The sequence below is a fragment of the Macaca mulatta genome, chromosome 14 (genome assembly GCF_049350105.2).
Source record: "Macaca mulatta isolate MMU2019108-1 chromosome 14, T2T-MMU8v2.0, whole genome shotgun sequence".
Lineage (NCBI taxonomy): Eukaryota > Metazoa > Chordata > Mammalia > Primates > Cercopithecidae > Macaca > Macaca mulatta.
In genome coordinates, this window is record NC_133419.1 from 95,889,268 (window position 1) to 95,950,215 (window position 60,948).

The 60,948-nt window shown below is 42.8% G+C and overlaps 2 protein-coding genes across 2 annotated transcripts in view; both read left to right on the plus strand.

The window, feature by feature from the left end:
- SRSF8 (serine and arginine rich splicing factor 8) overlaps positions 1-1,331 on the plus strand; it is a 4,050-nt gene extending 2,719 nt beyond the window's left edge. The window contains exon 2 of the mRNA XM_015115452.3: positions 1-1,331. This exon is cut by the window's left edge and continues 1,200 nt beyond it. The gene's annotated coding sequence lies outside the window, so the exon portion shown is untranslated.
- A 17,922-nt stretch (positions 1,332-19,253) lies between these two features.
- On the plus strand, positions 19,254-59,178 carry ENDOD1 (endonuclease domain containing 1). Its single transcript, NM_001260700.1, is given in 2 exon segments — positions 19,254-19,666; positions 57,320-59,178. Coding segments are annotated over 2 exon segments (1,503 nt in total). The 5' UTR covers positions 19,254-19,366; the 3' UTR covers positions 58,523-59,178.
- The last annotated feature ends 1,770 nt before the right edge of the window (positions 59,179-60,948 follow it).

Here is a 60,948-nt window from a genome sequence, read left to right on the forward strand (position 1 = left end):
GGAGGTGAGGTATATTTATTAAATGGGAAGGAGTGGGACGGGTACCTGGCAGCCCTAAGGGTAGGAGAGCATTGTCAATTTCTGGGGGTAGTGTGAGACCCGGGGGTAGTGTGAGACCCAGGCGTACCTGGAGTTTGAAGCTTTGAAGCAAAAATATCTGTAGAACATCTTAAACATGTGACCAAATACGATGTTAAAATCAGCAGCTTTTTATACGTTAAAAACTTTGAAACCTGGGGCCGGGTGTGGTGGCTCACGCCTGTAATCCCAGCTCTTTGGGAGGCCAAGGCAGGTGGATCACCTGAGGTCAGGAGTTCAAGACCAGCCTGGCCAACATGGTCAAACCCTGTCTCTACTAAAAATACAAAAATTATCCTGGCATGGTGGCACATGCCTGTAATCCCAGCTACCTGGAGGCTAAGACAGGAGAATTGCTTGAAACCGGGAGGCGGAGTTTGTGGTGAGCTGAGATCATGCCATTGCACTCCAGCCTGGGCAACAAGAGCGAAACTCCATCTCAAAAAAACAAACAGAAAAACAACTTTGAAACCTAGGAAAAGTTTTGGACCTGTTGGAGCAGAAATGTGTGGTTGTCATTGAAGGTGTGAACATACCCTACCTCTACCTCTACATGTGGAAGACCTGACACACACGGAGGACGTGAACCCATGCAGAAGAGCGATGTGACATGTTTTACATTTTATTAGCACCGTGATCTAACCAACTGAGCTAACTGGCCACACCATTTTATCGTTTATAATGATTACTATGAGGGCTGAGTGCAGAATGGAGTGTATGTGGTCAAGAGTGGAAGCTGTGAGGCTATTGCAGTAATTCAGAAAGAAAGGTGATAATTGCTTAGACTTTGGTGGTGGTGTTGGAAATGGATATAAATAGACATATTCAGGAAATATATTGATCTTAGATCTAATAAGACACAATAGATTAGAAGTAGGGAAATTAATGAAAAAGCAGAATTAAGGATGACTTCTCACCGGCTTGAAATGCTAAATGGATGAGGGTGCTGTTTAGTGAGTTGAGGAAGACTGGGGGTGGTGATGGGTGTAGAAATTGAGAAAGGAAAATCAAGAATTTCTAGAACTTTCAGAGTAATGTTAAATACTTTCCTTGATAGTTGGTCAGTCATCATTTGTAAGTGCATTTCTAAAAATATTGCTTAATTTTGTTTTTGAGCTTTGTATAAATGGAATTTTGTGTGTACTGATTATTTTGCTCAATATTATGTCTTTAAGATTCTCTGTATTGTTGCATGTGGCTGAGTTTATTTTTGATGCTGTGTAGTGTTTTACTAATAAATAAATCATAATTCAGTTGTTATTGTTCCATTGATGGACATCTGGGTTGTTTCCCATTTTAGTTATTTTGAATAAGGAAGCAATGAATATTTTTATACATATAGCCTGATGTACATGTGTATATACATTTCAGTTATCAATCCCAAAAGTGCATTTGCTGGCTATAGGTCAAGTACATGTTCAATGTTGTTATATAATTTTTAACTATTTTCCAAAGTAATTCTACCAATATATACTATTATCATCAGTTGATGAGAATTCCAGTTGCTCCACATTCTCATTAACACTTGTTAATGTCAGGCCTTTTAATATTTGCAAATCTGATGGGTATATAGTGGTATTTCATTTGGTTTTAATTTTCTTTACCCTGATTACCAAAGAAGTTGTACCTTTTTTTGTTTGTTTGTTTTTTAGTCACTTGGATATCCTCCTTTATGAAGTGCCTTTTAAAGAATTTGTCCACCTTCCTATTGGGTTATCTGTCTTTTCTTAACTATTTAAAAGGATTTTCTGTGTATCTGGATCTATTCTCCATAGTTTGCTGGTTCTCAACCAATTAAATCAGTATCTCTGGAAGTGGGACGTAGGCATCAACACTATATTTTTAAGTTCCCAAACTGGGCATGGTAGCGCATGCCTGTAGTCCTAGCTACTCAGGAGGCTGAGGTGAGAGGATCCCTGGAGTCCAGGAGTTTCAGGCTGCAGTGGGCTATGAGTTTTGGAGGGGAAAATATTCTAAACCATAACAAGGACCTATCATTACCATCTGAGACGGGAATGGAAAATTAATCTAATGACATTCAGATAAGAGCTTTATAAGGTACTAAAATTGTGTGTGTGTCTGTGTAAGTATGTGAGTATGTATGTGTGTTGACTTCTGTTTCCCTGCAGCAGTAAGGAGTGAAGCCTTTGTTCTCTCTTTGGGGTAGCAAGGAAGTAGGCAGGTAGGGAGATTTTAACTCCCTCTTCCACCAGGATGGAAATTAAAGAATAGGGTGGGTGAACATAGACGTGAAGAAGATGGGCCGAGTCCCAGCCGTGTACTACAGAGAAGAAAGGAGACTTGAGGAAGCCTGCTTGGGTCTAGAGGGGTCTGGGGGACTTAGTTACAACAAAGGCTCTGTGCTATTCCTCACTGGGTGCTAGAAAGGACGTTCAGAGAGGGATTTCTCTTTTCACAGTATAACCAGAACTATGGAGTGAGGTTCTGGATGTCAGGGAAAATGTCCCCTGTTAGGGTACTGTGTGGGAGAAGCTCCGCCCACCTCCTAATTGACCTCTTGATGTAAGATGGGCCTCAGGTTAGTGGGTTAGAGAATGTTTCTGGGGACTGGAGCCTTGCCATTGGCCAAAGAAAGCAATCAGTCCCTTAGGTGGTTTTCAAAGGGTGGAGAAAACTCTGTTGTAACTGGAGTTACAGAAATCTTTTGCAATATCTGAGATAAAGCATTAAAAAGGTTTAAGTAACTGTAGTGGAGGGCCCTATGAAAAGAGTTCATACTGCTGAACTAGATTCTCAGATTGGCTGCCACAAAACAGAAACGTTGCAATGAAGCTAAAGGCCAGTCCTGAAAGCATGCGGCTTTCTACTCCGAGTTCTCCCACTGCTTTCCCCTCTGTTTCCCTGCATTTCTGCATCTTCCTGCCACTTCAGTCCTCCCATCAGTACATGAAGGGTCAAGAGGCCTGTGCCAAAGTGGTGACTGTGATGAACCAAGATAGATTTCCCTGGGCCCAGGCCACTCCTTATATTGGCACCCGGCTGTGCAGCAAGCTTCCCTGGCATGGCTCCAGGGCTGCCAAGGGTTTCCTTCCTCGCTATCAAAGAGAAGGTGACTCCCAGGAACGTGTGCCTCTGTTTGTCCATTACAAATGACCTTGCATCCTTGGTACAAGAAATTCTAGGAAGGCAGTTACTCTGGATAGTAATAATGATTCTCTGTTAATCATTCCTTCCATCACCTTCTCCCTCACAGCCTGTTATTTTTCTTTTAGTGATGAAATAAATAAATGATGATGTGGTTTTATGTTTTCCCTCTAGTCACAAACTCAGCCCATCCATTCTTGTGCTGTGTATCATGCATACAAAGTTGATTCTGAAGCGTGATGTGTTTAGTAAAGCAAACCTTTCCCTTAGTCACCACTTCTACCTTTCCAGCAGTTAATTACAGAGGAAAACTGGATGTAGAGCCAGCTGAACAGCATTTGAACCTGGCCTTGCCACTTTGTGGTCATGTGACTTTCAGCAAAAAATCATTGATTTTCTCTGAGCCGAAATTACAGGGCAGGATTTTTGTGAAGATATTGTGCGATGTAAATGTGATAGGCATGTAGGAGGTGCTCGATAGATTCGAGCAACAATTCGGTGCATCTCTGCATTCTCCCTACCTCTAGGATAAGCCCAAGGGCAAGGACCTACTCTCATATCCTTTATTTCTGCGATGCTCAGTTATACCACTGTCCTCACCACCACTCCCACAGCCCTACTCATTACTTTTTAAATTAATGAATTTTATTTTTTTAGAATAGTTAATGGCAAAACTGAGAAGAAGTTAGAGTTCTTCTATAGACCTTGTCCCCACACACGCATAGCCTCCCTCAGCAACATCCTCCACCAAGGTGGTGCATTTGTTACAACTGATGAACCAATTGATGAACACACCATTATCACCCAAAGCTCATAGTTTATATTAGGATTCAGTCTTGGTGTTGCACTTTCTTTGAATCTGGACGAATGACTCCCAGTGATAAGTATCCACCCTTATAGTACCATTCAGAGTAGTTTCACTGCCCTAAAACATTCTCTGTGTTCCACCCATTCATCCCTCCTTAATCTCTGGCAACCACTGTTTTTACTACCTCTATAGTTTTGCCTTTTCTACAATGTCATATAGTTGGAATCATAGAGTAGCCTTTCAGATGGGCTTTTTTTTTCACTTAGTAATATACATTTAAATTTCCTCCATGTCTTGTGGCTTGAAAGCTCCTTTCTTTTTATTGCCAAATAATATTCCATTGTCTGAATGTATCACAGTTCATTTATTTATTCATGTATTGAAGGACATCTTGGAGGCGTCCAAGTTTTGCAATTATGAATAAAAATGCTGTAAACTTTTATGTGCAGGCTTTTGCGTGGGAGAAAATATTCAGCTCATGTGGGTAAATACCAAAGAGCTCATTTGTGGGATTATACAGTAAGAGTATGTTCAGTTTTGTAAGAAACTGCCAAACTATCTCCTACCTATTACTTTCACTAGTAGGAAACCTTTTTTCCTCATGATCTACCCACGTATTTGTACAAAAGTTCACACATACTTATTTGCAGATTCCTCTCCTTGTTGTATTTGGCCCTGTTGCAATGTTGCCAGGGCAAGGTCAAGATTTCAAAAACAATCAGGAGCCAGAAGAACCAACCTTTCTTCAGAACTCCTACACTAGCTTATTGAGCAATCTTTCAGTAAATCATCTCTTTCCTCTGGCTGTCCACTTCCTTATTTGGGCAAAAGGAGCTCTTAGCTATTTGCACCTGTGCTAGAGTTGGCACACAACAAGTTCAGACCAAAGCAAACACAATTTGTGCTAAATAAATGTTGGCTATTATTACTATTACGTATAAGCCCACATTTGTAAGATGTGCATTAGAAACTACACTTGAATGCACACTTGCAGAGGTTGGTGTTCAGGTCTTGACTCTAAGATTTATTTTAAAATTTTAACTGTAGGTTTTGACTACCTGGTCACACTAAATTATTCATAAAGATTAACCATTACGCTGACTATTTTGTGTATGTGTAAGAAGTCCTTTCCAGCCGGGCGCGGTGGCTCAAGCCTGTAATCCCAGCACTTTGGGAGGCCGAGGCGGGCGGATCACAAGGTCAGGAGATCGAGACCACAGTGAAACCCCGTCTCTACTAAAAATACAAAAAAAATTAGCCGGGCGCGGTGGCGGGCGCCTGTAGTCCTAGCTACTCAGGAGGCTGAGGCAGGAGAATGGCGTGAACCCGGGAGGCGGAGCTTGCAGTGAGCCGAGATCGCGCCACTGCACTCCAGCCTGGGCAACAGCGTGAGACTCCGTCTCAAAAAAAAAAAAAAAAAAAAAAGAAGTCCTTTCCAGATATTTAGAAATAACTTCACCCTGACATTTATTTCACTGAGCTGTGACCATATAGAAATTAGAAGTTGGGGTTTTGTTCAGTGTTTTAATTACCTATCATTGCTTTAAGTAGAAAACCACAAACAGTTGCTAGGAATTAGCTGCAGAGGTAAGTGGGAAGGAAACCCATCTGAATTGAACAGAACCAGGCTAAGGAACAGCCCCTCACTCCAGCTGCCCTGCGGATCCCACTCTGCTCACCAGCCTCTCAAAATGAAGTTCCTAACATTCTCTTGTTGCTCCTCATTGCCACTGATCTGTAGCAACTGTCGGGGTAACACCGGGGGACCTTCTCACTAATCTGCAGCGAGTGCTGGATGTTATGGAGATAAGCAGTTTCAGGTAGACAAAGGAGGGCAAGACCTGAGCACTGCAGGGAAAGGGCGTCATTGTTAGAGGTGCCACCTTACAAAAATGTAATATTTGTACTACTGGTATCCTGGCATTCAGTTTCCTTGTGTTCTAATAGTTCAGGGCCCTCCACCCAAAAAAGCACCACACCCAGGCCTGTAGATCTCTGAGAGCATCTTTTCCTGTTCTCACCACAATCTTTTATTTATTTATTTAATTTTGAGATGGAGTCTCGCTCTGTCACCCAGGCTGGAGTGCAATGGCACAATTTCTGCTGACTGCAACCCTCGCCTCCTGGGTTCAAGAGATTCTCCTGCCTCAGCCTCCTGAGTAGCTAGGATTATAGGTGCATGCCACCACACCCGGCTAATTTTTGTATTTTTAGTACAGGGGGGGTTTCACCATGTTGGTCAGGCTGCTCTCGAACTCCTGACCTCGTGATCTGCCAGCCTCAGCCTCCCAAAGTGCTGGGAGTACAGGTGTGAGCCACTGCGCCCAGCCAAAATCTTTTAATTTTTTTGACCCATCCCTCAGAGCCTCTTAAAAGATTCAGATTGCGTCTATCTGTGTATTTCAGGATGCATTTATTCATTTACTCATTCAATAAATGTTTACTGAGCACCTACTCTTCCAGGCACTGTTCTTGGAATTGAGGACAGAAGAGTGAAAAAGAGAAAGAAGTTTCAACTCTCTTGGAGCATCTATTCTCATTATCAAGAGTGATATAAAATAATGTGTCAAGTAATTGTAAGGACTATGAGGAAAAATAAAACAGAGTAAGGGGTTAGAGAGCAATAGGCTGCTTTATCTGATAGAATGGCTGGCGAAACCTCTGGGGAATGCAGTCTTTGAGCCTGTGACCACGGGAATGGGGCATCATTGTGGGCAGAGGACAAGTGAAAATGCCCTGAAATAGGAACATGTGCTCACAGATTAGCAAAGGGGCTGGCATGTAGGAATGAGGGAGTAGGAGCCAAGGCAGGGATCTGAATGGGGGGATGAAGCAAGCATAAATGTCTTAACTCAGTTAATGCATACTCCTCTGGAAACCCCTGAGCAGTTGGAGTGGTTGATGTTTCAGGTAAGCAGGGGGTGGAGGAACTTGGGGACCACAGAGCTTTTGAAAGCGCTCATAATTCACAACCAACCCTGTGAATGGCTCTGTCTTTCCTACCAGATACAAATCTTATGAGAGAAGGAATTATACTTTTTGGTTCCCTGCTGTGTCAGCTAACACGACATGTATCTGACTCCTACTAGGCACTTCATACTACTGTCGAATTGGATTGGACTCTAGCAGTCACAGCAGATCCCTGGCATTCACTAAGCTAACAACAGTCACTTCAGCTGCTTATGAGCAACCTCAAATCAGAGGCTGCAGTAGGAATTTTCTGGAAAAACAGCTACTAGGTGGGAGTTCAGGTATGAGAGTCGAACAAGCAATAGATTTGGAGTATTAAGGCTATGCACTGGAAAACCCTGGCTCCAGATAAGGATAATATTTAGAAAAGTGCTAGGATTAGGAATTTGCAAAGATCTCAGGATCCATTCCTTGTGAATGTCTACTGAATAAGTTTCTCCCACCTGAGAAACTCCTTAGGAACCAAGTGGCCTAACCTTGCCTCTCATGATGATGTCACCTTAACTACACTTACACATGGCCATCTAAAATTGTAAGTACTTTACTTTACCTATAGTTTCATATTGTTGATTAGATCAGATTAATACAACTGACTGTTGTCTTTCTCTTTTTCCATGCAGTGAGAAGTCAATGAATATTGTTGACTAAATGAATAAATGACCTAAAACATCAATAAAAGTGAAAAAAGGGGCCAGCATAAGAAATAGATAAAATACATAGTTCCCTCTTATAGCATTATTACTTTCACATTATCTTTTAAAATAAGATAACCAGTACTAAGCAGGGGTTGAAATAACTTGAAGAACCAGAGAATAAATCCTTTCTCATATTTGAATAAAAGATTTTCATTCATTCATCTATCCATTCATTCATTCATTCAACAAATATTGTTAATTAAGTACTCTCTCCATGCTAGGCACTGTACTAGATGCTAAGGATGGAACATAAGATGGAGATTATAGTCAGCTTGGATGGAGACACAGACAAGCAGGCACTCTCACCATGCTATAGCTTCTCCTAAGAAACCATAGAAATATCCAGGCTCTCCTCCATGCTGCTAGTTTCAGAACCCCTGGAGAAATGTGTCTTTTGCTGGGAGCAGTCAGCCTCAAGTTCAGTGCCAAAGCTACATGGGCTCTCAGAGCTGCTTCAGTCCATTCCTCGTCTCACTGCAGCCCTTTTGATCACTTTCTCCCAATCATGCTTGACAAATGGATACAGATCACCCTTCTTGGTAGCAACGGCTGCCTTAGGTACCTATATTCCTTTCCTGCCAGTTCTTCCAGGCACAGGATGAGCCTGTAGAGGTATGGGGGCTGATTTTGGTCACCCCATTGGCTGCCTCACTCTAGGAAGTGGGTGTGACTTACTGTCAACCCTCTCCTTTCCTCTGTCCATGCCATTGACATTACTTGGCTCCTTTAGGGAGCAGGGTCATTTAAATACCATTTGCTATGTTCCATTCTCTCTTCCCACTATCCAGCACCCTGCCGTATACTGAATGTGTCCCACCAAAATTCATATGTTGACACCCTAATCCCCAAGTGATGGCATTTGCAGGTGGGGTCTTTGGGAGGTTTTTAGGTCATGAGGGTGAAGCCTTTATGAGTGAGATTAATGCTCTTCAAAGAAGAGATACAAGAGAGATTTCACTCTCTGTCACGTGAGGACATAGCAAAAAGGTGGCTGTCTGTAAACCAGGAAGAGGGCCTTCATCAAGAGCCCGACCATGCTGACACCTTCATCTCAGACTTCCCAGCTTTAGCACTGTGAGAAAAGAGTGCTTGTTACTTAAGCCCCCTAGTCTAAGGGAATTTGTTATTGAGGCCAGAGCTAAGACAGCCCCCAAGGAATGCTCTAGGGGAGTGGGAAAAAGGAATAAAGAAATAAATTATGAGTATCCATAATGTGCCAGGAACTGTGTCTAGCACTTTCTATACCTCATTCATTTCCTCTCCCAATAGCTCAGTCTGTGGAGTTTTGAACCCTAGCTCCACTATTGATTAGCATGACTGTGGGCAAGTGACTCACAACTCCAAGGCCCAAGTACCTGGAGAGAAAGAGCAGCAGGCTCATTGCTAGTATATACCCTGTGTCTAAACCCAGCTCTGCGCTTGTAAACTGGTTGCTTTGGCAAGCAGCTTCATCTCTGTGTATTTCAGCTCCTTCTTCCCTAAAATGGAACGATAACAGCAGCACCCAGGACAATAGGGTTGTTGTGAAGTCTAAAAAGCTAATATAAACAAGATACTTTGAGTAGTAAAGAACCCAAGGCAAGAATGAGCAATTATTTCACATCTTGTTGTTGAATATTTTTAAAAAGTGTAACTTGAGCATAGTGTTTGGCAGGAAGAAACACACATCAAAGTCTTGCTATTGTTGATGTTTTTATTATTATCATTTTATTATTTTAATAGTAATATCATTACTTTTATTGCTATTGCTATTGTTACTTTCAGGCTTGGAGCTGATAGAACCGCTATCTTCTCTATGGAAGCACTTGAAGAGAGAATGACAAAGCACAAGTCCTCCAGCTCCTTGTCACCTAAGTATGGGCTGGGATCCTGCAGCATGGGCATCACTTGCAAGCTTGTTAGAAGTGCAGAAGCTCAGACTCCAGCCCTGACCTATGACTCAGATCTGCATTTGTAACTAATCCTCCCAGGTAAATCAAGGACAAGTTTATGGTTGAGAAGCACTGCTCTGGCACATTGGTTCTCAGCCTTGGCTTCCCATTAGAATCGTATTTGAAACATACTAATGCCTGGGCCCCCATCCCGTTGCTCCCCAAGAAATTCTGTTTTAATTGGCAGGAGTACAATGGTTTAAAAGCTCCCTGAGTGACACTAACAGGCACTGAAGGTTGAGAACCACCCATCTAGCATTTGGTCCATGGGGAGTTTGGCTGCAGGCGTAGATGGGAGTCTAGTTTCTTCAGCAACTGCCAGTGGGAGTTCTGGTTTGTTTTCCTTCTTTTCAGGCCCTAAAGGAAGTGGAAGTACAAAGAGACATGAAGAGGGCACATTCTTCTCTCCCCGCACCCACCCTTCCCCCGTCTTCATTCCAGCTAAGAGGACATGTGACAAGGCTGGGACAGGCTTGTTGGCCAATGCTTCTGTTTCTCTGTGTTGCTCGTCACAGCATCCAAGCTGTACTGGCTGGCCGTGTCTCTCTCACTCAAGTCACTGTGCCAACTGGGCTTGGCTTTTCTGTAGTGGAAGCTTGTTTTTCCTTGAAATGAGGTCCTTCTTGCTTTTCTGTTTTTGCCCACTGCTCACAGCACCCGGAAGTTGCTTGGTTGGAGAAAACTCGACCAGAGAGCTCCTCTCAACCTCTCAAGTGAGACTCTTGAACCCTGGTGGAAAATTCAAAATCCCAGCAAGCTCTGGCAAGTTATCTAAGTGAGTGTTGCTATCAGGACAATGGCTCGTGCCTCATGATAAGGCCAAGGAATTGGGCAGTGGAGGTGACTGTTGTTGTGTGGGGATGAGGGCCATGTGGCTGTCATTTTTTGAATATTCAAGAGAAGCTTGGAACTTGGAATTTTATTTTAAAATCTTCAGGTTTTTCAATGTTGGCAGCTGATTCAAAAGACTTAGAAACCCTCCTGGCCAAATTGACCTGTTGGCCCACTGACCTCTGAAACATGCCCTGTTTTCTAAATGACCCATCTGGGTTGGGAAGTTGCCCCAAGCCATGGAGACTAACTTAAATAATCTCACTCTACTTCTGGCACCGGTAGAAAAGGTAAAACATCTGGGGTCTTCTGAGTCATGTGTCCAAAGGTTTTTAATTCAGGTGACTTGTTCTGGGCTTGTTAGTCAGGCAGATCCTCTGCCAAAGAAATGCCCTCCTATGCCCAGGCCCATGAGTGGCTGTTTCTAATGGCACTATCCAAGTCATCTGTGTGTTCTGGGGTCACAGTGGACCTCTACATCTGACCTGGGGTCAAATATTGTAGGAGTTGTGCAGAGTATGTCATATTGCCCTGGGAGAGCTGAACAGATGGGAAGAAAGAAAGCCTTACACTCTTCAGTCTTCTCCCTCCCCTCCTGTCCTCCCTTCCCTAAATAATAGACAGCCAAGCATTTGACAGAGCTCCTTGTTCAATGCTGCATGTCTCTGCTAGCGATCAAATGTTTCTCCCTCAATATTCTCTTTATACAAGATGATGTGACTTGAGTTTGTTGCTAATATTAGATTTGCAACAGATGCCCTCATTGTTGGGTCCTGGGTACATGCAGAGCAGATTAATAATCCAAAGACAAAGGCCTCAAACGCCCAGTGACTTTAACAGCAAAACTTGCTGCAAGGGACAAGGGCTCACTCTGCACTGGGCAAGGTGAGGGGGACGGGCCTGCGAAAGACCCAGAAACTGAGTCCACCATCTAGATGCCATTGGAAATGTAGGCGGAGCTCTTGGTGGGAGGTGGAAGGAAGCACCAGGAAGAGGAATCTTCAAGGGGTCACAAGCAATAATATTCAGGTCTATGGTGAAAATGACAAGTCATCTAGTCATCCCTGGTGGTCAAAATTTGGACCCAGGGGAACCAGGTAGCAAGCCTAAGAATTCAATAGATATGTCAATGGACATGGCCAATGTCATGGTTCCTTCTGCTCCTTTTCATTTTTCTTAATAAAGACTTTTTAGACAAATCGTGAACCTCCATGGTTACAAACCAAGAACCTCCTGGGTCTAAGCATGAACCACTTGGGATTTTCTGCTCCCCTCCTGCTTCATCTTCAGAATGCTCTCATCTCACTTCTACAAGGGAGGTGTTTCTTAATATCTACCAATGTGCTTTTTTTTTTCTAATTTTATTTAGTTGCCTGAACCTTATGGAAGTTAACATTGCACACCATGAAAGATGATGTGTCTATCTCTCTTTGTTGCCTCCTACACATAGGCATTTTCTTAAGGAGTGTTCCTCTGCCCACAATGATCCCACTGCTATTGCATTGGAAAACTGCCTGAGACTTAATCAAAGTCAATGGATCAAGGGTATTTTGGTCTTAGGGGGGTGTACTGGAAAGGTTCTGTATTTTAAAGGTCCTATCTTGATTTGGAATTGAATCATCAGGTTGAATGCTGAACCTAACCAATTTATAAACCAAACTTGCTCTTTCTGAAATTATAAACCAGAGTCCCAAAATACTTGTCTTGTAAGTTCCAGATTTTCTTAATTCAATGTTTTCTCTAAGTGAAACTCTATCCATCTACTTATAGAGATGAAAGAAAGGACTAGCATTTATTGAGTTTTGCTATAGGTTAGATGCTTCATATTGGTTATCTCATTTAATTCTCATGTCAATAACACAAAATAGGTATTATTATTCCCATTTTATAGATGAGGAATTTGAGGCTCAGAGAGCTCAAATAGCTTGTAAGTGGCCAAGCTCAAATTTAAACCAAAACCTCCTGATGCCAAGACCTATGGTTTTTCCATTTGTGTTGCGGGAAGTCAGGGACCCTGAACAGAGGGACCAGCTGAAGCCATGGCACAAGAACATAAATTGTGAAGATTTCATGGACATTTATTAGTTCCCCAAATTAATACTTTTATAATTTCTTATGCCTGACTTTACTGCAATCTCTGAACATAAATTGTGAAGATTTCGTGGACACTTATCACTTCCCCAATCAATACCCTTGTAATTTCCTATGCCTGTCTTTAATCTCTTAATCCTATCATCTTCATAAACTGAGGAGGACGTATGTCGCCTCAGGACCCTGTGATGATTGCATTAACTGCACAAATTGTTTGTAGAGCATGTGTGTTTGAACAATATGAAATCTGGGCACCTTGAAAAAAGAACAGGATATCAGTAATGTTCAGGGAACAAGAGAGATAACCTTAAACTCAGACTGCCGGTGAGCCGGATGGAACAGAGCCATATTTCTCTTCTTTCAAAAGCAAATAGGAGAACTATCGCTGAATTCTTTTTCTCAGCAAGGAACATCCCTGAGAAAGAGAATGCGCCCCTGAGGGTAGGCCTATGAACGGACCCCGTGGGGGCGGCTGTCTTTTACGGTCGAAGCTGAAGGGATGAAATAAGCTCCCGTCTCCTGTAGCGCTCCCAGGCTTATTAGGATGAAGAAATTCCTGCCTAATAAATTTTGGTCAGACAGGTTGTCTGCTCTCAAACCCTGTCTTCTGAGAAGATGTTATCAATGACAATACGTGCCAACTTCATTAGAAATTTTAATTTCACCCCATCCTGTGGTCCTGTGATCTTGCCCTGCCTCCATTTGCTTTGTGATATTTTATTACCTTGTGAAGTATGTGATCTCTATGACCCACACCCTATTCGTGCACTCCCTCCCCTTTTGAAAATTGCTAATAAAAACTTGACTTGCTAGTTTTACAACTCAGGGAGCATCACCGAACCTGCCGACATGTGATGTCTCCCCTGGACACCCAGCTTTAAAATTTCTCTCTCTTGTACTCTTTCCCTTTATTTCTCAGACCATCTGACGCTTAGGGAAATAGAAAAGAACCCACGTTGAATATTGGGGATGGGGTTTCCCCGATACATTTGTCTGTCTTTTTCTTTGGTAGTCTTTTATAATTCCCTGATGCTGTTACATGTTGACTAAGACAGACACATACAGACTTAGAGATGGGACTAAATGTTTTCCCTAATTTTTTTCCTACCAATTAAAATAAACAGCAGCTGATTTAACTCATAATTAAAATGAAATGGTTACTTAGGCAGATGTATTTCTGAAATAAATGTGTAAAGTTCTGTGTTGAAAATAGAGATGACCTGGTGGTAAGCAGAGATTGTGGGTTCCAGGATGGCTGAGACCATGTTGTATATCCTCTGTGGCCTCAGCAGTCTGCACTGAGCCTGGCCTGTGGGGTCCACTCACTATTTACTGAATGAAGGAATAAGTTTCTCCTCTATCCACATCCATATTGATGTGAAGTCTGATATTAGTTTTTTCTATATAATGTGGTAAAAGACCCAAAACATAAAACTAATCATCCTAACCATTTTTTAAGTGTTAAGTATATTCACATTGTTGTGAGAAAGATCTCAAGAACTTTTTCATCTTGCAAATTTCAATTTCTATACCCATTAAACAACTGCTATTATTTTTAAACATCCACATTTAGCTTTACTAGAAAGAAGACAGCTCTGCCCACATTTCAGGTAAACATGACTCAACCTTCTGCTGCTTATGCATCAGCAAGTCTCTTGACTCAGTAAAACACTGTCTGTTGCCCACACATGGGTTCAGCCAGGCAGGCTGTCTTTGATTTGGTCATTATTAGAAAAATAAATCAGGCATTTTAACCCCAATAGGAACTACTCCTCAGCTTCCTCACCTTTCCTGGTAACCTAAACTGGATTAGCTTCCTCATTTGCCAATTCCTTATACGTGCTAGAGAGACAAGAGAGGAGAGCCAAACAAGTAGCTTTAGGGGCCTAAAAATTAATTGTTATTCTAGTTTGTGAACCATGTTTCCACATATCTCATAATTAAGTATGATTTTCCACCATTCCCATTGTCTTTCCAGAGCTGCTCTTCCTAAATTATACTTCTCTGCAACATAACACACAGTACTTCCCTTATCAGAGCATTTCTCACGCTGTATTGTAATTGCTTGTCTGTCTGTCCTCCCTACCATACTTCAAGTTCTGTGATGCCAAGGTCTGTGTCAGTCTTGCAGTGGAATGAAGATGGGTCTAGCATGAACTCAATGTTACAGAACTCACCAGCTGCATGAAGATTCCTCTGCTTTGCTCTGTCCTAGTCTAAGGCAAAGCCACTTGCCAATAATTGGTTAGCTTGTGTTTTCTCTTCTGGTTGCCCACATGGCACTGAGAGGTGCTGGCATGAATGCCAGGAGAGCAGGAACTAGGCTAAACTTTGCTTCCCCTAAACACCCAGCATCGCCATTGCTGGCTCATGGTAGATGTTCAAAAAACATTCTGAGGATGAATGAATGAATTAGAGCAATGAAAACCCAAATGAAGTTTCATAAAGAAGGTTTTATTCTTTCACTCATCTACTCACTCACTGTATTAGATGCTTACTCTATAGTAGGCACTATGCTCATGACTAAGGGGAAAGGTAGCAGTTATTAAATGGGGTTACTGGCTTAATAGGCATAATTAGAAGGGGCTCTTAACCTCATAGAGGGGTGGAGGGAGTGAAATTGAGGACATGCTTGTCAGGAAGGTGAGTGATTGAGGAAGTGATGGTTAGCTAGATTGTTGGGATAAAAAAAAAAAAGCTAAGCTAGATGAAATGAGTAAAGGGATGAGAATAGGTGGTGAGAATTTCAGGACAAGGGAAGTAGTTTATGATGCAAATTTTCAAAGACTAGAGAGAGCATCAGGCTGAGTTCAGTGGCTCAAATCTCTAATCCCAGCACTTTGGAAGGCCAAGGCAGGTGGATCGCTTGAGCTCAGGAGTTCCAGACCAGCCTGGGCAATATAGCAAAACCCTGTCTTTACAAACAATATAAAAATCAGCCGATGTGGTGGCTACACTTGTAGCTGCAGCTACTAAGGAGGGTGAAGTGAGGGGATCGATTGAACCCATGAGGTTGAGGCTGCAATGAGCTGTGATTGCACCATTGCACTCCAGCCTAAGTGACAGAGAGAGACCCTGTCTCAAAAACAAAACAAAAGAGAGAACATTGTGCATTCATGGAAACACAAGAAGCTGAGCATGTGGGCAAGGTGGGAGTGGAGAAAGATGAGGCCTGGGAGGGAAAGGCCAGGTCTCTGGGGTCATGGAAGTCAGCTAGTATGTCTGGCTGCATCCCAAGGCAAATGGAGAGTGATTAAAGTGCTGTAAGTGTAGGGTGACATCATCAGATTTATGTTAGGAAGTCATCCTAGCTGGAGAGTGGATTAGAAGGGATGATGGAATAAAAACCGGGCATGACAAATGAGGATGGCTTGGTCAAAGGTGTGACGGTAGGGATGCAATTATCATCAGAGCAGTGAGGCAGGGGAAAGAAGTGTCTAGTTGGGCTCATATTTTTAAATAACTTTGGACAGAACCAACCAAACCACAGAAGCGCATGTCAAATGTTTTATTCCACATCAGCCATTACGTTTCATCCTCAAGCCTTTGCTGAAGGCTGTGGAACGTTGTTAGCTTTGGCTGGGTCTGAGTGCAGAGACCTAAGAGGATCTGGTTTGAAACCTCTTTTCCTTTGAGAAGAGAGTCAGTGACCAAATGTAGAGACAGCAGTGAATTATTGATGGACCTACAAGTTTTACACATACAGATGTTGCTTAAGACAGTTTTCCCCTAGAATCAGCAGTTAGCAAATGTGTTAATTAGATCAAGTCACCCCTCCCTACCTTGTAGTTTGTTCCAGAATCTTGGGGTGAGAACATTTGTAATTTGCAAAAGTAATATTTTATCTGTGGAAGACAAGCACACGGAAGAAAAATCTATTGTCTTGTACTATAAACTAAAGAACATAAAGTAAACGAAATCATCCTGGCTGTGGGATGTACAAATGTTCAGTGTTATAACGTGTGTCAGTCACTGACAGAGGGCTGGGGGAAAAACTAGACTCTGCCACGGGGACTGAGTGGCGGAGATATTTATGCTTATCAAAGGTGGAGGGCAGGGATCAAGAAATTTTGAGAAAGTGAATTAAAGTCTATACATACTTTAGTCATAAAGGCCAACAATGTATTATACTTTCCGCATTGGTAAAATACAACATAATCATACTTGGCATCTAATCACTCCGGATTTTGTGGTAGCCACTGGGATCCACCAACCACCTTTGTCCCTAGGAGTACATGATTTAATAAAGAAGACAGATACAGGGATCATTAACACTCTACCATGATAAGTATCATAACAGATACATATTCAAAGAACTCAGAGAAGAGAGGGATTGATTTCTAGTTGTTCAACTGTGTTTATATATCTTTATGATTGACATCATAAGTCAACACTGGGGAACCCTATACTCAACCTTATAAAATAATGTAAATATTTTTAAAATCCTATAAAACCTATAATCCTCCCAGCATCATCCCTGTGGGAGGACTTGATTGAAGCCTACAAGGATGAGATGACTGAGATACTAGTACCAGATGATCAGAGTCATCATCCAGATCAAAGGGGACTTCAAGTCTAGCCTCTTCTGTGACATTACACTAAATGTGTCCCCTCCTTTTTCTAAAAACTAAGATACAAACTTTGGTTTCATTTCTGGGACCAAACATAGTCAACATTTTCGGCATTAAAACCTGTAAGAAATTTGTTCTTAAGTTCCAACGTATAATCTCTTGAATAGCTTCCTTCTTTATGGCCTCATTTTACAGATGTGCTGTGAGTTAAAAGAAAAGGCCAGGCTTGGGAATCAGAGACCTGTTTCAAATCTGCCTCAGGACTCACTGGCTGTGCCAGCTTAGGCAAGCATCAACAGGCTGTGTCCTCAGTCCCTGTAGTGGCACACTGGAGAAACAGATGACATCGTAAGATGAGTACAGGCCTTGGCCCTGGGGAGCTGCCCTGACCCTATCTCTGCTGCCACCATCCTACCATCCTAGTCCAAGCTACCATCTCTCATCTGGATTGTGGCAATTGTGGGGTGTTTTTCTTTTTCTTTTTTCTTTTTTTTTTTTGAGACAGAGTCTGGCTCTGTTGTCCAGGCTGGAGTGCCGCGGTGTGATCTCAGCTCACTGCAACCTCCGCCTCCCGGGTTCAAGCTATTCTCCTGACTCTGCTACCCGAGCAGCTGGGATTACAGGGGCCTGCCACTACACCCAGCTAATTTTTTGTGTTTTTAGTAGAGAAAGGTTTCACCATGTTGGGCAGGCTGGTCTCGAACTCCCGATCTCAGGTGATTCGCCTGCCTCAGCCTCCCAAAGTGCTGGGGTTACAGGTGTGAGCCACCCATTTATTCTGGGCCACTTCAATCTACCAGTCTCACCCTGAGAGCGAAAAGGATAGAGTCACCACCTTTAAAAGATGAAAATCCTCAACATGATTTATAATATTTTTCTGCAAACTGCAGGTCATGAACCATTACTGGCTCATAGAAACAATTTAGTGGGTCAAGACCAGCACTTTTTTAAAACAGTGAAGTAGAACAGAAATATGAAATTGTAATGCCAATCATAAGCATAAGAATTATTTCATGAAACTTTTCTCATTATGGGCCTTCTCAAAAAGTGTTTGAAGGCCTCTGGCCTGTAATACCCTGAGTAATACGACCCTTGCCTCCTCCTTTAGCTCCACTTCCCATCATCCCCACGCAGTTCTCTGCTCTTTACCCACACTAGCTTTCCTTAAATTCCTCCAACACATCATGTTTCTTTCTGTGGGAGACCACTTAGCACATGGTTTTCCTCCTTGCCTAATGTCATCCTTCAGGTCTCAGCTCGGATGCCATTTCTTCAGGCAAACCTTCCCGGATTACATCCTGAACCCCTGCAGCTGTCAGGGTCTCACAGATCTGCGTTCAGTTTTTAGTTATCCCTTTAATAGCATGTTTCCTCGGTGAGTGACAAGCTTTCCCACTAGGCTGTCTTTGTGACCGCAGGGGCCCTGTTCTTGTTTACCCCTGTGGTAATCCAGTGCCTATCTCAGGCTGGCACCTAGGCATTCAGAGGGATAAATGAAGGAAAGAATTGGCCAACCTGTTGACCAGTGACGTTGGCTGGCCTCCTTCCTTGCTTGGTATCGGTTTTGTTTCTAACCCTTGCACCGAGAAAACCACACAGGGTTGTACTGTCTGCCCAGTTCAGGAACTTCCTTTAACAGTATTTCTTTACTCTCTGAGTTTCTGGTGAGCTCAAAAACAAAACAAAATACTGCAAGAAAATTGTATGCGTGTGCTGGCCGTTGAGCACTTCGGTGGAGAGTGGGAGAAGGATCTTCATAAGATTTCAGAGGGGAACTCTGCCCATCCACTCCGAACCAGCTGCAGCTCCGTGAGCATCTCACGCCACCCGTCTGCATCCCCAGGGCTGCCGTGGGGCGCGCGCGATCAGCAAGCTTCTTGGCGCCCAGTCCATGCGACTATCTCTTCCCAGTCCCTGGACTAGGCCTGCCCCACTCGGATTCTCCACTCTTGGTAGCGCGCGTCCCCGCGGACTGCTGAGACCAGGCGGCGCGGCGGCAGGTGACCCGCTTCTCCAGTCCCGGGCGCAGCCCAGGGGACATTGTCAGCAACGCGGTGCCCGGCCCTGGGCCTCTGCAGCCATCTTCAGGGAGAGGGGCGCGGCCTCCGGACGCGGATCCGCCCCCGCCGCCCGGGTTGCCCCGCCCGGCTCCGCAGAGCGCGGCGCCTGGGTTCCGACTTCCCTTCCCTACCCTGCTAGGCTGCGTCGCGCGCTCACCGCCCAGCCCGCAGAGCTCGCGCCGCGGCAGCCTAGCCGCTCGGCCCCGCCGCGCTCGCAGAGGCCGCCATGGGCACTGCGCGCTGGTTCGCGCTGGGCAGCCTCCTCGCCCTGGCTAGGCTGCTGGAAGGCCGGCTCGTGGGCGAGGAGGAAGCCGGCTTTGGCGAATGTGACAAGTTCTTCTACGCCGGGACCCCGCCTGCGGGGCTGGCGACCGATTCCCACGTGAAGATCTGTCAGCGCGCGGAGGGCGCTGAGCGCTTCGCCACCCTCTACAGCACTCGGGACCGCATCCCCGTGTACTCCGCGTTCCGCGCCCCGCGCCCTGCGCCCGGCGGCGCCGAGCAGCGATGGTTGGTGGAGCCGCAGGTAAGCGAGGTGGTTCCCGAGCCGGGGACCGTGCCGCTGGACTTGCCCCCAGGGGCGCTTTGCGGCTACCGCGAGGGGCCGGGCCGGGAACAGCAATCCCTACGCCTTCGATGCCTTGGGCCAAGAAACTCGGGTTCCAGATCCACCCCGTTGCGTCCCCGGAGTTTAGCCTGCCTCGCCCTCTGTCGAGGCTACAATAAGAGCCTGGCGATCTGCGAGCCTTCACTTCACTTCATGAGTTGCAGGGGCGGGAGGTCCCCTGTGGGAGGAGGTTCTCCCTACATTTCTGAGCAGACATCCGCAGTGTTTCATTCCTGAATAGTGAAGAGCGTGAGACAGAGACCCTGGAGACCGTTCAGATTCGCAGAAAGCCTACGCTGGGCGCTCACAGGCCTTCGTGCAAGTTACTGTCATAGCACTCATTTGGAGGTGGGTAGGTGGGCATTTTCATCCCCATTTTACAGAAGAGGAGATTAACCCAGGGCGTCGAAGAGACTTGCGGAAGACCACCCAGTTAATAAGATGGGGCAGGTCTTTTGTCTAGAAATTCACTGTCTTTTCTACTAAGTAAAGCTTCTCTACTGCAGAGCTTATCCTAGCCTGAAAATCCTTCCTCTACACACGGCATTGAGTAAATTCGATCTGCGGTTGTGTTGAATTAGAATAAAATAAAGATACAGATTTTTAGAAACGCAATGGGATAGTTACAAATGATAGGGAAACAATGACTACCTCCAACTGATGGAAAGATAAGCCAGTTTTTCCTGACTCTTCATATCTATATTATCATACCACTAGGAAATCATGTCACCTCTCATGGTGTTCTGTCCCATCTGGTAAAGGTGAACAAACACTTGAGAAGCCCTCAGAGTCTTCCGAACCTGCTTTCTTGCTCTTAACACATCCTGACTTACCTCTGCTCAGTTGATCTCCTCTCTAGAATACCCTGCCAGGCTCCCCTTTCCCTCTCACCAGCCTCCCACCCCTGTCCAGGCTGCTGGGGGAGGAGCTGACCCAACGGCTCTCCCTTTCCTGAGGACCACAGCTGCCCAGGACCACACCAGTGGACAGGAGGCTGGCTTTCAGGTGCTTTTTTCAGAGCCTGTGGATTGTAATCTCATTGAGATATTTCTAGCTCTGAGGTCTTGGCCAGGTCTCAAACAATCTGCACCTAGTTTTCTTATCTTCCTCACATCCTTCCACTTACCTCAATTGTTGATAACACCTGTTGAGATCAGGTATGTGAAAAAGACGTTGTCAATTGCACACACAAGATCCATTTAAATCCAAAATTAGTTTTCCTCCAGCTGTACCCCTAGAGCTCACAGGGTGTTGCCCACCTCTTGTCTTGCACTGTGATTGTGTGCCTGTGAAGAGAACAAATGACCTGGTCCTTTCCCTTGATCTCATGGATAGCTTGGGGAGACAGAACATACGTTTGAGGAAATCATGGGAATGCATGCTAAACGAATTTCAGTTAAATTCAGAACACATTTAGTGATCTCCTGCTGTGTGCCAGACATTTGGGATGCCAAGAGATCTGAGTGCCGTTCTAGAACAAAGGTTACCTGATCTGCAGGTGGAGTTTTCTGGGTGGAGAGGTGGTGTAGCATTTGATTAGAGCCATGCTATGTGGGTTCAAATCCTAGTTGCTCCGCTGACTAGCTATGAACTTGGGCAGGTTAAATTGGAGATAATAGCATAGGGTGTTGTGAGATTTAATGAGTTACTATATACAAAGTTCTCAGGTGTGTGACACATGAGTACTAGCTGTTGCTATGACACGGGCAAAAAAACCATAATTTAATAAAGGTGAACAAAGTTCTATTAGATTTAATCTGTCTTTGAGGTGATGGAAGCAAGCCTTAGGGTCAGGATGACATTTGTGCTTTGTGTGGAAAGATAAGGCAGAGTTTAGAAGGGAGGCAAAGAAGAGGACATTTCAAGCAGAGGGAACAGACATCAGGAGTGAGAAAGGCATGGCAGATTCAGGGATTTGTGCATGGAGAAGTTGGAACAGGTAAACTAATACAAATAGATTAATGTACTCAGTTGCTCAGAATAAAAGGGAATCACGGAAGGGAGGGATCAGGTGGGGAGGAGCCGTCAAGGAAGGCTTAGGGAGGCAGAGCCATTTATGCAACTAGGGAAGGAGTGAGTCATAAAGGAGCATAGTTTGCCAGAAAGAAGTAAAGGGAACCAGGTAACATGGATTCCGTGGGTGGGATAATGAGGAAGGGGACTGTGGAGATTAAAGAAGATGGGAAGGGAGGGCGGAAATAGTTACAAATGGCAGCTTGAGAGGTAAGATGTACTGTAGTTCTGAAAAGTACAAGGGGCCTGAGCTCTTACTGTGCTGAGAGGTCAGAATGGTCACTGTGGCTGAGCACTGCAGGATGCTTTTCCCTGCAAAGTGGATGGCCTCCCACACCCACCCACTCAACCCCAAGTCAAATCAGCCAGGATCCAGAGAGTATTGGGAGAGATGGAGGGAGGAGGAGGTGCGACGTACAGCTGGGCCTGCAGTGCACTGCAGCAAACCTGCCCCCCTGCTGCCTACTCCCTGACGCCTTGCCTCCTTGCCAAGATCCCCACTGCAGAAAGATGCTCAGGGCTCAATGTGTACCATTGGCTGCTTCCAAGCACTTTCTAATGCTGAGTCTCCTTGTGCCCACATCACCTTTTTGTGAGGTCAGTGTTGCCAAGAGGCCCTGCACACAGGAGGAAGAGGCAGGAGACCAAAGGAACTCAGTGCTTGCCTCCAGTGATGAGTCAGGCAGGGCAGCAGTGACACTGAGTTCCCAAAGCCCAGTTCAGTAGCTTTTGAGGCCACACTGCAGTTTCTCTCTGAAAACAATCTCCTAAGTCAAAGATCACAGAAACTTAGTCACTCTGGTGCTTAAAATCTGTAAAGTGTTGCCTGCCCAACCCCTACTGGACAAAGTTCACACTGCAGAATGCAGTTTAGAGGCCCTCCATAGCCTAGCTCCTGTCTCCTGCTCCAGTCTGGTTTCTCACCATGCCCCACCCTCATATTTTATGTTCTAGCATTATCCAGCTGCCTGGAGTTCCTCTCATAAACCAGACTGTTTGTGATGTCTGTTTCTTAGCTCATGCTGATTCCCTTTGCCCAAATTCTCTTTCTACACGGACCCCATCTTATCCTTCACTTCCTGCTCTTACTCCATCCTTTAAGACTCTGCTGAGGTGTCACCTCCTCCAGAAAGAATTCCCCACCTAAATTGTATCCACCTCCCGAGTTAGGTCCTCCCCTTCAGTGCTCTTATAATTTTTCTATTTTCATACCTACCATATTGTTTTATAATTATCTGCTTATGTATCTGTCTCCCCAACTTGAGCCCTTGAGGAATGATGACTGCATCTTACTCATTCTTTTCCTAGTGCCCAGCTTATAGAAAGCACGTGATAAGTGTTGAATCAAATACTTTGATGTTGGGAGGATCAATCAGGCAGCAGCAGGTGAGATTTCTGCTTGAGTTTTCTCCGTGGGGCGCTTCCTGTTTCAGAAGCTTGCCCCGTGGCTGTCCAGCAACTGCTGTTACGAACGTGGTCCCTGTGCAGCACTGGAACCCTGCTCTGAAGCCACTCCATCAATCTTAGCTTTGGCCTTTGAAACTATCCCAAATGGTTTTGATCTATGCTCTGCCTAGAGGAGATGATATGGAGGGGTTCTAGTCAAGACTCCAGAAACCTGAGAACTGGATTCTGGTTTAGTGCAGGAAGCCTCAAACCTTTTAGTTTGTCGACTCCTTTCCACTTAATGGAAAAATTTTTAGATAAGATACCAATGATGCCTTTCTAAAGTGCATTGCTGATTTATGCCAGAAGCCAACGTATAAAGCTTTATTATTTTATAAACGTGGAACTAACTGACTATATAAGGTTTCAAAGTGCATTGCTGATTTATGCCAGAAGCCAACATATAAAGCTCTGTCATTTTATAAACATGGAAGAAACTGAATATGTAAATTATATAATATTTATTATATATTTTATGTATTCATTATATAATATATATCATTTAATATATAATTTATATATTCAGTAATAATAGTGTATATTTGTTCAATCTTACAAAAATACTGTGAGGTAGATATTATCTTCTTCATTGTAGAAATGAGGAAACTGGCTCAGAGAGGTTAACTGAGGTGTTTAAGGTCACACAGCTTATTTTTGAACTCATTACTGAGTACTCTTCTGATACACCATGGAGATTCTTTGATCTCACAATGGATCCACTGCATTAATGGTTTTAGGACTTTAATTCTCATCTTTTATGTGAGAATTCTAATTTCTACTCCACTTCTATTTTCTGACAGTCATAGGACAAGTGGGAGCACTTATTTGGCTGCATAAAGGTTGCTGAAGTGTCCGTGACTGTGGAATGAAGGGGATATTCTGGTTAACTACAAAAACATTTTTCCGGAGGGCACAGTGAGGTCATATTTCAGATCTTAGTAAATGCATATGAACGGTTGTCTCAAGTTAGAACCTTGATTAAGTCCTTGATTTTTAATTTCCATCCATGGCTTTTACAACCTGAAATAGAAATATTGTTCAATTTGTTCCAACCTCAGCCTTCTTTTCATTGTGTCAGAGAACAGATATGTAGATCATCATACACTTAAATCTCTGTGTAAGTAATGCAGTGAACAGGACAACCCTGATTCTTACTCCTTAATTAAGAGACTTAATTCAGATCCCTGCTTTTCCATTTACAAGCTATGTGACCTTAAATTCTCCCAGCCCTCTTTTTTGGATCTGTTCATTAAAGGTCGTAACAGTGTTTACAGAGAGGTTGTAACAAATAAGATAACACATGAGAGCATGTGGCATGGTACCTGGAATATGGTAAACTCTTAGTAAATATTAATATGCATATAAGGTATTACTTCAGTAGGTGCTAGGCGTGCGCACGCACACACACACACACACACACACACAAATGGAATGTTGGATTAGATAGGTGACACCTATAGTTCTACAAATCTCTCCTAAATGTAAAATAGCTATACCTGTATCTTCTCAAATGCTCAGTATATGTCCCACATTCATATAGTAGATGCTTCATAAATGCATGATGAGAGATGAAATGTATGGAAAATTGAATGAATGGATGGAGGGTGGATTTGAGTGATTAAAAGCAAAAACAAACCAAACAGGTACCAAAGACATCTCCACCCTCTCTGTCCTGGGAAACCAAGAAGTGTGTTGTCACAAAACAGTGAGCAATGGCATTGCAGTCTATTGTGCTGAGCCTGGATAAGACTGGGAAATGCCCGACCCAGGGGATGGTTCCAAAAGCAGTCACTCACAATTTCTTCCCTACTGTGATGCACACCGCAAAACAGGGCCCACACATGATATCGTTTGTTGGATTTTTCCCTTCTGGCTTTTTCTTCATCTTTGGATTTAGTGTTTCCTTTTGTTTTGCAGGCCACTCTCAGGATCAAGTTAAGGTACTTACCTATGTTGGCAGAATATTTCAGGGACATTCGTCCTGCAGCAGTCCAGTGGTGACAATTCCCTACACTATTCTTTCAGTTTAGATTTATATCTGGACAATCTAGGCAAGGAACTATCATTTATTGATCGCTTACCATGTCAAAGGTCTTCACAATCTAACTCATCTCATCTCTATAACAACTCTAGGAATTATGACCTGTGTTTTATAGTTTAATCTCTATAACAACTCTAGGAATTATGACCTGTGTTTTATAGTTTAGGAAACTGAGGTTCAGAGTGGTTAAGTAACTTATCAAAGGTCACACAGCTTCTAGATGGCAAAGCCCAGACTGGAGCTTACTACCCAAAATCCAAAGCTCTTAACTCTCTTTCTTCTCTGTCACACTGTTTTCTCACTTAAATGTTAGTGTTTTCTCTCCAGAATCCAAACTGACTGACTAGACTCATTATTTTATTTTTAATCCAGTTCTTTGGATGGTTTATGGCTTCACTACTAACATACCATTCTGTAAATGCCAGCTTCAGATTTCTGTTAGCTCCGTTACTGGTGATTCATGGTGATTGAATGGAGCTTTCCTTGGGGAATTGAGATTTTATTCTTTGGGCATAAAATTTACCTTCCTTTTAAACTCTCAGCTCTGAAAGTGAAAATTTGAGAAAGTAAATCCTCTTATTTGCCAGTAGCATTTGCTTTCAGTTACCTTGTCTGTCTTCTAGAATTACTGTTAGTCAAGGAAGCTTTTTTTTTTTTTTTTTTTTTTTTCAAATTTCCTCCTTCAAGATGCATGTTATATCTTCTGAGTGGTGACTTACCCTTTCAGTTTCATGGAACTTGACATTTATCATGGCAATAATTAATTGTCGATATATCTATTTGGCCACTGAAAGGAAGGAGAAATAAAAAAGAAACTGACTCATAGGCTGAACCAAGAATAGAAGCACCGTTTAGTGTTCCAGTCATGCTTCATTGACCTACTGCTGGACAGAAGTGTGGCTCAATCAAAAGGTCAAACAAGGGTATTTTATATTTTTAATCAAAGCTGGAAATATGGGTACATTTTACTTTGTAGAATAATAGATGGCTGAAATATTATTTGAAAATGTAAATATAATTACATGTTTCAGTTGACTTATACTTTAAGGGCTGGTTGGTCTTGCGTTTGTATTGACTTCCAGTTGGCAGGGACACCTAATCTTTTAAGAAAGCCCTGAGCCCTCTGTCAATTCATTTTAGTCAACAAATCTTTATTGAGCATCTGCTATGTGTCAGCCACTATTCTAAGCCCTGGAAAGAGAGCAGTGAACCAAACACACAAAAACACCTACTCTCATAGGGTTTATATCTAATAGAGAATATAGATTATAAAATACATAAATAAAAGACATAGCACCAAGCGCAGTGGCTCACACCTGTAATCCCAGTACTCTGGGAGGCCAAGGCGGTCTGATCATTTGAGCCTAAGAGTTCGAGACCAGCCTGGGCAACATGGCAAAACCTCATCTCTACAAAAAATACAAAAATTAGCCAGTTGTGCTGGCATGCACCTGTAGTCCCAGCTACTCATGGAGGCTGAGGTGGGAGGATCATTTGGGCCTGGGAGGTAGAGACTGTGGTGAGCTGAGATCATGCCACTGCACTCCAGTCTGGGGGACAGAGTAAGACCCTGTCTCATTAAAAAAAAAAGGCATATTAGATAGTGATAAGTGTTAAGTAGAAAAAGCAAGGAAGGAGGCTGTGAGATATCAAGGAAAAGATGAAGTTTAAAACAAGGTTTCCATCCAGGGAAGAGATCACTGAGCAGATGACTTTCGGGTACAGACAAGAAAGAAATAAGAAAGCCAATTATGCAGACGTCTAGGGGGAAAACGTTCTGGGTGAAGGGAATAGTAATTGCAAAGGCCTGGAGGCATGAGTGTGTTGAGGAAGAACTAAGAGGCTGTTTGGCTAGAGAAGGGTAAATGAAGAGAGTAGCAGGAGATGAGGTCAGAGAAGTGCGGAAGAAGAGGGCAGATCATTTAGATTCTTCTGAGCTATTTGTAAACTATTGGGGTTTTACTGTGTGTGAAGTGGGAAGCAATTGTGCAGGTTTCTGAGCAGAGAGCTTCGATGTGATCTGGCTTACATTTAAATGGGACCAGTTTGGCTGCTGCATTGAGAATTGACTTGTGGTGTTAAGGGCAGAAGCAAAGAAACCAGTTAGGAGGTTTCAGTGATCTGACAAGAGATGGCAGTATCTTGGATCAAGGTGGTAGCACTGCATGTTCTGGATATATGGTGAAGAAAGAACTCATAGTCTTTGGAGTGAGAGAAAGGGAAGAGATGACTCCAAGCGTTTGGGCCTGAATGATTAGAAGAATGTAGTTGCCATGAGTAAGACAAGGATACAAAAGGAGGAGCCGTTTTGGGGCTGTATCAAGAACTCGCTTTTGTTCATAGGAGCAAGAATATAATACTGATTGCGTATCCATAATCTGAAATGCTTGGGACCAGAAGTATTTCAGTTTGGGGATTTTTTTGGATTTTGGAATTAGTGGCTGAACATCCCAAATCTGGAAATCTGAAATCTGAAATGCTTTAATGAGCATTTCCTTTGAGTGTCATGTCAGTACTCAAAGAGCTTTGGATTTTGGAACATATTGGATTTTGGATTTTCAGATTTGGGATGCTCAGCCTGTAGTGGCTACCAGGGGCTGAGGGGTGGGGAAGATGAGGAGCTGTTGTTCAATGGGTATAAAGTTTCAGTTATATGGGATAAATCAGTGCTAGAGGTCTGCTGTACAATGTAATGCCTGTAGTCTATGATATTATATTGTGCACTTCAAAATTTAAGAGGGTAGATCTCATATTAAGAGGGTAGATCTCATATTAAGAGGGTAGATCTCATATTAAGTTTTCTTAATACACACACACAAAACAAACAAACAAACAAAAGGACACAAGGAAAGTATGGGAGGTGTTGGACATGTCTCTTTCCTTGGTTCTTGTGATTGTATGATGCAATGTATTTGCATACATTCAAACCCAGCACATTAATTATGTGATGAGTTATTACATATTTATTGCACATTTAATTCATCACATTAAATATATACAATTTTTTGTTTATCAGTTATACCTTGATATAGCAGTAGAAGGCAAAGGTACTCAGTTTTGGACACTCTGAGTGCGAGATACCTTCAGGTGTTCAATTAACCTTCAAGTAAATATAGTCTAAAGCTCATGGGATGCTTATCATGTAGCAGGCACTTTTCTAGTGCTTTTTTTTTTTTTTTTTTTTTTTTGCGTGTAATTTCTTGTAATCCTCAGCACCATAGGAAATAGATACTATTATTATCCTTCTTAGAGGAGGAAACAGGCCCAGAGAGGTTGAACTACTATTCCCTGTTTACACAGCTAAGAAGAGGTGGGGCTGGGGTTTGAACCTGAGCTGTCTGATACCAGAGCACACATGGACTGCTTCTGTTACAAACCTGCTAATGTGTTGGGTGAGCTCCTATTGAATGCTCTTGAATGAAAAGTTCACATGTTCATTTACCAGGATTTTACAGAGGGTGTGTTTCTAGCTCTGGCAGTTACACGCCCATGAATATCAGAGGCTCACCACCTCCAGGTGTACCTTTGTGGCTATAGGAAGGATAGGGTTATTGCAAGTACTGCATTGGGCTGAGGGTGCTGCTGCCCCCTTGTACAATCTTGTTCTATACTGATCCATCTTGAGCTCTTCCTGTGATCCTTATGCAAGCAGACATTTCTTATAAGGCACCAGGTTAGAGGTGGGAAAAATGGATTACTAAAAACTGTGTTAACTCTGTTGAGCAACAGATTTTGTCCCCTGCACCTCAGTGAGTAGCAGAGATAAAAGGATAGGGGACAGGGTCTTGCATCTGTGGGAGTATGGAGCCATTGCTGCCAGACAGGCTGTTGGATTGGTTGTGGTGCGTGAGCCTGAGGAGAGCCCATCTCCTGTCTCAATGCCAGCTGTCCCTAGGGGTGGGAAGGAGGGCACCCAGGCCAACGACACCCTCCAGAGCTCCACCCCTTGAGCAGGGACGGCAGACCACACATCCATCATCCAGCCCTAGTCTGTTCAGGAGCTCCTTCTCTGCAGCCAGCTTGGCTCCCAGGAAGGAAGACCAGCAGAGCACAGCAGGTGCTTAAACTTAATAACCCAGTAATGCAATAAGCCCTACTTTGGGACAAGAGGAGGGACTTTGCTCTAACTCAGAACATATACCTCCTTCAACGTGCCAAAATTCCTTTTTCCTTTATGACTGTTTAGTAAGCTAAAGTCCTTCACCTTTGCAAGTTCTTGCATTTGTCCCTATATTGACTTTATCATAGCTTGGTAAATGTGCCTTCTCTCTGTGTTTGTGAGATGGCAGCATTGGTTTCAGGAAATCTGCTTGCTGTTATCTTAGTGTTTATAACTAAGGGAAGGAATTGATCCAAGTCAACTTTGTTGATTAAATGGACCAGGATGCATGGTTAAATAGGAACCCCGTAAGGAAATGGCTGCTGTTGATGTTTCTGAAAGATTGGGCATCCACTATGGTCTCGGGACATGCAGAAACACGGGGAAAGGAAAACCAAGTTTGTGAACCATAAAAAACTTTTATTCTCATTCTTGGATATCCCCATTGTATCTAGAGCCATAGTATCCATCATAGAACCAGATACATCTCCTTCATAGACATGAGGTGTTTGGGGTGGTTGATGTTCTGCTCCTTAGTAGACAGACATCCATCCTATACGAGCCCTGCACCGACTTATCTGAACTCTGGGACCCCAGTTCCCATCATCTACCTAAGTCTCTGCAAGACAGCTTCCTGACTGGTTAACCCATTCCACCTTGTTCTCCTCTAGCCTTTCTCCACTCTGAAGGCCTCTTGGAAACCCTTCAGGACTCCCCATTGCTCTTCAGATAAGGACACAGCTCCTTATCATGCTCTACAGAGTCCTGCATAGTCTGTGCCCCTTCCCTTTCCAGCCTTATCTTGTTTCACTCAGTTTGCAGGTCTTTAACTCGGGCCACTTTGGCTTCTTTCTGGTTATTATTATTATTGTTTTTTGAGAGAGAGTCTCACTCTATTGCCCAGGCTTGGGTACAGTGGCACTATCTCAGCTCACTGCAGCCTCTGCCTCCTGGGCTCAAGCGATCCTTCCACCTCAGCATCCCGAGTAGACCACAGGCATCCGCCACCATGTCTGGCTAATTTTATGGTTTTTTTTTTTCTTTCTTTCTTTTTGTAGAGATGGGGTTTTGCCATGTTGCCCAGGCTGGTCTCAAATTTCTGAGTTCAAGTGATCCTCCTGTATCAGCCTTCCAAAGTGCTGGGTTACAGGTGTGAGCCACCATGCTCAGCCTACTTTTTATTTTCTTCTTTTTAAAATGTCCATGTTCTCTCCCATCATAGACCTTTGTACCTGCTGGGTTTTTTTTTTCTTTTATTCCTTCCATGATATTCCCAAGTAGGTCGACTGCCCATGATACTCTCTAGTAGCACCAAACACACCTTTCTTTGCTAGTAAGTTGCAATTATACATTCATTCGTGTGACTAATTGAGTGGCACCCAACTAGACTCTAAGTTCCCTGAAGGCAGGGGCCAGGACCATTGGTGCTCACCATTGAATCCTCGTTGTCTAACATGAAGACAGCAAACTTGTTCCGTGAAGGGAATGTTTTGGGCTTTGTGGACCATATTGTCTCTGTTGCTGCTATTCAACCATGCTATTTTAGCACAGAACAGCCACAGACAATACATAAATGCATGAGTATGGCTATGTTCCAAGAAAACTTAATTTATGAAAAGAGGTGGTGGGCTGGATTTGGCTCCTGAGCTGGAGTTTGCCAAACCCTGGTCTAGCGTAATTCCAGCACTTAGTTCGTGATCAAAAAAATGTTGTTGAACAGTAAGCACTTGGCAAATACGGATTGAGCAGTGGCAGTGAAATGTGCAGGCTGTGCAATCCTATTCCCATTATGGCGCAGCAGCCTAGATCTAGACGTACAGTTTTCAACTAACCTTTTTATTGTCTCGGTGGTAGTGGTTGTTATTTACAATATTTAGTTTTTTATGATTATAAAAGTAACATATGCTTGTGGTGAAAAATTTTTTTAACATTTCGGAACTGTGTAAAGAAAAGCTCCCACTTCTGAAAGATACCCAGTCTTTACAATATGTGTGTGTTTATGTAACATTCTACAAATTTCCATTACACCTAGAGACACGTGGACTATTTCATAACTTTTATTCTAGTTCCCAAGGTTCAGCATTTCTTTGAACTCTAGCAGGCCACATCTCACAAGCCCCTCAAACAACCACCATGCCAATGGAGCCGAAGAGTGTAGGAACCCCTTTAGTAGGTGAGTTTGCACATAAATGTAAACAATTTATTTTATTAAGCATTTTAACTTAGAAATAGAAGACCTCGGGACTTCAAATATAAAGTCTACCTCATCATATTTTCCTTTTTAATTTTTCTGTATTTTCAGTTTTTTTCTTCCACAGACATTTTCGATTGTCCAGCTTCATTGCATTTTTCTTTCAAGAATATATACTCACAGGTGGCTTGAAAAAAAATCTGGCCTTCCCTCTCCTTCCCTGTTCCTGCACAGAAGGGCATTATCCTTTTCCTCTTAAAGAGGAGGCAGAGGTCCAGGGAGTCACTGGTCTGCCCAAAGTCACAAGGCCAGTAAGCGGCAGAACCAACAGATCTCCACATTTCTAATCTGGTGTTCTGTTACTAAAGCCTACTGCCATTTGACCTCACATTTAGAGGGCCTTGAAGAAGAGCTACCTTCATAAAGCCCAGAAGAAAATCCACGAGAAAAAAAGGGGAAATTATTTTGCCTGAGGGCAAATTTTAGTAACCTCATATTATATTTATTACATATAATTGTGAAGCAGATGACTCTTTCCTGGTGAAAAAAAAAAAGAAGTGGTCGGGCATGGTGGTTCATGCCTGTAATCCCAGCACTTTGGGAGGCCGAGGTCAGGAGTTTGAGACCAGCCTGGCCAACATGGTGAAACCCTGTCTCTACTAAAAATACAAAAATTAGCTGGGCGTGGTGGCACATGCCTGCAATCCCAGCTACTCAGGAGGCTGAGGTAGGAGAATCACTTGAGCCCTCGAGACGGAGGTTGCAATGAGCTGAGATGGTGCCACTGCACTCCAGCCTGGCTGACAGAGCAAGACTGTCAAACAAAAACAAAAAAGAAGTGCTAAGCTTAAATAGCTTGAGGAGGATTTAGGTTGGATATAAAAATAAGAGTTATTATGTTACGGAAAAGAGTTAAGGACTGTTAAGTCCCCTTCTCTAATGATCTTTAAGATCTTTAAAATGAAGGGTGAATTTTGCCAGTTGACTTTGGAGAAAGGCTATTTATTATGGTTATTATAATCTTGTATAGAGACAGGCCGTGGACTTTCCCAGTTTTCAGATGAGAGTGACTCATAATTGAGTTGACAGTGATGTCTCTCGGACCCCAATTCCATGCCCAGGTAGCTTATTGGCCAGGATTGTTACTGCTATTGCTTTCACCGCTGTCAATATTGGGTACCATTCTATTTTTCAATTCCTCCCACAGTTGAAGAGGAAGCTAAGGAACTGGGGAGAGTGGTGTGTGTGTGTGTGTGTGTGTGTGTGTTCCCTCTCAGTGATTCTAACCATTAATTTCTACAATAAATGTGGTCACAACCAATCAAAGACAAGAGTTTATCATGACTTCGTTCTCTAATGGTGAATTGGGGTTTAAGAAGCAGGCATGGAATTACAGGGAGCTTCCGTAACGGAAACAAGCTCACCTTGTTTATTTGTTTGCTTGATTATCTTTTTATTTATTTATTCATTCCTGGTCAGCAGCTCTAGACTCATAGTGTTGCAAAGGATTAGTCCTTAGACATCCAGCTGCTACTGATATCATCAGTGTTGTCATTTTCATCAGCATCAGAACCGTTTATTGAGATCTTAGGACTAAATCAAGAAATAGGAATCCAAGACGTCGTCCTGGAACAAGACACAGCCCCTGCCCTTGGGTGTCTTATTACTTAATCGGGAAGGCAGATCATGACCAAGAACTGGTTTACTTAACTCTCTCTCACTAGGTCATTAGCCGCTAAGGAGCAAGGATTAAACATGCAGAGTGGTTAAGAAAATGGGTTTTGCAGTAGGAGTCCCACCTCTGCCATTTATCAGCTGTGTGACCTTGGAAATGCTACCAAATCTCACAGAGCTCAGTTCCCCATCTGTGGAATGGGACTAATAAATTATCCCTCTTCTACAGAGGAGTTAGGAAGATTTAGGGAGACAATGTGTGCAAAAGGCAGTTTGCATTGTGCCTAAACACTTGGCGCATATATGTTAAGCGTGTTGAATGAATAGGTAACCTTTGCTTCCCAGACTGTGTCTGACTTGTAGACAGCTAGGATGAGTGTAATGCTCCTGTGTCTGTGGGGTGTTATTGCTGCAGTGCCCTTCATTTCACACCTGCTCTGTCACCACCTTGCTCGTGACTGCCCTCAGCTTTTAGTCTGGATTCAGTGGCTCTGTGCTATCCGCTGTTATTGTTGCCCCTCTTCTCTTTGTCCCCTGGGATGCCCCTCTGCTCTGCTCCCAGACTATGGGATCAAGACAACTTATCCCAGCTGGACGCAGTGCCTCATGCCTGTAATCCCAGCACTCTGAGAGACCAAGGCTGGTGGATTGGTTGAATCCAGGAGTTTCAGACCAGCCTGGATGTGGGGAAACCCCGTCTCTACTAAAAATACAAAACATTAGCCGAGCATGGTGGCACCCACCTGTAATCCCAGCTTCTTGGGAGGCTGAGTGGGAGGATCACCTGATCCCGGGAGGTCGAGGCTGCAGCTAAAGAAAGAAAGAAAGAAAAGAAAGAAAACCTATCTCTTCATTTATTCCCCAGTTTTAATCCTGGAGTTTAGAAGGTCCCATTGCTTGCAAGATTCATATCCCTATTCCTTCAAGGGCCTTACTGGGTTCTCATAAGGATAGTATTTCTGATATTTCAAATTCATTGATGCATGAATCATAACACTTATCCAAGCTTACTCAAGTGAAGGACAGGGCTGTTGAAAGATATCACAGGTAGATTCACAGGCACAGGAAAAGAGATACACACTGAGCTCAAAGGAACCAGACTTGGGAACCTTCTAGAAACCAAAGGGTCCCACAGAGTCTTTCCTACCCTGTCTCTATCTTCTTTCTTTTAAACAGTTTGGCTTTCCCATGGCTCAGCCTGGCTGCCAACCCCAAAGTGCATCTAGGAGCCTTCACACCCTCCACTGGCTGTTGTCAGTCACTAAGTTTCTTACACTGAAAACCCGAGAGAGCCATATGGTTGGTTGCTGGCCAGATTGGGTGGCCCTTGGTTGTGATTGGCATGGAGGTGGGTGGGAGAGGGTCATGCATGAGAAATGCTACTCTTTCAGAGTAAGTGTCAGAAATACTTGGTTGTGGATATATCTCCCAGGACTGGGTGAGTTGGCCCTTGGAAAAGATTTCACTGGGGCTGTATCAATCAGGGGCCTGGCTGGAAACAGATGGCACTCTCAAAAGTCTAACCAACAGGGTTTAATGAGGAAACTACAGTTGTTTCTTGGTATCCATGAGGGATTGGTTCCAGGACTCCCTGTGGATACCAAAATCCTTGATGCTCAAGTCCCTTATGTAAAATGGCATAGTATTTGCCATACCTTAGGTACATCTACCCGTATACTTGAAATCATCTGTAGATTACTTATAATACCAGGTACAATGTAAATGCTATGTATAGAGTTGTAATACTGTCTTGTTTATTTTTTTCATTATTCTATTTTTTTTTAAGTTCTGGGGTACATGTGCAGGATGTGTGTTTGTTACACAGGTAAATGTGTGCCATGTGGTTTGCTGTGCCTAACAACCCATCACCTAGGTATTAAGTCTCACGTGCATTAGCTTGCTTCCTTAATGTTCTCCCCCCAGCCCACCCTTCCCCAGTGAGTATTGTTCCCCTCCCTGTGTCCATGTGTTCTCATTGTTCAGCTCCCACTTATAAGCGAGAGCATGCGGTGTTTGGTTTTCTGTTCCTGTGTTAGTTTGCTGAAGATAATGGTTCCTAGCTTCATCCATGTCCCTGCACAGGACAAGATCTCATTCCTTTTTAATTTGCATTATTTTTATTGTTGTATTATTAGATTTTTTCCCTGAATATTTTTGATCCCCAGTTGTGGAATCCATGTATGCAGAAGGCACAAGAATTAAGAGAGCCAGCCAGTTATGGGGATGCACCTAAGGACTAGCAACAGCAGGAAGCTGTGACCATCCTAGGCCTGTGGGGTAAGGGTAGGAGCCTGGTGAGAGCTGTGTCTGTAGAGAAATTCAGCCAGAGCTAGAACCACAGCAACCAGGCAGGGAAGCAAGGGAATATATGATCTGGTCTCTCTCTCTTCCCGCCTTCCCATTGATGGCTCCAGTCAAAAGCCAGAGGGCAACAGGGCTCAGCTGATGTGATTCCTACAAGTCAGCCTCCCATCTAAATCAATCAGCCTCTCAAGATGCAGAGTAGGGCAGAGAAGAGGGGAGATGGATCTGGAAGACAAAGGACAGACACCCAGTACAGGATCTGTGAGGTCAGAGCAGAGCCTTGACACCCAGATAGGATTTAGGAAGCATAGAGGAATGGTGAAGGCATCCCCAGCTAGTAGTGACAGGGGCAGTTGCAGAGGGAAGTGGGGCGTATTTACATTACAACCATGTAACTGACATGGATGAGGGTGGGGATTGACCTATTTTGGTTGAATATAAAGGAAAGTTTGAGAGAAGAGGTTGGAGAAATTTGGCAGGGAGGCCCATGAATATGCCAGTTTGTCATTTAATTAGGAAGTCATAGGATGTTATTGAAGGTGTTAGAGTAGTGAAATGTTCAAAGGAATATGTATAACAAAAGTAGATTTCACACTCCACCTAGGACTGAGGAAGGAAGTCCATGCTTACACACATTACATGATCAGAATATTAGCTGATCATAGGTGGAGGATCCAAATGACCCACAGTATTTTGTTCTCTACCTTGTCATTTTCACAGCTCTTGCGATTTGTGGATAATGCCTCTCATAATATCATGGGAATAAATTAAGCTTAGCCAGGGCACTCCCCAAAATGAATTAAAAATTTGTTTTTCAACGTTGAGGTTCATAGACACCCCCCTTTTCCAGCATCTCCTGGGATGGTGGTGAAAACGCATATGGGGGCCCCATCCCAGACCTACTGAATATATCTCTGTGGTGAAGAACAGGAGTCTGCATTTTTGACAGCTGCTGCAGGAAATTAGTGATGTCTCCTTAATTCAGCTGAATTTTGAGAACTATTGATTTAAGGAGACATCACTAATTTCCTGCAGTGGCTGTCAAGGCAGGGGCTTAATTCCTTCAGAAAGTGATCAATGAGGATCTGATGGAGATCTAGCCCCATGATTCCTAATTTACAGTCATATTAGAATCACCTGGGGAAATTTAACAACACCCTGATGCTGGGGTTGCGTGGAGGGGAACTTTTTTTTTTTTATTGGTTTAAGAGGTCTGAGTTGTAGTCCCAGCTACTCCGGAGGCTAAGGCAGGAGAATGGCGCGATCCCGGGATGCGGAGCTTGCAGTGAGCAGAGATCGCGCCACTGCACTCCAGCCTGGGTGAGAGAGTGAGACTCAGTGTTAAAAAAAAAAAAAAAGAAAAAGAAGAAAGAGGTCTGGGTGAGGCCTGAGGATGTTTTTAAAGCTCCCAGGTGATTCTGATGTGCAGCCAGGCCTAAGAACCTCTGATCTTGTCTGAACTCAGAAGGTGGAAAAAATGAGAAATGGATCCTTCTCAATGTAAGGGACTCCTCTGAATTCTGTATCACACAGTCAATGCTAAGAATAATTGCTCTGGAAAAGAAAGCAGAGTGGAAAACAGGCTTCTGTGAGTAAGGAAGGAAACCAAAGAAGACCAGGGATGATGTAACCTGAAAAGATACTGCAGTCTGGAAAGGTCTTAAAGGAGTCCGCACACTTTTTTGTTTGTTTATTTGAGACGGAGTCTTGCTCTGTCACCCAGGCTGGAGTGCAGTGGTGCGATCTCAGCTCACTGTGACCTCTGCCTCCCGGGTTCAAGCGATTCTCCTGCCTCAGCCACCCGAGTAGCTGGGATTATAGGCTCGTGCCACCACGCCCGGCTAATTTTTTTGTATTTTTAGTAGAGACGGGGTTTAGTAGAGACCATGTTAGCCAGGATGAGCTCGATCTCCTGACCTTGTGATCCGCCTGCCTTGGCCTCCCAAAGTGCTGGGATTACAGGCATGAGCCACCGTGCCCGGCCAGAGTCCACACACTCTGAGGCTCCCAGGAGGAGCTTGAAACTCCACGCTCTGTGGGATGAGCAGCCAGAGAAGTCCCCGGGAGAGTTTGTTTGCCCCCAGGCCACCCATTGGCCTTCACACAGGGCTTTCTTGCCTGCATTTATTGCCAGTTTGGAGTTGGTAAATTTAAATAATTCTTTCTTTTATTTTTTTCAATTTCTCAAGAAAAAGAGAAGTCTGAAATGCAAATAGAACACCCATCCTTTCGATCGTTCTATCTTCTGTTCCACCATCTTCTGACTCGGGAGAGAGCTCTTTAGTCGTTTGTCTTTGTTTTCCCCCAGTTTGCCGACACCTGCGGGTGTGCACAGCACAGGCCAGAGCTGGAAATGCGTCCTTCTTCCCACAGCCAGGAAGGTGTGTGAGCGGTGCTGGGAGCCCAGAGGAAGAGTGATTCACCGGAGGAAGGCGGAGAGGACAAGGACATGCTCTCCTAAAAGGCCTTTCAGGAAATGAAAAGCTCTGCATTTCTGTTTTCTAAACACACACACACACCCCCAAAAAAGAAAAAGGAAAAATGAGCATTCCCCTAATTCTTCTAAAGCTGTTTCTATTCCCAGGAGGATAAAGAGTATTTTAGATGCCAAGCACGGAAGATTTTTTTTTTTTTTTTTCCCTGAAATGGGTGGGTTGGAACTTTCTTTCCTGAGAGCTGAAAAGGCCTCATGCTTTATTCCTCCTCAAATGTCCTTAATCTGCTGTGGCCCCACCATCCTCCCTCTCCACTGTTGAAAGGCAGCTCCTTCCCTCACTGAGTGTTTTCCATGGTACGTAAGTTCTCTTAGGACTCACCCCAGCCTCAGATTGGGTTCATCCTACTGCGTGTGACTGCAGAGGACCTTTAGGCCCCTATAGGCAGCACTGATAAGATTATCTGATGTTCTCATTATCAGCTGCACTCACGATCTTTTCTAAGGAGGGGCTTTTTGATCCACCTGATGATGGCAGCAGGGGTGGTGGCATTCCTTTTACATCCCAGTGTGTGTGAGTGTGTGCCTGTATTGTAGTTCACACAGCAGAAACAAAATAGGAACACCCACCATTCAGTTCATTCTATTATTTTAACTCTTGTTGAAAAATAAAACAAACCCCTAAGGAAATAACGTCTTTGTCCCCACGGAGTTGGATAGCTCCCTAGGTCATCTCCTGACCACAGGATCTTGTCTGAATCATCCCCTGCATGTGCTTATCTAGCCTCAGCTTAAAATTCTTCCGGGGAAGGAAACTCCACCCTCCATGAGTCAGAGTCATTGAGAGTTTAATAACCACTTTGACGATCTGTTGTCGGGACCACCTTTTCCTCGCAGCGGATCGGGGAGCAGAATTAGAGGAGAGCCAGTTCTCTCCCGAGACTCATCTGCCCATTGGAGGAAATCCTATGTGCCTCAGAAGATTGTTGTGGAGCTCAAATGAGATCCTTCTTTCAACAAATGCCAGTCACTTCCTGGAGTGCAGGACCATCATGCTAGGTGTGGGAACACAGAGATAACTGGGCACTGGCCCTGGCCCTTCAATTCAGTGGTTCAGACTGATGGATAAACACACCATGTCAGTGCAGTGGCAGACTCCTCTTCTTTGTCTTTGGAGGTCAGCCTGCCAAACTCAGCTGCCCACTTGTGTCCCACACTCTGAGGCGCTGTCTCCACTCACACCAGTTGCCCATCAGCAGCAGGGCCACACCTCGCCTGCTACCTGCTGCCATGCTGCTCCTTCGAGAATCCAGCCTTCTCCTGTTCCCCATCACCACCGAGCCTGTCTTGCTCTTTACCTGCACCTGCACTGCTCAGTCTCTTCACATCAGCGGTGCCATTAGCCATCACCTGCAACCTTGGGCCCATGCCCACCTGGATTTCGAGGTCAGGTACTTCAATCTGTTTGCAGGGGCAAGGCTCCCAGGGTTCATATCCACCCACTAGGCCAGTTCTTTTTCTGTTCTTGTCTCTAGACTGCAGATCATTGCTGGGGGTGTAAGTACAAAAACTCAAACCCTGGCCTCAGCAGAGCTACCCTGCCCTGCTTGTCCTGGCTGACTTCCATGGGGCCTTTCTTTTCAGCAGTCTTTTTTCCTCTTCTGTAAATTCCCTGGCACGGTGGCCTTAGGAGGCTAAAGACATTCCTATGTCTTTAGAAACCTATGCTCTTGGCCCCTGGCCACCATGGCAGAGAAGCAGATCACCACTTCCCTGAGTGACTGCCAACACCAGCCCCTCATCTGCCCTCCTTTCATCCTCCCCTGTGTTCTCAGAAGAGGTTCTCAGAAGAAGCCGACTCTTCTCCATAGGGGCTCCCAACATCATCCCCTTGCTCTCCCCATCATCTTGTTCCATTGCTCCCATCATGGTCACCAGTGTACTAATTAGCAGATACCTACCAAGAACCTACCATATGCAGAGTCTCCATTATGACTTAGGCAGACAAGGAGTACAAGAGATGATCCCAACTTTTGAGGAGCCTACAGTCTATAAAAATACCAGAGGCAAATGCACAAGATCCCACTCCCTGATACACTTGGTTCCCTTCTCTCTGACAACCCTTTCTTCCTGACTTTCAAGTCCGTGTGTGTGTGTGTGTGTATGTATGTGTGTATATGTGTGTGTGCTTTTTAAAGCCAGTGACCAATGTTAGTAACACATTACAAACCTTTCTTCCCTTTTCCATTCTTCCCAGTCAGTCATTCCCCACCCTCTGCAGAGACTCCTTATCCTCCTGTACATTCTGAGACATTCTGTTACTCTCTTTCTGCTCTCAGGGCTACTCTTACTCCATTGTCCCATGGTGTAGTCCCCTGACTGGTCTCAGCTGGGACACCTGTTATCTTTCTTAGTCTTCTGGCCCTGTGGGATCCTCTGTCACATCAAAACACTTACACAAGTGTGAAGGGAGTTAAAGGAACTCCCTTGTCCCTGTCGTGTCTCTGAGCTATTTCAGAGAAACAGCTTGTGAAGATGATATGATTCTAGCCCTAGAGAAGTTGAGAAAAGAGTGGTTTGGCCAAAGAAGGAGAGGAAAGGAGTGGAGGAGGCCAGTGAGCAGTGTTGGTACTGGCAGGCTCCAAAGCTTCATGCTTGTGTTCCCTGAGGGCCACTTTCCACAAACAGCTTGTCCTCCCTCCTCAGTGACAAACTCCCTATGGCAAATCTGCACTAGTGACTTTGGCCCCTGACATTTGTATGGATTTTGCAGCCCAGAAGCCCTTAGGGATGGGAGTCTGTTCAGTGCCTCCCTGCTGCTTCAACCCATTGGCTTCTGAACATTCCCCTTGGGATGCTCTAGAGTAGAAGTCCCCAACCTTTTAGGCACCAGGGACAGGCTTCATGTAAGAGAATTTTTCCACAGACCAGGGAGCGGGGAATGGTTTCGGGATGATTCAAGAGGATTACATTTATTATGCACTTGATTTCTGTCATTGTTACTTCGTAATGTATAATGAAATAATTGTACAGCTCACTGTAATGTAGAATCAGTGGAATCTCTGAGCTTGTTTTCCTGCAGCTAGATGGTCCCATCTGGGGGTGATGGGAGACAGTGACAGATCATCAGGCATTAGATTTTCATAATGAGTACACAACCTCGATCGCTCACATGCACAGTTCACAATAAGGTTTGCACTCCTATGAGAATCTAATGCCACAGCTGTTCTCACAGGAGGCAGAGCTTAGACGCTAATGCAAGTGATAGGGAATGGCTATAAATACAGATGAAACTTCGCTTGCTCACCCACCGCTCACCTCCTGATGTGTGGATCACTACTGGTCCATGGCCCTGGGGTTGGGGACCCCTGCTATAGAGCTTCAGGTAACCTGCCCTAAGATGCTCTGTCATGCAGAGACTCAAGTAGCCCCAGCCTCCCAATGTTCCCTTTACCTTCCATGGAAGATGATGTTTGTTTATCCCTGTAACCTGGTTGTCTCTCAAGGCTGAGGTCCTGTTCCTCTCCTGCCTCTGCCTAAAGACTTCTTAAACAAGAGGCCTCTTGCTGCAGTCTCCTCTTGCTTATACCCAGTCACTTCCACCAGCTGTCTTCTTTCCTGAGCCCTCTGTCACTACTGGTCTCTAATCACCAAAGGCCTGGGCCTTAACTTCATCCTTCTCTTTCCTCTCTGCAGCAGGTGGCACACACTGTTGATCATCCCCTAGCCAAAGCTTTCTCCTCCCTTGACTTTTGGCATGACTCTGGACAACTGATTCTCCTTACAGCACCATTTTTGTCTCTCATTTGTTCCCTTATCCTGTTCTCTCACGGTGTCTGCTCTGTGGCTGTCAGCATTCCTCTCCTCATTCAGATGCTTGGGGCGCTACTGGCGTGTAGTTAGGAGCTTTGAAATTAGAGAAGCTGGGCTTAAGCCCTGGCTCTTCCACATACTTGTTTGATGACTTTGTACCTGCCAGTCATCTGAGTTTCGGTTTTCCCATGACTAACATGGAGATGATAATGATGCCTACCTTGTAGGGTTATGTGAAGGGTAAATGGGATGCAACAATGTTTTTGAAATTTTCATCTGATCCCCTGCTACCCTTTCCAAGTAACCTGTCACTTTTCCTTACCCAATGTCCTGTTTTCACAGGCTGCTTGTTTCTGCCCTTAAGCCTTTGTGTAGAAATCTTGCTAAAGCTTTACTGACCTTTCTGTTTCACCAAATCTGTCAACATCTTGCACATCCTTTAAGTTCCACTTCAGGATTGTTTCCTCCAAGAGTCTTCCCTGACTGCACTCATTGTGCCCTTCCTTTCTCTGAAATTCCATTGTTGTTTTTCTTTCTAACATTTATTTAGCAGTTGATATAAACTGGATTATGCTATTGTTTTTCTTTTGATTTTCTGTTTAAATTTGTATGTATCTGCCTTGTTTCCATAAATAGATGGTGACTTTATTGATGCGAACGCCCATTTTGAGGCATATGAAACAGTGATTAAGAACACTAGCTATGGGGCTGGACTTCCTAAGTTGGCACGTGGTCCCATCACATACTAACCGTGTGACCCTGGGCGAGTTACTGAAGCTTGTTTTTTTTAAATTTAATTATTTTGTGGTTACATAGTAGGTGTATATATTTATTGGGTATATAAGATATTTTGATATAGGCATGCAATGGTACGTAGTAGGTATATATATTTATGGGGTAATGAGATATTTTGATACAGGCACGGAATGTATAATAATCACATCATGGAAAATGGGGTTTCCATACCCTAAAGCATTTATCCTTTATGTTACCAACAATCCAGTTATACTCTTATAGTTATTTTAAAATATATAATTAAAGTGTTATGGACTATAGTCACCTTATTGTGCTATCAGATACTAGGTCTTATTGGTTATTCTTTCTTTCTATTTTTTTGTACCCATTAACCGTCTCCACCTCCCCCACAATCCCCACTATCTTTCCCAGTCTCTGGCAACCATCCTTCTGCTCTCTGACTCCATAAGTTCAATTGTTTTGATTTTTAGATCCCACAAATAAGTGAGAACATGCAATGTCTGTATTTCTGTGCCTGGCTTATTTCACTTAACGTAATGACCACCAGTTCCATCTGTGTTGTTGCAAATGACAGGAACTCATTCTTTTTTATGGCTGAATAGTTCTTCATTGTGTATATGTATGTACCACATTTTCTTTATTCATCTGTTGATGGGCACTTAGGTTGCTTCAAAATCTTAGCTGTTGTGAACAGTGCTGTAACAAATATGGAAGTGCAGATATCGCTTTGATATACTGATTTTCTTTCTTTGGGGTATATACTCAGAAGTGGAATTGCTGCATCATATTGTCACTTTATTTTTAGTTTTTTGAGGGACCTCCAAACTGTTCTCCATAGTAGTTGTACTAATTTACTTTCCCACCAACAGTGTAAGAGGATTACTTTTTCTCTGCATCGTTACCAGCATTTGTTATTGCCTGTCTTTTGGATATAAGCCAGTTTAACCAGGGTGAGATGATATCTCATTGTAGTTTTGATTTGCATTTCTCTGATGGTCGATGATGTTGGGCACCTTCTCATATGCCTGTTTGCTATTTGTCTGTCTTCTTTTGAGAAATGTCTCTTCAAATCTTTTGCTCATTTTTTATTATGTTTGATTGATTGATTGATTAACTGATTGATTGATTTTGAGACAGGCTCTCACTCTGCTGTGCAGGCACAATCTTGGCTCATTGCAGCCTCTACCTCCTGGGCTCAAGTGATCTTCTTACCTCAGCTTCCTGAGTAGCTGGGACTACAGGTGCACACAACCATGCCTAGCTAATTTTTTATAGAGATAAGTTCCACTATGTTGCCCAGGCTGATTGCCCATTTTTTAAATTGGATTATCACATTTTTTTTCCTATGGAGTTGTTTGAACTTCTTATATATGCTGGTTATTAATCCCTTGTCATATGGGTAGTTTGCAAATATTTTATCCCATTCTGTGGGTTGTCTCTTCACTTTATTGTTTCCTTTCCTGTGTAGAAGCTTTTTAAACTTGCTGTGATCCATTTGTCCATTTTTGTTATGGATGTCTGTACTTATGGGATATTACTCAAGAAATTTTTGCCCGGAGCAGTGTCCCAGAGCGTTTGCCCCATGTTTTCTTGTAGTTTCATAGTTTGAGGTCTTAGATTTAAGTCATTCATTTTGATTTGACTTTTGTATATGGTGAGAGATAGGGATCTGCTTTTATTCTTCTGCATATGAATATTCAGTTTTCCCAGCCCCATTTATTGAAGAGACTGTATTTTCCCTAGTGTGTGTTGTTGGCACCTTAGTCAAAAATGAGTTCACTGTAGGTGTGTGGATTTGTTTCTGGGTTATTTATTCTGTTCCATTGGTTGATGTGTCTGTTTTTATACCAGTAACATGCTGTTTAGGTTACTATAGCTCTGTAGTATAATTTGAAGTCAGGTAATATGATTCCTCCAGTTTTGTTCATTTTACTTAGGATAGCTTTGGCTATTCTGGGTCTTTTGTGGCTACATATGGATTTTAGGATTGTTTCTTCTGTTTCTGTGAAGAATGTCATTGGTATTTTGATAGGGATTGCACTGAATCTGTAGATTGCTTTGGGTAGTATAGACATTTGAACAATACTGATTCTTCTATGAACATGGAATATTTTTCCTTTTTTCTGTGTGTCCTCTTTGATTTCTTTCATTAGTGTTTTACATTTTTCATTATACAGATCTTTTACTTCTTTGGTTCAGTTAAATCCTAGGTATTTACTTTGATTTGTGGCTATTTTAAATGGAATTACTTTTCTATTCCTTTTTCTGATTATTCACTGTTGGCATATAGAAATGCGACTAAGTTTTTGTAGTCGATTTTGGGTCCTGCAACTTAACTGAATTTGTTTATCAGTTCTACTAGGTTTTTTGTGGAGTCTTTAGGTTTTTAATATAAGGTTATATCATCTGCAAACAAGGATAATTTGACGTCTTCCTTTCCAATTCGAATGTCCTTTCTTTCTTTCTCTTCTCTGATTGCTTTAGCTAGGACTTCTTAGCTGTGTTGCATAATGATGGTGAAAGTGGGCATCCTTGCCATGTTTCATATCTTACAGGAAAGACTTTCAGTTTTTCCCCATTCAATATGATCCTAGCTGTGGGTCTCTTATATATGTGTTTAATTTTGTTGAGGTATGTTCCTTCTATCCCCACTTTTTTGAGGGGTTTCATCATGAAGGGATGTTGACTTTTATCAAATGCTTTTGCATCATCAGTGGAGATGATACTAAGGTTTTTGTCCTTCATTCTGTCGATATGATGTGTCACATTGATTGATTTATGTGTGTTGAACCATCCTTGCATCTCAGGAATAAATCCCAATTGGTCATGATGAATGATCTTTTTAATGTATTATTGAATTTGGCTTGCTAATATTTTGTTGAGGATTTTTGCATCAATATTCATCAGAGATATTGGCCCCTGGTTTTCTTTTTGATGTGTCTTTGTCTGGTTTTGGTATCAGAGTAATACTGACCTCATAGAATGAGTTTAGAAGTATTCCCTTCTTCTCTGTTTTTTGGAATAGTTTGAGTAGGATTGGTATTAGTTCTTCTTTAAATGCCTGGTAGAATTCAGCAGTGAAGTCATTAGGTCTCAGGATTTTCTTTACTGGGAGACTTTTTATTACAGCTTCGATCTCATTACTTGTTATTAGTTTGTTCAGGTTTTGGATTTCTTCCTTGTTCCATTTTGGTTGGTTGTATGTGCCTAGGAATTTGTCCATTTCTTCCACATTTTCCAATTTATTGGCATACAGTTGCTCATAGTAGCCACTTATAGTAGATACTTTAAATTTCTGTAGTATCAGTTGTAATGTCTCCTTTTCCATCTCTGATTTTCTTTATTTGGGTCTTCTCTCTTTTTCTCTTAGTTGCTCTGGCTAAAGGTTTGTCAGTTTTGTTTAACTTTTAAAAATATTAACTTTTTGTTTCATTGATCTTTTGTATTGTTTTCTACATTTCAATTTCATTTATTTCTGCTCTGATCTTTATTATTTATTTTCTTCTGCTAATTTTGGGCTTGGCTTGCTCTTGCCTGTCTAATTCTTTAAGATGCAACATTAGGCTGTTTATTTGACATTTTTCTATTTTTCTGTTGTAGGTGCTTATACCTATAAACTTCCCTCTTAGTACTGCTTTTGCTGTATCCCATAGGTTTTGTTATGTTGTGTTTCCATTATTATTTGTTTCAAGAAATTTTTCAACTTCCTTCTTAATTTTGTCATTGACCCACTGGTCATTCAGGAGCATACTGTTTAATTTCCATGTATTTGTGTAGTTCCCAAAATTCCTCTTGTTATCGATTTCTGTTTCATTGTGTTCAGAGAAGATGCTTGTTATTATTTCAGTTTTTAAAATGTTTTCAGCTATGTTTTGTGACCTAACATATGGTGTATCATTAAGAATGATTCATATGCTGAGGAAAATAATAGGATTAAATACCTATTAGATCCATTTATAATGCAGATTAAGTCTGATGTTTCCTTGTCTTTGATTTTCTCTCTAGAAAATCTGTCCAATGCTGAAAGTGGTGTGTAGAAATCTTTAGCTATTGTCGTATTGAGGTGCATCTCTCTCTTTAGCTCTAATAGTATTTGCATTATAGGCGGGACGCAGTGGCTCATGCCTGTAATCCCAGCACTTCGGGAGGCTGAGGCAGGCAGATCACTGCAGGTCAGGAGTTCCAGACCAGCCTGGTTGACATGGCAAAAAGCTGTCTCTACCAAAAGTACAAAAATTAGCGGAGTGTGGTGGCACGTGCCTGTAATCCCAGCTACTTGGGAGGCTGAGGCAGGAGAATCACTTGAACCCGAGAGGCTGAGGTTGCAATAAGCTGAGATTGCACCGCTGTACTCCAGCCTGGGCAACAGAGCGAGACCCTGTCTCAAAAAAAAAAAAAAAAAAAAAAAGTTTGCGCTGTATATCTGGGTGCTCCAATGTTGGTTGCCTATATATTTAAAATTTTTATATCCTCTCACTGAATTGACCCCTTTATCGTATATAATAACCTTCTTTGTCTCTTCTTATAGTATTTGTCCTGAAATCTATGTTGTCTGGTATAAGTATAGTGACTCCTGCTCTCTTTCGATTTCTATTTACGTGGAATATCTTTTTCCATGCTTTATTAGCATGGAAAAGACACAGACTATGTGTGTCTTTATGGGTGAAGCATGTTTCTAGTAGGTAACTGATCAATGGGTTTTGTTTTTTCATCCATTCTGCCCATTTGTGTCTTTTGATTGGATAATTTAGTCCATTTACATTCAATGTTATTATTGATAAGTAAGGACTTACCCTTGCCATTTTGTTGTTTTCTGGTTGTCTTGTGGTCATCTCTTTCTTCTTTCCTTTCTTCCTGTCTTCCTTTTAGTGAAAGTGATTTTCTCTGGGGATATGTTTTATTTTCTTACTTTTTATTTTTTGTGTATCTGTTGTATATTTTTTGATTTGAGGTTACCATGAGGCTTGCAAATACTATCATTATTTTAAGCTGATAAAAATTTAATGCTGTTTGCATAAGCAAACAGATAAACATGGAAAAAGAAAACTAATAAAACCCTACACCTTAAGTTCATTCCCCTACTTTTTCACTTTTTGTTGTTTCTGTTTATATGTTATTGTACTGTCTGTGTCCTAGAAAGTTGTTGTAGTTACAATTTTTGATTGGTTAATCATTTAGTTTTTCTACTTAAGATAAGAGTAGTTTACACACCACAGTTCCAATGTTAACAATATTCTGTGCAGTTACTATTACCAGTGAGTTTTGCACCTTCACATGATTACTTATTGCTCATTAACATCCTTTTCTTTCTGATTGAAGTACTCCCTCTGGCATTTCTTGCAGAACTGGCCTGGTGTTGATAAAATCTCTCAGCTTTTGTTTGTCTGGGAAAGTCGTTATTTCTTCTTAATGTATGAAGGTAATTTTACTGATGTACTACTCTAGGGTAATAGTTTCTTTCTTTCAGCACTCTAAATATGGAATGCCACTCTTCCCTGGCCTATAAGGTTTCCACTGATGAAAAGTCTGTTAACAGGCATATTGGAGCTCCATTGTATTTTATGTTTCTTTTCTCTTGCTGCTTTTAGGATTCTTTCTTTATCGTTGACCTTTGGAAGTTTGGATTAAATCTCTTGGCCTTCTTTGAGTTAAATCTGCTTAATGTTCCATAACCTTCTTGTACTTGGATATTGATATCTTTCTCTAGGTTTGGGAAGTTCTCTGTTATTATCCCTTTGAATAAACTCTCTACTTCTATCTCTTGCTCTACGTCCTCTTTAAGGCCAGGAATTCTTAGATTTGCCCCATTGAGGCTATTTTCTAGATCTTGTAGGTGTGCTTCATTTTTTAAATTTTTTCTTTTGTCTCTTGTGACTATGTATTTTCAAATAGCCTGTCTTTAAGTTCACTAATTTTCTTCTGTTTGATCAGTTCTGCTATTAAAAAGCTCTGATGCATTCTTCAGTATGTCAGTTGCATTTTTCAGCTCCAGAATTCCTGCTTAATTCTTTTTAATGATTTCAATCTCATTTTTAAATTTATCTGATAGAACTCTGAATTCCTTCCCTGTGTTATCATGAATTTTTTTGAGTTTCCTCAACACATCTATTTTGAATTTTGTCTGAAAAGTCACATATCTCTGTTTCTTCAGGATTGGTCCCTGGTTCTTTATTTAGTTTATTTGATGAGGTGATGTTTTCCTGGATGGTCTTGATACTTGTAGATGTTTGCCTGTGTCTGGGCATTGAAGAGTTAGGTATTTATTGTAGTCTTCTCAGACTGGGCTTGCTTGTACCCATCCTTCTTGGAAGGCTTTCTAGAGACATGAAAGGACTTGGGTGTTGTGATCTATGCAGCATCTGCTTTAGGCGGCATCCCAAGCCCAGTAACACTGTGGTTCTTGCAGACTCATAGCGGTACCACTTTGATGGTCTTGGGATAAGATCAGAAAGAATTCTCTGGGTTACCAGGCAGAGTCTTTTGTTCTCTTCTCTTATTTTTCTCTCAAACAGACAGAGTCTCTCTCTCTGGTCTGAGCCAGTTGGATTTGGGGATGGAGTGACACAAGCACCCCTGTGGCCGCCACCACTAAGACTGTGCTGGGCCAGACCTGAAGCCAGCACAGTACTTGGTTCACCCACAGCCTGCTGTAACCACTCCCTGGCTACTGCCTATGTTTGCTCAAGGACATTGGGCTCCACAATTAGCAGGTGGCAAATCCAGCCAGGCCTGTGTCATTTCATTCAGGGCAGTGAGTTCCCCCAGGCCCTGGGCATGTCCAGAGGTGCCATCTGGGAGCCAGGGACTAGAGTCAAAAACCTTAGAAGTCTACCTGGTATTCTAGTCTACTGCAGCTGAGCTGGCATTCCAGCCACAAAAATGCAGTCCTTCTCACTCTTCCCTCCGCTTTCCAAAGGCAGAGGAGCCTTACCCTGTGGGCTCTGACACTGCCACCACAGTCTTTCGGGGAGTACTGCCAGAATACCACTGCCAGTGTTCCCTCACAGTCTCTTAAGTCAGCTTGTAGCAAATGTTGCTTGGCCTGGGACTTAACCTTTGAGGGCAGTGGGCTCCCCTCTGACCCAGGGCAGGTCCAGAAATGCCATCTAAGAGCCCACTTGATGCCCTCTGTGGCTGAGCTGATACCCGAGGTGCATGGTAGAGTCCTCTTTACTTTTTCCTCCACTTTTCTTGGGCAGAAGAAGTGTCTCCCTGTGGCCGTCACAGCTGGTATTGCGCTGAATCTCACCTGAAGCCAGCAAGTCTCAGGGTCTCATCTAAGGCCCGTGACATGCTTACCTAGGTATTGCTGCTGATTATTAAGGGCCCCAAAGCTCTTCAGTTAGCAGGCGATGAATCCTGCCAGGACTAGGTCCTTCACTTCAAGACAACAGGTTTTCTTCTGGCCCAGTGTGTCTAGAAATGTCATCCGGGGGCTAGGGCCTAGAAAGGTGGCCTCCCAACTCGGACCAGTGCTCTATCCTGCTACGTCTGAGCTGGTATCCAAAATGCAAGACAAAGCTCTTTCCACTCTTCTCTCTCCACTTCTCAAGCAAAAGGAAGAGGTCTCTTTTGGAGCTGTAAACTGTGCAACCTGGGGTTAGGGGAGGGGTGATGCCAGCACTCCCTCAGTCGCCTTGACTGGTGTCTCAGTGGATCACATGCCCCCTAGATCACTGGTTCTGGGCCCAGTTCAGCACTAGGACTCACCTAGGAGTTGCAGTCCCTGTGGCCTAGACTGCCTTTCAAGTTTATTTAAGGCCCACAGCACTTTAGCCCACAGTGGCGAGGCTTGTGGAAAGTCAAGTGCCAGCCACGGGGATTGGCAGCTTTTCTCTGGCTAGGGCTGGTTTAATGCTGTCCCTCCGTGGGCAGGCATCGGCTGAGTTTGGTCCAGTTTTGCTTCCTGCTATGTAACAAGGGCAGCGCTGAGTTCAGTGCCTCACAGTTGCTGTACTCCCCTCTCCCTAGTGCATAGAATTGCTCTCTGCACCATGCCAGTGCCAGTGCTGCTGTGGGATGCTGGAGGGGTGGTGGTGATTCAAGATTGTTTTTCCTATGTCTTTAGTGCCTCTTTTAGTGATATGAAGTTAAGACCAGGTACTGTGAGTGCTTACCTGATTTTGGGTTCTTATGAAGGTAATTTTTTGTGTAGATAGTTGTTAAATTGGTGTCCTTATGGGGGAATGATCAGTGGAGCCTTCTATTCTGTCATCTTGCTGTGCTCCCTCTTCATTTTCTTCTTCAGTGACTGAATCTCAATGTGCCTCAGTTTCCTCACCTGTCTTGTATGTGGTAGTAATAATACATAGTTGTTGCAAGTTTAAATGAGAGGATAGTTAGCTCAGCCCCTTTCTGATGTATTAATAATACATGTGGAGCTCGTAGAAGAATGTTTGGCATACAGTGCTTAATACATGATGGTGGTTGTTGTTATTTTCAGTTTCAATGCTTCCTCCTGCAGTGCCAGTCATCGGTAATATAGGCTTAACAAATATTGTTGAATGGGTGAATGTTTCCCTTCCAAAACTCTTCAATTTTTCATTGTTTTCCTTACATGCATATTATCATAAAAATTCAGTTTCGCCTCATTTAATTCTGAAACAAACAAACCAACCAACCACCTATGGATTTAAATAGGTTTTACTGTCTGATATAAGGAAATAGACCAATTCTTTGAGATACATTTTTTTCTTGATACTAGATTTCAAAAGGAATTTATTATAAGATTATTTATGGGGCAGGAGGCTAGTAGAGCGAGGACAGCTCATTTTTCTAAAACCTACTTAACATGTTGAGATTAGAAAGAAATTTTTCCATTAAATACAGGAACTGTATCAAATTACATTGACAGTCCAGGGGGATTAGGACAGCTGGGAGGTGGAAAAGACAGAGCTTTGTGTGTTCCCCTATATCTAGAGATTCCAGTGGGATACTAAAGAGGAAGATCAGTGGTGTGTGCAAATGGGCAGGTATAATTCAGAAATTGCCATCTGAAATAACCTCTTACATCATAGGTTTATTTTTGTCTTTAGGGAGCAGTGTTGTCAGTAATTTACTATAATTGCAATAACCAGATCATTAAACCATGTCTGTAGAGAGCATGGAAAAATACAGCTGCCCTTTAAGTGACAATGTATCAAAGAATACACTAAGACTATTTTAATCAAATAGTATTACTATTGTTCTTTTTCTTTTTTTTTCTTTTTCTTTTTTTCATTTTTTGAGTCCTGCTCTGTCATCCAGGCTGGAGTACAATGGCGTGATCTCAGCTACTGCAACCTCCACCTCCCTGAGTTCAAGCCATTCTCATGCCTCAGCCTCCCAAGTAACTGGGACTACAGGCACATGCCACCATGCCTGGGTTTTTTTTGTTTGTTTGCTTTGCGCTTTTTTTTTTTTTGTATTTTTAGTAGAAACAGGATTTCACCATGTTGACCAGGCTGGTCTTGAACTCTTGACCTAAAGTGACCAAGTTCCAACCACTCAGCCTCCCAAAGTGCTGGGTTTATAGGCGCAAGCCACAATGCCTGGCCTATTACTATTTTTAATACAGTTTCCTATAGATGAAGTGGGCATTTAAGTTACACATGCGTGTGTGTGCACGTGCGTGCGCGCGCACACACACACACACACACACTTTGGCATCCCTTCAGAAAATGAGAGCCTACCAAGACATACTTAGTTGTTTTGGAGAGTTAAGTGAGCATGGTAGTGATGGGGGCTAGTATACTGATTTTATTTAGATTTTTCAGATGATTCTTCAACAAAAGCTATTAAAACATGAGTCATCTTTGGATCAGAAGAAAGTTTGTCATTGGTTAAAAAGCTGGTCTTAAATAAGGAGATAGCATAGTGGGCTCATGGGCATTTTCCTCAGTGGAAATCAGTTAGCATGGTATTAAATGGTCCTAGGGGCAGGGCGCTGTGGCTCACGCCTGTAATCCCAGCACTTTGGGAGGCCGAGGTGGGCAGACCACTTGAGGTCAGGAGTTCGAGACCAGCCTGGCCAACATGGTGAAACCCCATCTCTACTAAAAATACAAAAATTAGCTAGGTGTGGTGGCACATGCCTGTAATCCCAGCTACTCCGGAGGCTGAGGAAGGAGAATTGCTTGAACCTGGGAGGCGGAGGTTGCAGTGAGTCAATATCAGGCCACTGCACTCCAGCCTGAGTGACAGAGCAAGACTCCGTCTCAAATAACAATAAAAATAAAAATAAAAGGTCCTAGGATTTAATATGTTTTTTATAAATGATATGTTAAAGTGACTTCATAATGTAATGTCCAGGTTTTTTGACAATTCCAACTTGTAAAAGATAAAATTGATGGAAATGAATTTCAGGGAGATAGAAATACTTGCATGAACAGACAAAAGAGCCGTGGGTAATAGTTAATACAAAGGAATTAGTAAGGAAACAGAATCAGATTGTTTACAAAGTGGCCAATGTGATTTAGGAAAGCCTGAGAGTCCCTGTAGCCTATTGTTAGAGAGAGGCTTCAGCCTATATAGTTCTTGTTACCATCAGTAAAAGTGTTGAAAAATACTGTCCTACTCATACCAAACATTGATTCAGGAGGTGGTATAAATAAAAAAAAAATAAATTTAAGCAAAGCAGATACATGTTGGGATGATAAATCTATAATGAGTTATAAAAGGAAATAAGGCTTGCTTTAGGATAAACGTTTTAAACCTGAGACAATGGAGAAAACATCTGGTCAACTGAACAGATGTGGAATTCCTTTCCTCACACCGCAAACACATAGAATATTAGATAAAATGTATCATTTTTCTGACTGGGCATGGTGGTTCCATATTTGCTCTGCTTTCTCCATGTGAAAACCCTGAACTGAGAAAATAACTCAGAAGCTGGCCCCAATTCATAGAATTCTGTAGGGGCCTGGCAGGGGCAACTTCGAAAGCAATCCTATTGGGTTTTGGTTGTTTTGGTTTTTTTTTTGACAAAATACCATGGACCTCTCATGAGATAAACTCATCAGCAGAAATTGCGAAGTACTTAGCTATACACACTCCTTGAAGTCAACCAGTAGAAGCAACAAAATAAACTGAAAAACCAAATAGAGAAATCTTAAAGGAACTTTAAAAATCAATGTCTAAACTATTAAAAGATAAAAAAGGATCTCCCAAGAGAAAAAAAAAAAAAAAGGAGAATTTGAAATAAAACAATAGAAATGCTAGAAAAGAAATCATTGAAATGGAAAAAGCTCCATTCCTGCTACTAATTATTGGAATACTGGAAAATTTTCTTCATCATTCTGTGTCTTGGTTTCCCTATCTGTAAAATAAAGTAAAAATGCTTCCATATAATGCTATATTGAAAGCATTAAATTGGTAGTTCAAAAAATACTAGTCTCCAATCCATCTCCCCATCACTATATAGGTATAGTAGTAGCCAGATATTCTGTCTCAGTTTTAAACACTATGTTCTATCTTGTCATCAAACCATAGAACCAGGTTTGGAGTTCATAAGAATATAGTAAACATGAATATGAAGTTCTGAAGAAAGCAGGGGAAGGGGAGGGAAGACGTGCCCAAAGCTGCCTGTATTTCTGGAGCATATGTTTTAGTTACTTTGCCTTGGAAGGCCTAGGGCAGTAGGGTGCACAGGACCCAGTATAGAATTGGGCCATGGCCTTCCCAGCCACCTTGGTTCCATCCTGGCTTATTTCCCATGTAAGTGTATGGGAAATTTCCCTGTGGAGTTGGGCAGAAAAGGCCTTACCTGGTTGTCAGGTACAAAGCTGTGGCTGAAATCTGAAGCCCCGTGAACTCAAGTGATCTAAGAGGATGCTGAAACACCCAGCTTAGTCTCCTCTGATCGCAGCACTGGAAGACCATGCATAGCAGTTGGGGAGTGAATCAACCCCCACAGTCTTTTATAAGTCCATTGTAAGTCCTGGTTTTTGCTTAGCAACGGGACACTTTGTCTCTTACACATGCAGGCACATTCTCTCTCATTTACTTCTCTCTTATTTGCTTCCCTTTTTTATCCTCTCCTGTTCTCCTTCTGCCTCTTTCTTTTGCCTCCTCCCCTTCCTCATCCAAGTCCCTCTTCTCTGCTCATTTTTTAGGCCTTCATCAACCCCTGTAGGCACGTTTCACCCTTGGGTGGCTCTTGGGCTAAAGACACTCCAGCATGCTCCCACAATGCTCTGCCACAGAGTTATCAATTCAAAAACAATCTTTAGTTTCCCTAGAAGGAATGAAGGCACTGCACCAGGTTAAATGCATACAAAATGCCCCAGTAACCATGGAGAAATGTGCATCAATCCCGACCTTACACCCAAGTCTTCGTAGATCTTGGCTCTGCTATATCCTGGTCTTATGATTAAAAAATGAGGCTGATGTTTCCTTGGGATGTATCTTTCAGATATAAGAGAGCAGAGACAGCAGCTTAACCAAGTGAATGAGCTTCTTATCTCTATCCTACAAGGGATGTGGTAGCAGTGAAGAGCACCCAGGATCATTGCTCCTTCTAAGAATGGGGGAAGGCATGGAGTTGAATGAGTAGGGTCAGCCGATAGATTACTCCATTAGGTTTCAGCAAATATACCAAGTTGTTTATCCATTGCCCTCAATACCCCTACGCATACCCGCAAGAGAGTGTCTTCATTTGCCATTGCAGAGCCAGAGAGATGCACAGTTGGACTGCCCTCAGACTAGAGGTACAACACAATTCCTATGGCTTTGACTCCCCTCGGGGTTTATTTTATGTTTAGTGAGTAGCACCAATTTTAGAGAATCAGTTACCAATAATTTACTCATTTTAATTAGGTTTGTATTTTTGTATTTCCTTTTGAAAGTAACACATATTATGGGTTGATGTGGGTAGGGAGGTACGAGGAGAGAAACAAGAAAATAGAGGAAAAAATATGACTTGCATCCCCAGGAATCAAACGACCATGTTGACATGTCGTATGTTTATTTTCAAAATGTTTCCTTACATACTTGAAGGCTTTTAAAAAGTGATTATTTAATTTTATATCCTGCCCTTTCTTTTCAACGTTATAGCATATATTTTCTCATCATTACGAACCGCTTTATAATTGTAAGTGCTTTTTAATGATTGTTTTTGAGATGGGGGTGTCACTCCCTTACTCAGCTTGGAGTGCAGTTGTGCAGTCTCTGCTCACTGCATCCTCTACTTCCCAGGCTCAAGTGATTCTGCCACCTCAGCCTCCTGAGTAGCTGGGACCACAGGTGTGTGCCACCACGCCCAGCTAATTTTTTGAATTTTTTGTTTTTTATAGAAGTGGGGTTTCGCCATGTTGCCCGGGTTGGTCTCAAATGCCCGAGTTTAGGTGATCCACCTGCCTAGGCCTCTCAAAGTGCTGGGGTTACAGGCTTGAACCACCATGCCTGGCCATAATGGTTTTTAATGAGTTTTTTCTTTGATGGATATAACATAATGTTATTTACGAAACCTTTCCCTGTTTTTGAAAATGTGGGATGGTTCCACTTGCTATTATAAATACTGCAAATAAATAAATACTGCCGCCTCAGGGCATAAAGATTAACAAGAATGCCTTGAGATTCTATTATGCGTCAGGCCTTGGGCTGGGTTCTGGGGGAATATACATGGTTCCTGATGTCAAGAATTTACAAGTTAATTTGGGGGATAATGACATAATCCTAAATTAATCCTAAGCACTTTCCTTTTGTCCTTTCAGATAAGATCAAAATAATCATAAATAATATTGAATTTTTTGTAAAAGAAAGCAGAACCAAGAAAGGATGTATATATTGATTGCAATTGATATATAGCACATGTCTAGATTGACCAAGACAGAAAATGAATTGTTAATCATAGCAAATATTGGGGAGTTTAAGTTCAAGCAGCAACTGGTCTAATTTGAATTTTAGTTTTACCTGATAAATATCCAGTAAACAACACCAGACTGTACATTTCCCCCATGTAATTTAAATGCGCTGAATAGAGTTGATTGTTTTTCATAAATCCGAAAATGTATAAACATTCATTAGGAACATGTGCCTTCAATTGCAACCAACATTGGTGGCTGATTAACTGAGTTGCAGTTCTAACTTTATTGGCCTGTTGAGATCTACTCCCCCCTTTTTTTTTTTTTTTTTTATAATTACTTTGAAGTTCATGGAAAAGTATTCCAAAAGAGAATTATGAAGTTCATGAAACTACAATATTTTTTGTTTGTTTGTTTTGAGACAGAGGCTTGCTCTGTTGCCCAGGCTGGAGTTAAAATAGTGCAATCTCGGCTCACTGCAACCTCTGCCTCCCTGGTTCAAGTGATTCTCCTGCCTCAGCCTCCTGAGTAGCTGGGATTACAGGCACCCATCACCACATCCAGCTAATTTTTGTATTTTTAGTAGAGATGGGGTTTCACCATGTTGGCCAGGCTTGTCTCAAACTCCTGACCTCAGGTGATCCACCTGCTTCAGCCTCCTGAAGTGCTAGGATTACAAGCATGAGCCACCGCACCTGGCCCCAGACTACAACAGATTTTAAAAAGAACATTACGATGGTGGGTGTGTGTGTGAGTGAAGGGGTGTTACTGTAGAGCAGGGGGGGTGGTAAACACAGGTAATAGACTAGGAAACAGCCTATCTGAAAGATGCTTTGAAACACCAGGATTTTGATATATTAGAATGAAGTGTGCATGTGCCAGAGAACCAAGTCCTTCCAAACTCAAGCATTTGAAGTAATAGACCAGTGGGGACTTCTCCAGAGTCTGGGCAGGATGATTCTAGTGCTGCCTCTGTGCTGTAAGCAGGGATACATCTCACCACTTGTTTTCTTCTTTCAGATCGATGACCCCAACAGCAATCTTGAGGAGGCGATTAATGAGGCAGAGGCCATCACCTCTGTGAACAGCCTGGGAAGCAAGCAAGCCTTGAATACAGATTACCTTGATTCTGATTACCAAAGAGGACAGCTATACCCGTTCTCCCTTAGCAGTGATCTCCAGGTGGCCACATTCACTCTCACAAATTCAGCCCCAATGACTCAGTCCTTCCAGGAACGGTGGTACGTGAATCTCCACAGCCTAATGGACCGGGCTTTGACCCCACAGTGTGGCAGTGGGGAAGACCTATATATCCTCACAGGCACAGTGCCCTCAGACTACAGAGTTAAAGACAAAGTGGCAGTCCCTGAGTTTGTTTGGCTGGCGGCCTGTTGTGCTGTCCCTGGAGGTGGCTGGGCCATGGGCTTTGTCAAGCACACCCGGGACAGTGACATCATAGAAGATGTGATGGTAAAAGATCTTCAGAAACTGCTTCCATTTAACCCTCAGCTGTTTCAGAACAACTGTGGTGAGACTGAGCAAGACACAGAGAAAATGAAAAAAATCCTGGAAGTGGTTAACCAAGTCCAGGATGAAGAACGAATGGTGCAATCTCAAAAGACTTCTAGTCCCCCCTCTAGCACCAGGAGCAAGAGGTCTGCTCCGTTGCCTCCAGAGGCATCTGAGGGAAGTAGTAGCTTTTTGGGAAAACTCATGGGCTTCATTGCTACCCCATTCATCAAGCTTTTTCAATTAATTTATTACCTTGTGGTAGCAATCCTGAAGAACATTGTCTATCTCCTGTGGTGTGTTACCAAGCAGGTGATTAATGGCATAGAAAGTTGTCTTTACCGCCTGGGGTCAGCCACCATCTCATACTTCGTGGCCATTGGGGAAGAGTTGGTGAGCATTCCCTGGAAGGTGCTGAAGGTTGTGGCCAAAGTCATCAGGGCTATTCTCCGGATCCTTTGTTGTCTGCTGAAGGCCGTTTGCCGAGTTCTGAGCATCCCTATCCGTGTCCTTGTGGATGTGGCCACTTTCCCTGTGTATACCATGGGCGCTATTCCAATTGTATGCAAGGACATTGCACTGGGCCTTGGTGGCACTGTCTCACTGCTCTTTGACACTGCTTTTGGTACCCTGGGTGGCCTATTTCAGGTTGTTTTTAGTGTCTGCAAGCGGATTGGCTACAAGGTTACTTTTGACAATTCTGGGGAGTTATAAACTCAAAAAACTAATAGTATCCAGTCACCGTGAATTTGAAAGCTGGAATATTTTGTCTTTACAATGGGTTTCTGTTCACTGTCAGTTATCATTATATTTTGGCCTTTGGTGGGGATGTCTGCTTGTTTTTGCAAAAGAAGATGGCAGAATTTAGACTTGACAGAGGAGAAATGCTCAGGGTGAGATTAGGTGTAGTAATCTGCTGTTTACCTCCAGTTATGTGTGCAAACTCCCAAGCCACTAATAACTTCAGTTATGCACTCTGACATAGATGACCACCTGAAACGCACTGGTATTTATTTCTGATGATTAAAAATTACAGGAGAGGGAAGAATTAGAAAAAGAACAACTTTAAACCAAAAGTGTCTGAGAAAAGGACAAAGGGAGCTTGTTCTTCCCATTGCTTTTTGTGATTTAAGGCAAAACAGATAAAAAAAAATTCTGCAGCCAATTTCTCAGCATTTGCTTATCTTTCTCCCCAATTTAACTGACCTTGGTGGAATGCAGATAATGCCTCTCTGTTGAAATGACCTTGTGGGGATGTAGAATTTTCTGTATCTCTTAGCTTTTCTTGGCTCTCGAGGATATGTACAGTTTTCATTTTCTCCAAAGTTGAATTTTGCTACATTTTTCTTTTAGGTGATTATAAGCACTTTTAAAAAAATCATTTTTAGGTAATGGTAAGCATTTTATGCCGAACGTGGCGTAACAGAGTTTGAATTGAAGGGCAAAGGGTTTTTTTTTTTTTTTGCACCTTGAATAGTATAATACAGTCCTCTCAGGTGAAAAGAAGAGAAGAGAAGGTGGACAGCCCTGCTGTTAGTAGGTGCTGCAGATCCAAGGACATCTTTTGCCCAGCTTGGATTAACTTGACGTGTCTCCCTGCCTGACAAGGTTGAACTGAAAGATCCATATGTTAAGCTAACATGAAAATTCATATTCTGCAACATACTAGATTTTTCTAATGCATTGAGTAAGTACCTAGTACAGTAAAAATACTCTGACTTATGTCCCTAAATGGTTGTTTTGGTACAACTATATAGAAAAGAGCCACAAAATAAAGATAAAAATTATTCTGGCCATCTCTGAAAAAAATATATAAAATATTTAAGAATAATTATATCTTAGGAAATTATTTTTATACTGTGTTTGAGGCTACAAACATAACTCCCCCATTAATACAAGTGAAATGTGAGAGCTCATTCTCAAAATTTTTTTGATCAAGCACTTGTCATTTTAAATCTTGCACTAAAAAATGTAACAAGAGGGACCAAACTTTGCTTCCCACAATCGGGGTGGAATCATCTGGATTTTTCTGAATGTTTTAAAGAATTGCTGAGAGGTAGGAAACAGCCAAGTATGAAATACTGATCTTAGAGCTACAGCCCAGGATCAATCAGAAAGTTATATGCAAAAGTTCGGGGTCCCAACAAGGAGAGAACATGTCAGCCATTTGCATGGGGTCGATGAATGAGAAACATGAGCTTAGCAAGAGTTACATTTTGCAGAAAAATAGCAGAGTCACACCCAGAGTAGAACAGCAGCCAGCAAGCTGCCATCCTGATCGATTTGTGGTGCAAGGTTAGGGAGTATGGGCACCACATGAGTCCATGCTAGGGAGATATGCACCAGGCTTATCTAAGAAACTTAAAGCAGTATTTTACCAACACTTGTCTTAGGGAGCATAAAGTTTGGATGTCCCTTTATTTCAGCAGTGTGAAGGTAAAGGGTGAGGGTTTGACTTGATACTGATTGGTCAAGAATCCTGCTGGATAAAGAAAAGGAATTTTAGAAGTGACCAGAGGGACAGTCCAGCCAAACTATTATTTGATAAGGAACCTAAGGCCCCTTAGTTTCATGGCTAACTGAGAGCAGATTAGGAGCCAACGTTGTTTGCACATGTCCCATCACACCTGGGGTGTCAGACATGGGAAGTTCGTGCTTTTATTCAGCTGCCTCCCTGGACCATGGCAAGATTTCCTCATCCATCAAACAGACTCCAGGCCCTGACTAATCAGTTGGATTTGGCTTGTGTGATGAAAACAATTAGCCGTCCACGTACAACATTATGCTTACTGCATCCCAGGGAAACTTAATTCCCTCCTAGCACATATTTGCATACTGAAAGGCCCGAAAAGGGCATCCGTGGCAGCTTGAGCCCCTTAGCACCATGTAAGGAGCACAGCATCCAAACGGCTTCTTGAGAACCATTTGGGAATGTCTTCTTTTTCACATCCAATTGTTTAGTGTCTATTTATTCTTGCATGACCTGTTTTGAAATCTAAAAAGGGACAATAAAGCAAAAAGTATCAGTAAGGTTAGGTGGCTGAGACCCACTGCCCTGAGCTACTAGTGTGGCTGTGCCCATGGATCTCTGGAACCATCTGCATTGGACCTGAAGCCACAGCAGGTGGCTGGACTGCTGC